We start from the raw sequence: 72,089 nt of genomic DNA on the forward strand, positions 1-72,089 counted from the left end.
GATTATAACCCGAATATCGATCTAAAAAACAATAGAAATCCTTACCTGCTAGACGGTCGAGCATCTGGTCAATAAACGGGAGAGGAAAATGGTCTTTCTTTGTTACCTTGTTGAGTTTGCGATAGTCAATGCAAACTCTCCACCCGCTCACAGTTCGGGTTGAGATGAGCTCATTCTCCTCGTTGGCCACCACGGTTATACCCCCTTTCTATGGTACACACTGTACTGGGCTTACCCAGCTGCTGTCGGATATTGGGTATATAACACTGACGTCAAGCCATTTAAGAATTTCTTTCCTTACAACCTCTTTCACCTTCGGGTTCAACCACCTTTGACACTCAATAGAGTTCTTAGCATCTTCTTCCAATAAAATTTTGTGCATGCAAAAGGCCGGGCTTATCCCTCGGATATCTGCTATCGTCCATCCAATGGCCTTTTTGTGCTTCTCCAAAATCTGCAATAAAGAATATTCATTAGTAGGTGATAAATTGGAGGCTATAATAACTGGTGAAGTGTCGTTATCCCCTAGGTACGCATATTTCAAATGCGACGGCAATGGCTTCTGCTCCAACGTGGGTGGTTCCACTATGGACGGAAGTAACGACTTGCATTCTTCTTTTTGTATTTTTTCAACAGGATTAATCACATCTTCTGATCCTTCTGCTATCTTATCAAGCTCTTATTCAATCTCTGTAACTAATAAGTCATAAAACTCATCAAACATAACAGGATTCAAGCTATTTATAGCAGAGCACTCTTCAAACTCTCCTGGTAATTTCATGGCGTCTAGAACGTTAAATTTAACTTCTTCATTATTTACCCTTCCTCACATTAAAAACTGTATCCCCAGTGGCTAGAAATGGTCTTCCCAAAATAATGGGAACGTCTAAGTCGGCCTCGCAATCTAGAATGATAAAGTCCGCAGGGAAAATGAATTTATCCACCTGGACTAAAACATCTTCAATCTTTCCCTCAGGTCTTATGATAGATCTATCTGCTAGTTGGAGGGTAACCGTAGTAGGTCTAGCTTCTCCTATGCCTAAAGATTTGAAAACTGATAATGGCATAAGATTAATGCTAGCGCCTAGATCACATAATGCCCTACCTAACTTTTTTCCTCCTATGGAACATGGAATGGTAAAACTACCAGGATCGTTACATTTCATGGGTAGCGGGCTGCCTACAGCTTCACTACTACATTTTGTCGTGGCTACCAGTTCACGCTCTCCTATCTTTTTCTTCCTAGAAACTATATCTTTAAAAAACTTAGCATAATTTGGCATCTGTTCTAGAGCATCTACTAATGGTATATTTATATGCAATTGTTTTGTACCTGTGGAGGAACACTCGGGGTGTCCTCACTACCTTTTCTAGTATTTTCTTTTTCTGGTGTTGTTGGATTTTCTGGTATCTTTACAGTTGGTTCAGTGGACGGAATCTGTACATCTATTGTTGGCATTGTTGGTCCATCATATGCCAGTCCACTCCTAAGGGTGACAGCTTTGCACTGTTCTTTCCCTTCTCGTTTTGGTAATTCAGTATGGCCTGGAAAAGAACCTTGTGGTCTATTCTTCAATTCATTGGCGAGCTGTCCCAATTAGGTCTCGAAATTCCTCATTGATGCCGCTTGGGATTGTATCACTGCGTCGGTTCGGGCCATGTACTCCTTCATCATATTCTCAAGATTTGAGCTGTTATTTTGAACTGGTGGAGTCTGTGTTCTGTGATTGTACTACTGTTGCGACGGTGGGATGTATTGCTGTGTAGGTGGAACATAGGGCTGCTTGTTCTGCTGGCTCTGCCCTTGATTAAAACCGCTCGAACCTCCTTGACCTCCCCATGAGAAATTAGGGTGGTGCCTCCAACCTGGGTTGTAGGTGTTCGAATATGGGTTAAAGTTTCTATTGTTCCCATGTCCTACATAAAAAACGGAAGCAGGGTTATGTGGACAATTATCATAAATATGGTTTTCACTGCAAAATGAACAAATGAGATCGTTGACTTGGCAAACAGGGGCAGGAGTGCAATAATCCGACTGCACAGGTTGTATCGGCGTGGCTAATGGATTTTTTTATTTCCAATGCCATCTCTTTCAGCCTCTGGTTCATTGTAACCATCTCTTTTTGCATCGAGGTCGCAATATCCAGAGCCAAAACTCCAGCTGGATCTTGCTTCTTTGGTGCTGCCCTAGATCTTTGCGAACACCATAGTTCGTTGTGTGAAGCTAAGTCATTTAGGATGTCAACTATCTCGTTGAATGTCTTCTTTGTAAAGGCTCCATTGGCAGCATTGTTTAACATCATCTTAGTAGGATGATCTAAATCTCTAAAGAAATGTTCTATCTGGATGCATGCCGGCAAGCCATGGTTCGGACATTTCCTGATTAGTTCTTTACATCTCTCCCACGCCTCGTGAACAGGTTCACGATCATACTGTCTAAAGGAGATGATCTCCTTTCTGATATTAGCATGGCGAGTAGGTGGGAAGAATTTTGTTAATAACTTCTCCACTAACGACCCCCATGTGGTGATGGATCCCAGTGGAAATGCATTGAGCCATGCTCTAGCTTGGTCCTTCAACGAAAATGGAAAAAGTGTTAGTCTAAGAGCATCGTCTGTTATACCAGGTAATCGAAATGCATTTGCAATTTGAATGAATGATTTTAGATGATCATGTGGATCCTCATGTTTCTGCCCTCCAAAATGTCCAATTGTCTACAACATTTGGAACATCATTGGTTTAAGCTCAAAGTTTGCGTGGGCTGGAATAGGGTTGACTATCCCTGAATCAAAGTTCTGAAAACCCGTGGCGGCATATTCTCGCATTGCCACGTCTCTGTTGTCCGCCATCTGGATATGGTTGAATTCATCATTTCTTGCATGATCCCTCATATTACCGTTAACAGCAGGTGGATCAACCGGATCACGAGGTGGAATATCTGCCATTGATGTGCTCGTACTCTCTACCTCACTTTCAGGACTGATTTCACCTTCTCTCTCTTTTTGTTTTTCTAGTTGTTTTCGAAGTCTTTGCTCCTTTCGAGTTTTTCGAAGGGTCCGCTCAATCTCAGGGTCAAGGGGTAGAAGAAAAGATCTTGTGCTCATGCACTTTAACTTACCCTTGTGAGATAAACGACCAAAAATATAGAACAAAAACAGTGGATGGAAATTACACCCAACAACAATTCACAAAAATAAAAACTAAAAGAATTTGAAAATAGTTTTAAAACTAAAGTCTCCGGCAACGGCGCCAAAAACTTGACTGGTTGTTGCTGAACGCACGCACTAAGCGTGGTAACAATTATATAGATGCAAGCGCACACCTGTCAGAGTAATATAAAATGGATGGAGTATCCAAGTATCGATCCTCAAGGACTTCTAAATAATTTCCAAACTCTAAAGTTTTAAAGAATAGTGAATGTTGAAATGAGTGATTCTAGTAAAATGGGAAGTGGTCACAAATAATGGTTTTGGATTCGGGATTTGGACTTATAATGATAAAACCTAGCCCGAATTACTTCAAGTTAGCCAACAAAGAATCAAGGACATCCTAAGGGCAATATGCATTTTACTTTAGAAACCAACGACTACGCTTCTCACTTGACTTATGCCTAAGCAAGTTCAAAGTCGTAAGACATTCCCTAATATGTCTATTATGAGATATATCTCAGTTTTAGGATGGAAATAGTCGCAACCTCGGGTTAAGGTCCTATGTCTAGGCTACTTAAGCGGAACCCTTATGTCTAAGGCGCTCCTCTCCTCGGTTTAACCACTCAACAATGCAAATAAGCAACCTTTTCAGTATTGACTTGTTAAGACTTACAGTGGCCTTCTCTAAATCCTAACGTTTTGAGAAAACATGTTGAGCAATGAATGAAAAGCAAAAACACTACTTCTTAGCAACCCTTTTTAGACATAAAAGGCTAACTATCCATAACCGGGCTAGAGACGGGAATTTAGAAAGACATATTGAAGAAAATACAGCAAGTAAAATGGTCGAAATTGGAATGCATGTGTGAACAACAAAAGTTAACTAACGGAGGGTTTTTATCGGGGTTGAGAGCTTCGCCCTTCTCTTTCAAGCAAGGGGGAGTGTCACGTGCTCTTTCCTCCAAAAACACAACTCTCTTAACTAAAAATAAAGTAAAGGCAAAGAGAAGAGAAGCAAAGTGCTGGATTTTTATATATTTGAATAAGTAGAAAATAACTAACTACAAATGGAAACAAAACAAAGCTCAATAAAGGAATGTAAAGTACTCGGGATTTAAAAACCAAGAGCAACTAATGAAAGCAACTCAAAAGTACTTAGAAAGTAATAAAGAAACACTAAAAATCTTCAAGAGAAGGAGGCAAGGCTTGATGCATTTGGTGGAGAAGTTGCTGGAATTTATAGCTGTGCAGACTTGGTTAGGTAGGTTTTAAAACGATGGTGAATCACCCATTTCCAACTCTTTCGGCTGACCAAATCGTGCTCAAACTGATAGTGGAACACTTATTCTACACGTATGCATCGGTTGGAACCACCAAAACGCATCGGAAGACGCGTTTCATTAAGGGCAAAGTTGGAAGAAAACCAGTTTTTCTGCAGGCTTCCTAGGCGCCTGGCGCCTCCCATGATGTTTTTTTCGTCTTTTTGCTTCTTTTGATTAATTTCCACTCCCAAATGGTCCTAAAATGTCATAAATACAATGTAAGCCAACCACAAACCATAATATATGAATTTCGCATGAATTGGAACTTAAACGACCTAGAAAAGTCCGAAACAAAGCTGAAACATAGTAAAAACAGCATCTAAAACCTTCTTTTTATGCATGTAAACAAGCGTAATCAGAGTTCGTTAAGCAAGGTCAAGAGCAAAAGGTTTTCAAGCTTAAAGAATCCATTTATGGCTTAAAACAAGCATCTCGATCTTGGAATATAAGATTTGATCCAAACATGACTTTGCCTATCACACTTTATTGTGATAACAGTGGTGCAGTGGCAAATCCTAAAGAACCCCGAAGTCACAGAAGAGCCAAGCACATCGAGAGGAAGCATGACTTGATACGACAAATAGTGCAACGAGGGGACGTGATCGTCACGAATATCGCTTCGGAGCATAACATTGATGATCCGTTTACAAAGGCTCTTACGGCTAAAGTGTTGGGGGCCATCTAGATAGTATAGGCCTACAAGATATGTACAATATATTCTAGGGCAAGTGGGAGACTTGTAAAGGTATAGTGTATGCCCTAGTTTATTGTATTTGTACTTTATTTTACAACCCACTATTGCTTTTAGCTTTTGTACAGCCCACTATAGTTTAGTTCAAGTAGGAGTTTGTTGGGTTTTATGCCCCAAACTCATGGTTTGCAAACATAAAACAAATATTCATTCAATAAAGTTGTTATTGATAGAATTGCATTGACCCAAATCCAATAAACTAATTCGAGGTTATGTCATGTAACTGAAATAGTATATAATATATATAAAGTATATATTTAATATACAGCATATATTTTTGATATACAGTGTATATATAAATAATATATATTTGATATACAGGTGACAATGTTCCATTAGTAACCTAAAGGATCTATAGTATATGGATAAGGTTGGGTACCTTATCCTGGTAACACTGTGGATACGTCCCACTTTGTAATAGTTACAAATGACTCGATTCAGGTCATTCGTGTGGAGACATACGAGTGGGGGTATCCTATACAATGAGTTTGTATAAGACCGGACCACGAAATAATTAATCTTTAGCCATAACACCGTTAGCTAATATATTAATATTTCAATAGGATGACCAGGTAACTCGATCTCAATCCTGCGTGAGTTATGGACTCCTGCCTATTAGGGCTCGTCCTTTAATTTGTATGGGTGAGAGTGGCTCGAGTCGTCAACTCAGTATGCCTACCATTTTGGGGACGAAAACGATTGGGGAGTTGGAAATATAACTACATAAGACGAAATTCACTCCTTCCCGACTTCAGGGTAAGTAGATGAGTGTTCTCTTGAGTGCTGACTCTTGGACTTGAACAAGGGGCCCTATCCTCTCACTGGCCCGAGAGGGACTTTCGGTTATTGGTTGGATCATAACCGGATTGTTCATTAGAAGAACAGTGGTACTTAAGCTACAAGATGTAACATAGGGGTAAAACGATAATTTAACCCAATTGTGGTTACGAACACTCGTGAAGGATTGACTTACCGCTAATGGTCAAAATCCATAGACACAAAATATTCTATAGTGAGAAGAGTGCAACTGTAGGTCTTTAGTGGACTGACTAACAGTTAACAAATGATAATTAAATTGGTTAATGAGTTTAATCAATTAATCTCGTATTGTTGGAGTTTCCTGTAGGTCGATTAGGTCCCCCTATTAGCTCGTAAAGGATAGTTAAGAACTTTTAATCTTGAAAATAATTTGAATTGTTCAAATTTGTTAACGGGAATTAAAGTTAATTGTATAAGATGCAATTAACATAATGTATATTGATACATTACAATATAAGGTTAATTTTTGAATTAGATTCAAAATTATGAAAGAGATGTATATTGGATTTGATTCTAATATGGTTAATTAATTTAAGTTTAATTTGATTAAATATGATTTAATTAAATTAATTAAATTAATGGGATATATTGATTAATTTAATTAAATATGATTTAATTAAATTAATGACTTATGTTAATTTGGTTAATTTAAAATTGATTTAATTTAATTAAATTAATCATTCTTTTTTTGTAATTAATTATATATAATTCAATTAATTATGAATTTAATTAAATATAATTTAATTAATTATTAATTTAATTGAATATTATTTAATTAAAATAGTTTTAATTAAATTAAAATAAAAAGAAAAAGAAAAAAAATAGAAAGTGAAAGTGGGGGAGGTTTTCCCACCTCCCACCATTAATGGTGGGAAGTGGGGAAATGGTGGTGGGGAAGTTGGTAGGAAGTGTGGAAATGGTGAGTGTGAAAGTTGTGACTTCCCCACCACTTTTCCTCCGTTATAAAAGGGAGGCTCTCCCCTCCTGTTTTAGCCCCCGATTCCCGCGAAAATCTCTCTCGCTCTCTCGATTTCCCTTCCAATTATAAGACGGTTCTCAGAAATCGAGTTCTTAACGTCCAGAGGATAGCGAGTAAGACTTTGCGGTGAAGTTGATATCTATATTGAAGAGGTGTCTACAAAGGTATGTATCACTAACTTCTTGTTATTCATGCTTATGTGTCTTTTCTTTGTTGCAGTTCTAAAACAAGATCGAAGCACACGCATTCGCGCGCTTCCGCTGCGGGATCTAATCCCTTCATCTATGTCTTGCCCTACCCTTTGTGTGTAGTCTTGATGCTACAGCCTGCTAGTACGTAGTCTATTCTGTCGAGGCTGGAGTATTGGAATGTTTGTCGGCTTGTTTTTGTTCACCTTCTAGTTCGTGCTTGCCTACCCATGCCCTCCCTCTAGTAGTACTAGCTCCAAGTAGCGCTGACCTTAAGGAAGAGTTTCGATAGCCATCTATCCAAAGCCAACTTTATCTTTGTATAGCTAGTCTGGACCTTTTGTAAATCCACTTAATTTTAGCATTCGTCATCCCTACACACATACTTATCTACTTCGCAAACACTTTTTGTACTTCTTAACCTAGTTTCACTATAAGTTTGGGGGCGTGCTACAACATTACAATCTGGTTGTCCTTAGCCGCGTTGAGGACAATGTAGTCTTATAAGTTTGTGGAAGTGAGTATTTAGTTCTTACACTTTTAGTAAGCTAATTTGTATAACCATGAATCTTTCTAATCCTGTAATTCAGCCCTAAAAAACATCCATAAATGAGGGGCTAATAACCTGCATCCATAGCAAAAAAAGGCTGCAGGATTAGGAAGGACTAGTAGCCCATAGTTAAAGAAGCCTAAATTGGTAGTTCAAAGGTTGTTTAGGCTAGTGATAGGAGCTTGAGAAATAAATCGCTTTGGGAAGTTAAGCTTGTGGTTGGGAAAATGAAGGAAGTTAGAGCTGGGCAGAAAATAACACCTTTTGAAATGATAACAAAATTCATTTGCTCTCTTTTCTTTGTTTCAGTTGAAGTATTATGGCAGAGTATGTAAACTTTAGCGTTACTGACCAAAGTAAAGAGTTGGGGCATAAGTCTGGATGTTGAGTATTCAATCTACTACTACTTTCTTTGTTTAAAGGGGTGTAATGCATGCTCTTGCTTGGGGACAAGCAAGATTTTAAGTTTTGGGGTGTGATAACTCTCTAGAAAAGAGTTATTCTAGTGAATATTTGGGTGATTTCGTACAAAGAAATGTCAAAGTGTGTCTATTTTAGCTCTCAAACATCATGAATAAAATTAGAAATGGAATACCAAGCTAAAGTCACATGTCTTGAATGCTTTAGCTTAATACTGTGCTGGATTCTCCTTTTAGTGGCTTGCATGCACATGTTTAGAAAAATAAGACAAGGTATGAAGAAAGCGCTGAGCCTATAAACGAATAGATGAAGCATGTTCAAGACAGGACAGAAGAGAGCTAGAGCAAACAATTGCTGGAGCATGGACTTACAGCGCAGTAACTGCTCTAGACGCGGGATAATTTACCATGCCCGTACAATCACCAGCTGGGTGCCCTAAAATTGGGATCCGATATAAAACGAACAAGATACCCTAGCTGCCACAGACAGATCCAAAGGGAGACACATTTTTTAGTGTTGGAAAAGATAAGGAAGAAGAATCTCACCCTTTTTCGGAGGAGAGCTGATGATAGAGGAGGATATTTGGCTGCTGCTGCAACCTGTCATCTCCATCTTCGGTTTTCTTCTCTTTTCTCTAAATGGGTTGTAATATTTCTTTACCTATTATGTTTTCTTCTTCCTCCATGAGCTAAACCCCATTTTGGGGCGATTTGCATTCTTTAACTGATGAACAACCGAAATCTAGCTGGTTTTCATTTGTTATTAAATAGAGTTGTGTTTATTTCTTGAATCTTACTTAACACTGTTGGCCACTCTGGTTTGTGTGCTAGCATCTGTATGACCCGAGAGGCCTTACGGGTAGCTGACTTGCTCTATTTGTGATTACAACATTTTTCTAGTAGGGTTTTAGGTACTCAGGAACCAGGTCCCGTAATCATGCTTAGAACTTGTGTTTATTGTTTGTATATTTAGCAACGGGAGTTGTAGGTTGTTTAGGTGCCTCGAAAGGAAACCATGTCAAATTGAGCATTACTGAATGATTTTGTGCTAGAGAATAGGTTGGGATTCAGTGAAAACATGGTATGTCTCCCCTGTTCATCCATATATGTTTACTCCTCATTTTTGTTATTCTATGTTATAGTTTATTCTTGTTGTCAACATTTAAAACGTGTTCAATACTGGGAACGTTTATTGTTTGTTTATGATATTTTTCATTACTTCCGATAAAATTATCGATATTTTATTGTTTTTGTACTTTTGGTACCCTGAAGCATAGTTTAGAATACTTTCTTAAGTCCCTGTGGATTCGATCTCGTTTCGTACTACATTCGACGGATATAGTGTACACTTGCACGTGTATCCAACACGGTTCTGTGGATACAATAGCTGGTCAGGAGGATTCCTACCCCACAGCCTTGCTCGTTAGCCTATCCGTCGGTGTGGAGGGTCCATAGGCGACCCTCAGCCTAGCCTAAGTTGGCGTTGGGGTAACTCGTCCACGAAATCCGCAATAGCCTGCTACTTGATGGATACCCTATGAGAGTATTGACGTCAGACTCACTTAGCTCGACGACCCATTACATAATCCCTCTTGAAGTCTTCGATTTTTTAAGTAATTACTTGAGAGGATGGTTGATGAAAACTATGATATGATGAGCCTTGGAGTAGGGTTGCAGTTTCCTGGACGAGACGACCAGCACAAGGTCCATCTTTTCGACTTATGTGTAGCAGGTATCAGCCACTGTCATAGCTTTAATAGTGTAATACAATAGAAACTACTTGCTCCCATCCTTGATCAGTGCTGAGCTTACTGCACTATCACATGGCCAAGTAAAGGTACCGATTGTCCCCCGAATTTGGTTTGGCAAGGAGTTGTTGGGACTTTCTCTAACTTCAAAAAGATCAGAGACACGTGCAAGTGCATACAGTCACAAGTAATACTTGGTTGTAATCCAAGGTCGAATCCTCAAGGACTTGTTGCTTTCAAAACAATTTTAATGAAGTGAATGGTTCAAATATGCAAATGTGTTTTATGAAGAAAACATTGGTGAACTGTTGTTGTTTGGGGTTTTAAGTAGCAAGCAATTTAATAAAACTCAACCTATTTGCTTCCTACCTTAGTCTGGATATAAAACATGGAAAACACACTATGTTGGGGAAATTGCACTAGGCGCAATTCCTGACTTTTCTTGGGATTCGAGTTCTACTCTTTCACTACCGATTTTAATTGCTGCAGAGGCTAGGGCAACCTACAGTGATATGCCTTTGTGTGATTACAATGCTAAAGAATATCTACCAACTCACTTGCATTATGGGTTAGAGGGCCTATGTCTAGGACCATGTTTTATGCCCTTATGCCTAAGTCACATCCCATATTGGTTTCCTATTATTCTACCTAACTCACCTTTCCCAAGGTTGGGCTTTGGTGTATAAATCAAGTTCCCACCAGCCGAATGGAAAAAAGATGCACATAAAAGTTCTTAGAAACCAACCCAAAAAAGTGCAGGCGCAATCTGGCCAAAATCTTGAGCGTGTTGAAAATCAAATCATTTTGACTAAGGCATTCCAAAAAGAGGTTGATAACTAATTTAGAACATTTTTAAAGGTAAGTAAATGCACGAAAACATAAAGAAAATATTTTTCATTGAATTAAAACGAATAAACGAGCCGTACAATGAATTCTAGCTTAACCTTCTTCTCTCTCGAGCGTGATGGGAGTTGAAACTCGCTAAAGAACTTTAAAAGAACAAAATGAACAAAGAACGGAAGTACGAACTTGAATTAAAAGCAATACAAAAGGTGAAAGCATGAAAAATAAAGAAATGAACCACTAGAACATAAACATAAACCCTAAAAATATATTCTACAACTAGAGAGCAACTAAAAGAAGATGAAATGAAGCTTGTAAGGGATGAATTCTGCTGGAGGGATGACTTCCTTTTATAGCACAATAGGTTGGTTGAAACTCCCCACCATTTAAATGGGTTGAGATTCACCTAACCACCTCACTTGGACTTGGACTCACGGTTTGGGATGTGTTTGAATACGTGGGTAATGTCCTCTCTGCCCCTCATTATTAAAAACGTGCGTTTTGCCATTTTTTTCTCCAAAAATGTGCTGAACGCAATTCGGCAAAAACATAAAACTGTTATTTTCTTCCAATTTTGACTGCATTTTTCTCATATTTTTCCTAAAGTACCATAGTTTGACTTTTATGCTTAAATAATCTATGCATGTTCTGTTTTAAGAATATGTAGTTCTTTATGGCAAATAATGACGAAAAAGGAGTCAAAATCGTGGTCAAACAGGCCTACCGACACACGTTTTTGCAGTAAAAAGTAAACCCTAACACACCCTCAAACTTTGCCATTTGCTTGTCTTCAAGCAAAAACAACAACAACAAATCTAAAACAATCAACATGCTAGAAAGTTGAATGAGCAGCAATCCAAATATTCTAAGCTAATGAATCATATACGTCTCAAGAAAGGCTTCACAAGCTAAACGTCCTAACTTTAATCTCAAGCCGACAAACCATAAACCATCATTTGTTTTCAAATTAAAAATGATTCTAAATCATATTCTTTTCTAAAACACAAAACTCTTTTGCAAACCCAAGGAATATGCACACTTCCGTTTTGATTCAAAAAGTTCTAACATCAAGTGGATCGACTACTAGCCCTTGAGGTTTTCAACACACTAACTTCGTTTCAAACCACAGCCATTCATAGAAACTTGTTATGTAGCAACCCAACATAAAATGATATCGGTAATGGTTTTCACGCAGTCACCTTAATATGTAGGCTACTCCCTCCAAGATGCTAACAACACCTATTAAAAATAAATGAATATCTATAGTGGGACTTGCGAAAATAAGTGTGTTTGTTTTCCTCCCATGTTTCTTACCACTCTTATCTTTCTCTCACTCTTATTTTTCTTTTCTTTCCCCCACTCTTTATTTTCTCTCTAGATTATTTTTTTAGTTGCTTTTCTTCTTTTGTACTCCTTTTTCATACTCTTTCTTTCGAAAAAATTATCTTGCATATGACTCTTTTTTTATAAGACTCTTTGTATTGCATTTTCTGGCTGACTCTTGAGAATTTAGAAAAGATACATTGAAGAAGCTAAGGACAAACTAGAGCTAGAACAAGGAAGCATGCAAGCTTGAACTTTAAAAATATGCAAAACCTACTTATATGCATTCCTAACAGCACAACATCCTGAAAACTAACATAGAACAAAAGCTAAACAAAACAACCTATCATGCAAACAAAAAGAACAAAGACAACCTACTTATATTGCTCCATAGTATCAAAGCAAAGATAGGGAAATACTCCCTTAATCATCATCTGAAGATTCATCACTAGTAGAATCGATAGGAAGACAGGAAGAAGATGTTTAGTCGGCCGCAAGCTCATCGGGGAAAGAAGGTGTTTCATCACCGTATATCTTCTTGAGGAACTCACAAGTGGCACGTTGAGTAACCAAGAGAAGCTCGTACTTGTGCCTAAGCTCATCATATTTCTCCCTAGCTACCACCCCTCGGGTCTCGGGATCCGCAGCGGTAATGGGAGAATCTTCCTCTCGAACAATGGAATACCTCCGAACGCTCATTAGGGATGTGACCGGCTTCTTGGGTGTCACGACATTCGTATCATCAGCCTCCACTCCCGCCTGCAAGCATAGCTCAGTTATTAGTGCAGGAAAAACAAAGGGATCTACCATTTTCTCCGAACAACTTCGTATCTCGTTCCTTATGAGCTCCAAAAAGTTGAACTCAATGCCCCTTCATAAGAATGTACACCATCATCGCCATGTTGCGCTTAATGGAGGAATCGTGAGAAGTTCGGATCAACCGGTTCTTCACCACAAACGACCAAATCGTCGCTTGCTCATTAATGTCAAGGGGCTTTGAGAAAAGCTTCCCCGTAGTTGAGACGGTCAAAATCTTGTGTGATCTACAAATAAGTCTACGTGCCTCTTCCACTTGCTCATCCGATGGATACACAGAAATCTCATTACCTATTGCATTAAACACATCCAACAAACCATAATGAGTATTCATAATGGAAGGCGAAAATTTAACAACCTTACCCCGTACTCTCACTACGTCCCCTCGGTTGGGAGTGATGGCAACATAAAACTCTTTGACCACGGCCTCGGATACACGCGTAGTTGGGGCAAACAACAACTCCCAACCATTCTCCGGAAGCCTTCTCCTAATATATTCTGGCACCGACTTTTGGGCTTCAGCAAAGCCCCTATCAAGTAGGATATCACGTGCTGGCCCAAATGTGCTACAGCGGCTCGGGTCCTAGGCCTAGAAATAGCACCAGGCGGAATTTGGGCAACATTTTTTTTCTTTCGTGCATCGAAGTTCGTACTTCACTTCATATTGAGAGATATCGCCATTGTCTTCTTCCTCTTCAAACTCATCTCCATGCACTTCTTGGGGTAATTCTCCAAGATCTTCATCCTCTCCATCAACATTCGATTGTCCTTGTGCTGCCCCACAATTTCCATCATCGTCCAACGGATCCTCTCCCCTTGCTTCATTCAACGCCACCAAAATTTCGGTAATTTTTTGCGTTGTCCTTTCCTATTTTAAATCATCAAAAACTAGGGACCTTTTAGTCAAGATAAGATCTGCAAAGGATAGAGACAAAATACCCTGTAGAGTGGCCGCTGGTGTCTCATCCAAAATTGCCCCAGGAGCAATTTGGCACTGAATTTCTATCGTGGCCGAATCTGAATGCTCCAAGGGCTCCATGTCGTGTTCAGAGTCTCCACTAACCTGTTCTTGCCCTTCAACATGCACAACAACAGTAGTGGAAAGAGGGCGAGGTATAGACAGTTCTAAAGGCTCGGAAACGGGGTTATCTTGAGAAGAATTCCACCTACGACGTATACTCATACTATTTAACTCAAGTTGAATTTCCTTGAAGGAATGTGAATCCCGGAGCGGAAGCGGACCGTTGTTCGTGATATTTGGGAAACAAAATCAAAAAGGTTAAGAAGAAAATACATGGGAAAACTTTACATTTGAAGAATGTTTCTTCAATGGTTTCCACCCGAACACCACCATCGTATCTTCCTCGCTATCCTCTTGGGTCTCGAGACCGTACTTGTGGGAGCACCTCGTTTGAAATGAGAGGGAGTATTGAGAGAGCTTGAAGAGATTCAATTGGAGTTCTTTCTTTTTCGTTCTGTAACAATTGCAGAACCTTTCTGCAACTCATTTGACAAAGAAAAAGAAGAATGACGTCGGGTAACTCCCCACGTCATATCAACTTCCCACTCCCCTGCAACTTTACAGGGGAGTTTAATATTAATATTAATATTAATAATATATATATATATATTTATAATATATATATATATATTTATATATATATATATATATATATATATCAAATAATTAACACTTAATTATTTATCACATAAATAGAATCATATTCTATATCATTTCTCTCGTATAACCTATAGTTTTAATGTACATCTTATGCACATTATTTTTAACCTATAGTTTTAATATGAATTTTATTTGAATCTCATTCAAATAATTTCTCATAATATATAGTTTTAATTTATAATTAACTATATATTATAATGTATCAATATACATATAATCCCTTAAGTAATTTGAACAATTCAAATTCTTCCAAAAACTTGATCCTCCTTTTACACGTTATGAGCTAGCAAGGGGACCTAATGGACCTACAGATCCAAAGCTCCAACGATACGAGATTAATCGGTCAAACTCATTTACCGAGTTTAATCAACATTCGTTAACTACGGGTCATTCCACTAAAGACCCGCAGTTGCACTCTTCTAACTGCAGAATGTTTCCGTGTCCATGGATATACGATCATTAATGACAAGTCAATCCTTCAAGAGTGCTCATAACTCAAGTTGGGTTAAATTACCGTTTTACCCCTGAGTTACATCTTACTCCTTAAATACCATTGCCCCTCTAATGAACAACTCGGTTATGGTCTGACCAATATCTGGAAGTCCCTCTCGGGCCAATGAGAGAGTGGGGCCCCTTGTTCAAGTACCGCAGTCAGCATTTAAGGGAACATTTATCTACTCCTATAAAGTCGGAGAGGAGTGAATTCCATCTTGTGAAGTTATGTTCCCAGCTCCCCACTCGGTCTCGTCCCCAAAATGTTAGAAATATTGAGTTGGCAACTCGGGCCACTCTCACCCATACAGATCAAAGGACGAGCCCTCACGGGCAGAAGTCCATAACTCACTCAGGATTGAGAATGAGTTGTCTGGTCATCCTAAGAAACAACAATCTATTAGTTAACAGTGTTACATCTAAAGATTAACTATTTCGTGGTCCGGTCTTATACAAACTTATTGTATAGGATACCCCCACTCACATGTCTCCACACAAATGACCTGGATCGAGTCGTATGTAACCTTTACAGAGTGGGCCGTGATAACGCTTGTTTACATGCGTAAAAAGAAGGTTTTAGATGCTGTTTTTACTATGTTTTAACTTTGTTTCGGACTTTTTCTCGGTCATTTGAGTTCCAATTCATGCAAAATTCATATATGATGGTTTGTGGTTGGCTTATATTGTATTTATGACATTTTAGGACCATTTGGGAGTGCAAATTAATCAAAAGAAGCAAAAAGACGAAAAAACCTTCATTGGAGGTGCCAGACGCTTGGTAGGCTGCAGAAATCCTGGTTTTCTTCCAACTTTGCCCTTAATGAAACGCGTCTTCCAATGCGTTTTGGTGGTTCCAACCGATGCATACGTGTAGAAGAAGTGTTCCACTATCAGTTTGAGCATGATTTGGTCAGTCAAATGAGTTGGAAATGGGTGATCCACCAGCGTTTTAGGACCTACCTAACCAATTCTGCACAACTATAAATTCCAGCAGCTTCTCCACCAAATTCATCAAGCCTTGCTTCCTTCTCTTGATCATTCTTAGTGTTTCTTTGTTGCTTTCTAAGTACTTTTGAGTTGCTTTCATTAGTTGCTTCTAGTTTTTAAATCCTGAGCACTTTACATTCCTTTATTGAGTTTTGTTTTGTTTCCGTTGTTACTTAGTTATTTTCTACCTATTCAAATTAAAAAAATCCAGAAGTTAGCTTATCTTTACTTTGCCTTTACTTTATTTTTAGTTAAGGGAATTGTGTTTTTGGAGGAAAGAGCACGTGACACTCCCCCGTTGCTTGAAAGAGAAGGGCGAAGCTCCCAATCCCGAGCAAAACTCTCCGTTAGTTAACTTTTGTTTTTCACACATGCATCTCAATTTCAACCATTTTACTTGCTGTATTTTCTTCAATATGTCTTTCTAAATTCCCGTCTCTAGCCCGGTTATGGCTAGTTAGCCTTTTATTTCTAAAAAGAGTTGCTAAGAAGTAGTGTTTTTGCTTTCCACTCATTGCTCAACATGTTTTCCCAAAAAGTTTGGATTTGGAGAAGGCCACTGTAAGTCTTAACAAGTCAATACTGAAAAGGTTGCTTATTTGCATTGTTGAGTGGTTAAACCGAGGAGAGGAGCGCCTTAGACATAAGGGTTCCGGTTAAGTAGCCTAGACATAGGATCTTAACCCGAGGTTGCGACTATTTCCATCCTAAAACTAAGATATCTCTCATACTAGACATATTAGGTGTAACACCCCAGGAATTTCACCATTTCCGAACAGGGACTGTTACTAAGCCTACCACGCTTCTACTGCGCTACTCTGACTTCCAACACTCACGAGAGCTTGAACAATTAGAACAACAACACTAATGTTTTGAGAGAAACTCACATCCTATATAGATAACCATTTAATACCGACTTCACATTAACCAAACCCTTCAAGGAAACCTTACTAACTATAAACCATCCACTAAATGAATATTAACATCTCGAATGGCAATGAAGCAAAAGCTAATTCAAGTACGATCAACTTAAACAAATGTATTCATAAAGAACAATCCTGTAGTTCAAGAGGCTAACAAAATTAATGCTCTACAGAATAATTAATCTGCAACCTTACGACATCCTTTAGACAATAAAACTAAACAAAATCAAGCACTACCAACTCAACTACAACATTAAATGGCCACAACTATCCTAACTAAAAGAAATTAATTGCACACAGCAGAGCTAATGGTCCTTCCGATCAAGCCTCCTCCTCGCCATCACCATCCCAAGAGCTAGCTCGATACCTGCAAACTAGAGGGGAAAAGAGGGATGAGTACAACCACAGTACTCAGTAAGCAGCCCTTATCTAAAGGGTCACGCACAAACAGCATACTTATCAAGGAACAACGTGTCATGCTTATTAAAGGATCAACACACACACATCATGCTCAACCAAATCATGAAACATTCACAGCCATGCTTTTCATCACATTATGCATTCAAACAAAGACACATTCGATAAAATTCAGTGACAACCACAACCAGGAACACATTAACTACCAGTACTAACCTCTAGTCTCCCTAACATCTCAAGTACCTCTACGCTTATCACAGCTACTCTAGGCTTCCACAGTTAACTCCTTCGAGCAGAGTCGGCCCCTGACCATTTATACCCAGAGCCCCGACCCTGCAGCATCGGCCCTCGACCATTTATACCCGAGGCCCTGATGACTTCAACGTCTATTGGCCCTTGACCATTTGTACCCAAGGCCCCAATAGTTCTCCTTTCGAAAGACTCCTCGCATCGACCCCCGACCATTTTTACCCGAGGCCTCGATACCCAATTAGTGACGTATCAGCCCTCGACCATTTATACCCGAGGCCCCTGACACTCACCCATTCACTTCGTAACTTTCATAACTCCACATATCATTTCTACCCTCCAACCAGGATTTCAGTACTACTTCCCTAATAACACCAACCACCACAAAGCCGAACAACAACACAACCACTAGTAAGATTTCAATGCATCACGGGTCTCAATGACACAATGTTTGACAACAACCAACCTGCTCACAGCATAGCGCACACAAAGCTTCAACAAACAACCCTATGACATTCTTCACATAACATGCTTTTCACAACATAACAAATCCTAATCACTTCCAACCAACCATACAATATCAGTAAGTTCCTAAAGTTACAGACAACAAACATGAATACCAGTCATATACATATCCAATATATAAAATAACCGCAAGTTACAATAACAACATCGACCTCATAAACCTGTCCAACAATGAAAATAATAAGAGAAACATGTTTATAATGTAAAATCAGCCAGAACAATTTCTATTCACACACATCAATGCACACACCCGCCCCCGTGCTACTTACTTTGTTATGTCTCAAAACTCTCACAAGAGTCCTACCTACTACCACGTCATGCCTCATGCATCAACAATCTCATAACAGTCCAACATGCGATACTCCAAAATGATCATATGCAAAAACCAATCAATTTAAAATAGTCCATCATGATCCAACAGCTCCAACAGGCATCGTTCAAAGAAAAGGCACAACCAACAACTTAGCCAAAATATAATTGATAGACGCCCAGCATACATCAAACACAACCGATTTCTTATAAATATTTAATATGCTTTCGAAACAACAGATTATAGTACCGGCATACAAATTTCATCATCAAAACCAATAGAACGTAACAACAATTCAATCATAGTCATCCAAGATTACTTGGCTACAATTTATGCACAACACCACATAACTTTCCCAAGATATATTGACAGTTTTATCAACAATGACGTTTACTAAATGATAACAACAACAAGCAACCTGCAAATATCACACATGGGCACACGAGCAAACAACCATATCATATCAGCACACAACAACCAATCCCTCTAGTAAGAAACTACTTACACACAACCGCACCCTTAAGTTTTGCGTCGACCTCACACTTAAGTTCACCAAAACTGACTTCGTAAATGTGTGAGTCACTTAGATTTAGCTCGCCAAGGTATGGGTAGCCTAAATCGAGCTTCGAACGGATGTGGGTCAACACCGAAAGTCACCGGGAGGAAGAAAACGTCGCAAATCTAGGCTAAACACAAGCTAGTCGCTTCTGTCCGTGTCGGGGAGGGGTATTACAGGTACGAGGCGTCGAACAACGTAACGTCCGCTCTGTTTTGAGGAGTTGCGCATCGTCGCTTGAAACTCGCCAGACTTGCTCGTGGTCCGCTCGAAGGTGCCGGATTTTGACCACAATCGAGTTGTCGGGCGCTGGGTTCGTGGGAGAGCCTCAGATCTGGTGGTCGGAGGCAGGCGGCTATCAGATGGTGCTGGAATCCGTCAGAGTTATCGCGAACGAACACCAAATGGCTGTCGCGGGTCTTGTTGCAGAACCACCAGAGGAGTGATGGGCGTGGGTCACCGGCCGCTGGGTCCAAAGAATCACCGCCACTGCGCCGCTGCGTGCAGAATCGTCGGCTGTTGTTCGTGGTTGCTGCTTGCCGGAGAAGAAGGCTGAGCAGGGGGGTCTGGCGGCTACCAAGAGGGAGAGGAAGAAAGAGATCGTAGGGCTTCTTGTTTTTGTTTTGTTTATTTTTTTTCCTTTTTCTTTTGTTTTTAAACTAAAAGCTTAATTCTCAAATTAATAGAAGGCGCATGGGTTTGAAGAAACTAAAATTCTACTTTCAAACAATATAAACTCAACGATCTTCAACTAAAACAAAAGTAAAACGAATAAATCTAAGGCCCGAAGCGAAAATCCTAAAGAAAACACTCCAGTAATTAAAATAAACTCACAACAACCCAAAATGAAATCCAAGAGGAAAAATTAAATTTCCAAAAGTTTAATTAAGTTTTAATTAAAATCTCTTTTAAAAATTTTAGAACTTAATTATCTAAATCACACGAAAATGAACTTGATTCGACATTTTCCAAAATTAAAACTCCAAAATAAGAAGTTCCAATAATTTCACTTAACGAAAAAAAAGAAGAAATCCCAAGGTACAATTTTTTTTAAAATCATAAAATAAACGAGTCAGAGAACGCGGGGCGTTACATTAGGGAATGTCTTAGGACTTTGAACTTGCTTAGACATAAGTCAAGTGAAAAGCGTAGTCGTTGGTTCCTAAAGTAAAATGCATATCGTCCTTAGTGTATCCTTGATTCTTTGTTGGCTAACTTGAAGTAATTCGGGCTAGGTTTTACCATTATAAGACGAAATCCCAAATCCAAAACCATTATTTGTGACCACTTCCCATTTTACAAGAATCACTCATTTCAACGTTCACTATTCATTAAAACTTTAGAGTTTGGAAATTATTTAGAAGTCCTTGAGGATCGATACTTGGATACTCCATCCATTTTATATTACTCTGACAGGTGTGTGCTTGCATCTATAGAATTGTTACCACGCTTAGTGCGTGCGTTCAGCATAACCTTAGTCAAGTTTTTGGCGCTGTTGCCGTGGACTTTAGTTTTAAAATTATTTTAAAATTCTTTTAGTTTTTATTTTTGTGAATTGTTGATGGGTGTAATTTCCATCCACCGTTTTTTGTTCTATATTTTTGGTCGTTTATCTCACAAGGGTAAGTTAAAGTGCATGAGCACAAGATCTTTTCTTCTACCCCTTGACCCTGAGATTGAGCGGACCCTTCGAAAAACTCGAAAGGAGCAAAGACTTCGAAAACAACTAGAAAAGCAAAAAGAGAGAGAAGGTGAAATCAGTCCGGAAAGTGAGGTAGAGAGTACGAGCACATCAATGCACTACAACAAATCTTAGTTTTAATGTCGGACGAAAAAAAAATGCGGAGGAAACGATGTCGAATAAGAAAAACACGGAGGCAACCATGTCGGACACGTAAAAAACACGCCGAATTTTTTATTTTAAATTTTTTTAAGTATCCATGTTGGGCCTAGCCCGCCATTGTAGTTTTAGTTTTAGTGGCGGGCCAGGCACGCCATGAAAAGTGCCCAATTTTATCCCTAAATTAAAAATTTCACCCAAAATTTTTACCCACGAAATTTTTTTGCCTCCCCAGCTCTCTTTGCCGTGCGAACCCTCTCTACCCTCTCGTGAAACCGACGCGAACCTTGCTCCATTGTCGGGGGAAGAGGAGCAAACGACCACGTACAACAGGTGCGAGCGAGACCCAACGGTGAGGAGGAAGTTCCGGCGGCAGAGAGCGACAAAACCAGCAGCGGCGAGCTTCGATTCGGTGGCAAGGAGCGAATCATCTCAGATCACATATAAATCTCTCCTCCCGCGCCTACGCTCCGGCTCTCAAATCATCTCTCTCTCGACGCTGTGCTTTTTACCAGACGCCCACCGGCGTTGCATTTTCCGGAGGAGGTTTTCTTGAAGGTGAGCATTACCAATCTCTCTGCGTCTTCCTTAATCTCTGTTTATTGAACTCTGGAGGTTATTAGATGGATACTTTGCTGGTCGAAAGCAATGTAGATGGAGGTTGTAGAGTTACAATCAAGTTCATATCTCTCTGTGGAATGTTCCTATCTCGTCTTTACATTCAAACTAATAATAATTACCAACTGATTTTTATCCCAAGTTCAAGACAAACATGTGGTTTGAAGAATCGAAAGACTAAAATAGAATAAAATTGGAAAGGAACAATCAATGTGCTTTACATTGTAGAAGAAAAAGCAGTAATTAAATTTACTTCTTTAGACGACAACCCATGTGAGTATTTGATGTCCTTGAAGCTTTAAAAAGGCATGTTGTACGTCTTGAAGTGTATTTAGCTTTTTATTAAAAGTAAAATGTCGTTTTTGTGTTTCCAAAATCTCAAATATATTCGATTATGAAATTAAACAATGTTATGGCTTGAAAAGAGCAAAAAACTGTCTTTCTGTTTGTAAGTTGAAGAAGTGGGCAGTGTTTTGAAGCTTCTTTTCTCCAAATTTTCATGTAGACGTTTTTGATTTTTTGGATGGGAAAGAAATGTTTTTACCTAATAAGAAGTATTTTTCAAATTTGTTATGATGTTTGGTTATGTGTTTTTCAAACTACTGAAATGGTATGTGTTTTTAGCTAGGGTGTAGTGGGTTAAATAGGGTAAGAATTTCCTTGTCTCTCGAGAACGGTGGAAGGAAAGCTTATTGAGGGGGATCAGGCTGTTGAGGGAGAGGTCCTTTCCTTTTTTTCTTTGTTGTATGGAGCTCCCTTGACTTCTCAATGGAGGGTCTAGATTGGTATCCTACTTTCGAGTTTGAAAGGTAAAGCTTTGAAGCCCCTTTTTCTTTGTGAGAGATTAGGAAGGTGGTTTTTGATTTTGAAGGAGACAAGTTGCAAGGCCCAAATGGTTTATCGATGGCCTTATTTTAGGAGAATCGAGAGCATATTAAAGGCGATCTTTGGAGAGTGTTTTCTGAGTTCCAGAAAAGAGGTATTATTGATGCTTCTATGAATGAAACCCTTGTGTGCTGTCCAGAAAAGGAGAAGGTTAGGAAAATGAGACTTTAGACTCATCAGTTTTGTCACAACCTTTATAAGATCATAGTTCAATTACACATCTTGTCAAACTACTGAAATGGTATGTGTTTTTCTATTTTCAAAACTGATGAATTAGTGTATTCTTCAAAATTTCGACTTGTTCAGTTTACACAATTTTTATTTGAAAATATCCCATCTTGAAACAGAAAAAGGGGTCCGAACAAAGATTAGTTCCTTGTAGGTAAATTTTCTCAAGAATACGTTTAGCTCTATTTATTTAACCAGAATGAGTCTTGATTCTTTGCAAAGGTGCTCTAATTCTTAAGGAGCTGTTAGATTCTTATTCTATTTGCAAGTTGAATATCTTCATGGTGCTTACTCTTGCCCCGTTAGTCCTCCAACTCCTTGTCACTGTAACTTTAGTTCCTCTTTCAAATGGCGCTTTGTTGGGGCTTTGGCTACTCAAACTCGAGTCTATTTGATGATTAGTTCTTTGGTAATTAGGCTCAACAACCGATCTTCACATCTTGTGGCCTGCTTATGTTTGAAGCATGAAAAGAAGATAATCTTTGGTGAGTGACCTTATTTGGGTTTATATAGGACCTAAACACATGAATCTATTGACTTTCAGATTGCTCCCAGTTTTCTACGTTATCAACCATAAATTGTTGCCAAATATACTATTTAGAATATATTTGATTACCAGTATGTTTTCTGTCATGAATTTGGTTACTATAAATTCTTTATTGTATAGTTCATGGCCTCAAACTGGAGTGCCCATCACAAGTTGTTTTAGAACTACACTACTTTCACTATTAATTTTGATTCGAGGGCTTTTGTTTGATTCTTCCTGTTCAGAGTTGGGACACCGTCTTTTAGGCTTTTTTGTTTGGCTGTAACCTTTCTATGAATGAATTCCTCACCAATCTCTGAATGAAAATTTCACCAATACTCTATTGCACAAGAACTATTGTATTGTTTGTTCTTTTGACTTGTTTTCCTTTTCATTTTCTCTTTGTTTGTATATTATTATTATTGTTGTTGTTGTTATTTAATTATTTTGAGATGGTGAAGGTGTGGATAAATCTATGATATTGATTGCGTGGACATTTAGATCTAGGTCAAACGGAAATTGTCCTTGGTTGATGATAATTTTATTTTTTGTATCATAATCTTTTAGAATAGTTGCTGGTTTTTCCCCCTGGAATTTTATTACAAGCTGTGCGTGGAGGAGGACAGATAGTATTGAAGGGGCTTTACGCTGGTTTGGGTGGAAATATTGCTGGTGTGTTGCCGTAAGTACCTTCTAGAGGGTATTAGTTCCAAGTATCTTCTAAGATTTTAAGCTATGAGTTATTATTATAGAATTCACATCATTGTTACGACTTACATTTTGTGTTAATTGATGGAGAATATTGAAGGTCTCTGTGGGGATTTAATTAGTGATAAGTCGTGGATGACAAAAAATAGAATGTCAACCGAGTATAGTTTAGGGGTTGAGATGTTCATTGGAAATGTATTACAACATTCAAAAAGATCAAATGTAATTTGTTGCCCATGTTTAAAGTGTGTAAATGCAAAGTCTCAACATGTGAATGTAGTAAGAGATCACTTATTTGTTTATGGTATTGATCAAAGCTATAAGACATGGATTTGGCATGGTGAATCAATATCGATTAAGAGAAACATCGAAAGTATGTCTACTAGTGCACAAGAAGAAGTTGAGGATGACGATTTTGATGACACAATAGGGATGTTTAAGGCTGCATATGATTACTTTGACGATAGTCCAGCAAATTTCGAGGAGCTACTAGGTGATGTGAAGCAACCATTATATCCAAATTGTAAGAACTTTACCAAAATATCTGCATTATTGAAGTTATATGATTTGAAAGCGAAATTTGGATGGAGCGATAGAAGTTATACAAAGTTGTTGGCATTAGTTCGTGATATGTTACCAAGTCCTAATGAAATTCCAAATTCTATGTATCAAGCAAAAAAAACTTTATGTACTCTTGGGATGAAGTATGAGAAGATTCATGCTTGCCGCAAGAATTGTTGCTTGTTTAGAAAAGAACTCTCAGATGCAGATGAATGCCCCATTTGTGGAACATCAAGATGGAAGCTTCGTAAAGATTCAAAGGAAGCAATGAAAAATGTTCCGGCCAAAGTCATGTGGTACTTCTCTCCAATTCCAAGATTTCAAGGAATGTTTCGAAGCAAAGAAATATCAAGTTTGTTGACTTGGCATGCCAAAAAAAGAGTAAGTGATGGATATATACGACATCCAGCAGACTCAATTTCGTGGAAAGAAGTAGACAAATTGTGGCCAGAGTTTGGTCTAGAGCCTAGAAACCTTCGTCTTGCTCTTTCAATAGATGGGGTCAATCCACATGGTGAACAAAATAGTAAATATAGTTGTTGGCCAGTTATGTTGGTGACGTACAATCTACCCCCGTGGTTGTGCATGAAGCGAAAATTTCTGATGTTGACTGCATTAATATCTGGTCCCAAACAACCAGGAAATGACATAGATGTTTATTTAGCTCCATTAGTTGATTATTTGAATAAGCTTTGGAATGATGGAGTTGAATGTTTTGATGCATATCAAGAACGGTGTTTTACACTTAAAGATATTTTACTGTGGACTATTAATGATTTTCCTGCGTATGGGAATTTGTGTGGTTGTGCGGTAAAAGGATATCACGCATGTCCAATTTGTGGGGAGAAAACTTCATCCATTTATTTGCCAAAAGGGACGAAGGTGGCGTATCTCGGGCATCGTAAGTTTTTACCTCGTAATCATCCATATAGGAAGCAGAAGAAAGCATTTAATGGTAAACCAGAATTGGGATTCGCTCCTGAACCATTAAGTGGAGTAGAAATTCTTGCAAAAACAAGTGGACTCCAATATTCATTTGGTAAGAAAGGAAAAAAGGAAGGAAAAAAGGAAAAAAATAATGGAGATCTTTCAAATAGTTATTGGAAGAAGAAGTCCATTTTGTTTGAGTTGGAGTACTGGAAGCATCTTCATGTGCACATTGTTTAGATGTGATGCACATTGAAAAGAATGTGTGCTCAAATCTTATTTGCACATTACTTGATATTCCAGGAAAATCAAAGGATGGATTACAAGCTCGCCTAGATTTGGTCGAATTGAATATTAGATCAGAGGTGGCCCCTCAGGTGGGAGAGAAAATGATATTTTTACCTCCAGCATGTTATACATTATCACGAGTGGAGAAATTGAATTTGTGTAAGACACTATCAGAAACTAAAGTACTTGAAGGTTATTCATCTAACATACAGTCTCTAGTGTCGCTAGAAGAATTGAAACTTAATAACCTCAAGTCACATGACCATCACGTTCTTATGCAAAATTGTTACCAGTGGCCATTCGTGGTATTTTACTGAAATATGTTCGATATGCCATTATTCGACTATGCTTCTTCTTTAATGCTATATGTAGCAAAACAATTGATTCGTCCAAGTTAAAAGGCTTGCAAGAAGACATAGTCGTCATTTTATGTTTGTTAGAAAAGTATTTTCCACCAGGATTCTTCACAATAATGGTACACCTTGTGGTGCATCTGGTAAGAGAGGTGGAATTTTGTGGACCTGTGTATTTGAGGTGGATGTATCCTTTTGAACGATATATGAAAATAATGAAGAGTTATGTAAGAAATAGAACGCGACCGGAGGGATGCATTGGAGAAAGTTATATTGTCGAGGAGGCTGTAGAGTTTTGTTCTGAATATCTATCTGGAATTGATTCAATAGGGTTAAGGTCATCGATGAGGAAGGAGAATTCAGACATTGATAGACCATTGTCTATTGCTTCTTACAGCAAACCGAGTAAGGATCAACTAGATCAAGCTCACCTTTATGTCCTTCAAAATGTAAATGATGTGCTTCCATACGTAGGGTATGCAAATTTCAATCTCTTTCATAACTTTCTAATTAAGTGATCATCTAGATCATAACTTTGTCATTGACATATGTTATATTTGCAACAGGCAACACATGGATGTTTTGTCTAAGCTTAATCCAAGTAAGTCTAAAAATAAGAAGTGGCTTCAAGATGAGCATAATCGCACATTTAGTAGTTGGTTGCGAGAACGGGTAATCTTAATCTCTAACCATACAATTTAAGGTATACTTAAATGTCAGCTACTTATTTGAAATTGAATCGTACGTTGCACTTGCTCTTGCGGTGCCGAATAACTCCATAACACCTTCTTTAAGATAGATTGCACATGGGCCTCGTCCAGATGTAGCCACCTATTGTGGTTAGGTATCTTTCAATGAATGTGAGGAGGAGACATGTAAGAAGTTTTTGGTGGTTGACCCAGACAACATTGTACCACAAATAATGTATCAAGAAACTTGTTCCAGACATCTAGCCAACAGGTTAGAAATGGGTAACTTAGAACAAGTAGTACTCATCCCACATAATAGCGGGTAAGTTAGCAATTTAACTTCATTTTACTTATTTATAGTTTCCCTTATCCATGCATGAATGATAATATTATCATGTTGTTATTAATAGTTTTCACTGGAAGTTGTTTGTTATACATCTCCGAGAGAATTGTGTTTATGTATTGGACTCTCTAAGAAGTAAGATTGAAGAAAATTATAAGGGAATCATAAACACGTAAGTACCATGAACTCTTATAGTTGAAATTTTTACAATTATGTCATTCTAATGTTTCAAATTATTTAGATCATTGAAAATGTGGCAAGCCAAACATTCTACTCAACAATCTCGCAGTACTACAATTTGGAAACCTGTGAAGGTAAATTTGAATAACCCATAACAATGTCGTAGTAAATCCTTTGTATAACTCATAATTTTGTTATTTTTCAAATTTTCTATATGTAGTGTCCTCGACAACCAGGTTCTATCGAGTGTAGGGACTATTTGCAAAAGTATATACGAGAAATAGTGTGAAACCCTCATACTCATATTACTGAACTTGTACGTATTATCATATACCTTTATGTGTTTATATATGATTTGTCATTATATTAGTACTATCTTTCTTTTTCTTTTTTTGCAGTTTAATACAAAAAGTGCCTATCAACAAGAAGAAATCGTCGAAGTTCGAATAGAATGGACATCTTTTGTTGGATGATTTGTGTTGTACCAATGGATTCATTAGTTGTGTTTATTTGATGTAAGTATTTGGTTCAGACTACTTTCTGTGTAGTAATTGGTAGATTAGAAATACTTTGTCTTGTTTATAATATGTAGAAGTTTGAAGTTTGAAGTTTGAAGTTTGAAATTTACTGCATAACATATTAGTTTTGGATGATTATAGAAGTATTTGACTGGATGATGCTGAAGTCTAGATTCTTATGCTGAATGTAGTTTTGTTGGAGGGACGGGCGGTCCCATTTGTTCTTGTGTGGAAGGGTGTTTATATAGAAGTGTTTGTTTTGTTTATAACCATGCTAGTTTTGAGTTATTCTAAAAGTTGAGAGGTTATGTTGAAATTTGTACTTTTGATTATTTGTGTTTTGAGTTTAAGGTTAGTTTTTGAGTTAAAGTTGGAAGGAGATATATTGGTTGGTTAGTTTTGAGTTATAGTCTAAAGTACGGAGGTCATGATGAAATTTGTACTTACTCTTGATTGTTTGTGTTTTTGTTAAGCTTTTATAGAATAGGTTGGAATTGAGAGATATATTGTTGGCTAGTTTTGAGTTATTCTAAAAGTGGAGAGGTTATGTTGAAATTTGTACTTTTGATTACTTGTGTTTTGAGTCTAAGGTTAGTTTTTTAGTTAAGTTTTAGAATAGATATTGTTTTATAATGGATGAATGTGATAAAAGTTTTAGTTGCATATTAATTCAGATATTATAATAGGTGTGAAGGAAATCTATATAGTTGGTTAGCCGCGTCTGGGCAACCAACTATATTTTTAATTTATTTATTCACGAAATAATGACGGTCAATATCTGTCACGAAATATAGTCATTCCATGACGCACATATCGATGTAGCTACAGTGACGTACAAACAATGTCACACAAAAGATGACGTACAAACAATGGCGTACAAACAATGACGTACAAACAATGGCGTACAAACAATGTCGAACATACAATGACGGTCAGAAAACAAAGACAGTCATAAAGATGTCGGTCGTCACCCGTCGTGGTTATTCTTTCATGACAGCACGTCCGTCATGGAAAATGCTATACATGACGGGCAATGCCCGACTTTAAAACTGTCTGACATGAAAGGGATACAAGGACACTCGTATAGATGTCGGTCAGTGACCGACATGGTTAATAATTAATGTCGGGCAATGCACGTCATGAAATAGCATATTTGTTGTAGTGATGCCAGATATTCCACCTCGTGATCCGGTTGATCCACCTGCTGTTAACGGTAATATGAGGGATCACGCAAGAAATAATGAATTCAACCATATTCAGATTGCGGACAACAGAGACGTGGCAATGCGAGAATATGCCGCCACGGCTTTTCAGAACTTTGATTCATGGATAGTCAACCCTATTCCAGCCCACGCAAACTTGGAGCTTAAACCAATGATGTTCCAAATGTTGCAGACAATTGGAAATTTTGGAGGGCAGGAACATGAGGATCCACATGATCATCTGAAATCATTCATTCAAATCGCAAATGCATTTCGATTACCTGGTATAACAGACGATGCTCTTAGACTAACATTTTTTCCATTTTCTTTGAAGGATCAAGCTAGAGCATGGCTCAATGCATTTCCACCGGGATCCATCACCACATAGGGGTCGTTAGTGGAGAAGTTCTTAACAAAATTCTTCCCACCTACTCGCCACGCTGATATCAGAGAGGAGATCATCTCCTTTAGACAGTATGATCGTGAACCTGTTCACGAGGCGTGGGAAAGATTTAAAGAACTAATCAGGAAATGTCCGAACCATGGCTTGCCGGCATGCATCCAGATAGAACATTTCTTTAGAGGTTTAGATCATCCTACTAAGATGATGCTAAACAATTCTGCGAACGGAGCCTTTACAAAGAAGACATTCAACGAGATAGTCGACATCCTAAATGACTTAGCTTCACACAACGAACTATGGTGTTCGCAAATATCTAGGGCAGCACCAAAGAAGCAAGATCCAGCTGGAGTTTTGGCTCTGGACATTGTGACCTCGATGCAAAAAGAGATGGTTACAATGAACCAGAGGCTGAAAGAGATGGCGTTGGGAATAAAAAATCCATTAGCCACGCGCGATACAACTTGTGCAGTCGGATTATTGCACTCCTGCCCCTGTTTGCCAAGTCAACGATCTCATTTGTTCATTTTGCAGTGAAAACCATATTTATGATAATTGTCCACATAACCCTGCTTCCGTTTTTTATGTAGGCCATGGGAACAATAGGAACTTTAACCCATATTCGAACACCTACAACCCAGGTTGGAGGCAGCACCATAATTTCTCATGGGGAGGTCAAGGAGGTTCGAGCGGTTTTAATCAAGGGCAGAGCCAGCAGAACAAGCAGCCCTATGTTCCACCTACACAGCAATACATCCCGCCACCGCAACAGCAGTACAATCAGAGAACACAGACTCCACCAGTTCAAAATAACAACTCAACTCTTGAGAATATGGTAAAGGAGTACATGGCTTGAACCGATGCAGTGATACAATCCCAAGCGGCATCAATGAGGAATTTCGAGACCCAATTGGGACAGCTCGCCAATGAATTGAAGAATAGACCACAAGGTTATTTTCCAGACCATACTGAATTACCAAAACGAGAAGGGAAAGAACAGTGCAAAGCTGTCACCCTTAGGAGTGGACTGGCATATGATGGACCAACAATGCCAACAACAGATGTACAGATTCCGTCCACGGAACCAACTGTAAAGATACCAGAGAATCCAACAACACCAGAAAAAGAAAATATTAGAAAAGGTAATGAGGACACCCCGAGCGTTCCTCCACAGGTACAACCTTCTTTTACCCCTACTCCCCCGTTTCCACAAAGATTAGTTAAGAAAAATAATGATTCCCAGTTTAGAAAATTTTTAGATATTTTAAAATAATTGCATATAAATATACCATTAGTAGATGCTTTAGAACATATGCCAAATTATGTTTCTAGGAAGAAAAAGATAGGAGAACATGAACTGGTAGCCATGACAAAATGTAGTAGTGAATCTGTAGGCAGCCCGCTACCCATGAAATGTAACGATCCTGGCAGTTTTACCATTCCATGTTCCATAGGAGGGAAAAACTTAGGTAGGGCATTATGTGATCTAGGCGCTAGCATTAATCTTATGCCATTATCAGTTTTCTAATCTTTAGGCAGAGGAGAAGCTAGACCTACTACGGTTACCCTCCAACTAGCAGATAGATCTATCATAAGACCTGAGGGAAAGATAGAAGATGTTTTAGTCCAAGTGGACAAATTCATTTTCCCTGCGGACTTTATCATTCTAGATTGCGAGGCGGATTTAGACGTTCCCATTATTTTAGGAAGACCATTTCTAGCCACTGGGGATACAGTTTTTAATGTGAGGAAGGGAGAAATTACAATGAAGGTAAATAATGAAGAAGTTAAATTTAATGTTCTAGACGCCATGAAATTACCAGGAGACTTTGAAGAGTGCTCTGCTATAACTAGCTTGAATCCTGTTATGTTTGATGAGTTTTATGACTTGTTAGTTACAGAGATTGAAGAAGAGCTTGATAAGATAGCAGAAGGACCGGAAGATGTGACTAATCCTGTTGAAAAAATACAAAAAGAAGAATGCAAGTCGTTACTTCCGTCCATAGTGGAACCACCCACTTTAGAGCAGAAGCCATTGTCGTCGCATTTGAAATATGCGTATCTAGGGGATAACGACACTTTACCAGTTATTACAGCTACCAATTTATCACCTACTAATGAATATTCTTTATTGCAGATTTTGGAGAAGCACAAAAAGGCCATTGGATGGACGATAGCAGATATCCGAGGGATAAGCCCGGCCTGTTGCATGCACAAAATCTTATTGGAAGAAGATGCTAAGAACTCTATTGAGAGTAAAAGGCGGTTGAACCCGGAGATGAAAGAGGTTGTAAGGAAAGAAATTCTTAATTGGCTTGACGCCGGTGTTATATACCCAATATCCGACAGCAGCTGGGTAAGCCCAGTACAGTGTGTACCAAAGAAAGGGGGTATAACCGTGGTGGCCAACTAGGAGAATGAGCTCATCTCAACCCGTCCACTGCTTGGAAGCTTACGGTTTCATGTTCTATTTCGCGGGCCGGCCATAGGTTCGAATCCTGCCATTTTTCTTGTGGATCATCCTGTGGTTACCGGAGATGGGAATAACAAAGCAGAAATTTGGTATAACCGTGGCGGCCAACGAGGAGAATGAACTCATCTCAACCCGAACTGTGAGTCAGTGGAGAGTTTGCATTGACTATCACAAACTCATCAAGGTAACGAAGAAATACCATTTTCCTCTACCATTTATTGACCAGATGCTCGACCGTCTGGCAGGTAAGGATTTCTATTATTTCTTAGATGGATATTCGGGTTATAATCAAATTATTATTGCACCAGAAGACCAGGAGAAGACAACATTTACGTGTCCGTATGGTACGTTCGCTTTCAGGCGAATGCCATTTGGATTATGTAATGCACCCGCGACTTTTCAGAGCTGTATGATGGCCATCTTCTCTGACATGGTAGAAAATATTCTAGAAGTTTTTATGGATAACTTTTATGTTTTTGGAAATTCTTTTGACGCATGTTTAGTTAATTTGGAGAGAGTATTGGAGAGATGTGAACAAACAAACCTAGTCCTAAATTGGGAGAAGTGTCATTTCATGATACAAGAGGGTATTGTTTTGGGTCACAAAATTTCCAAGCAAGGAATAGAGGGGTAGACCACGCTAAGATAGACATCATTTCAAAGCTACCTCTTCCCACGAATGTTAAAGGGATTAGAAGTTTTTTAGGGCATAGGGGATTTTACGGCCGCTTTATAAAAGACTTTGCTAAAATTTCTAAACCCTTGTGTCAATTGTTAGAACATGATAGACCATTTGCTTTTTATGATGACTGTTTAAAATCATTTGAAATGTTGAAAGTTGCTTTATGTTCAGCCCTTATAATTATCGAACCTAATTGGGATTTACCTTTCGAGCTCATGTGTGATGCTAGTGATTATGCAATAGAAGCTATGTTAGGACAACGTAAAAACAATATCTTGCATCCTGTATATTATGCTAGTAAGACTCTAACCGGTGCACAACTCAATTACACTACTACTGAAAAGGAACTGTTAGCAGTTGTGTTCGCCTTTGATAAGTTTAGGTCTTACTTGATAGGCACAAAAGTCATTGTTTTTACTGACCATTCTGCTTTAAAATATTGATTTGCTAAAAAAGATGCGAAACCACGTTTGATACGGTGGATTTTGTTACTTCAAGAGTTTGATATTGAAGTTAGGGACAGGAAGGGTACTGAAAACCAAGTTGCTGATCACCGGTCTAGATTGGAATCCCCGCTCTGTGATGATGGAACTGTTATACATGAACAGTTTATTGACGAGCAACTCTTGCGAGTTGATTCAGTTATGTGGTATGCCGATATAGCAAATTATTTAGTAAGTCGAATAGTTCCTTATGAGTTTAACAAGCAACAAGTAAAGAAATTTCTAAATCAAGTTCGATTTTATCGTTGGGATGAACCTTTTTTATATAAGCTAGGACCTGACAATATCTTACGCAGGTGTGTAGCAGAAGAAGAGCACGAGGCGATATTAGACGCTTGTCATATGTCTCCATATGGAGGACATTTTGCAGGACACAAAACCGCAGCCAAAGTTTTGCAAAGTGGGTTCTTTTGGCCCACTATGTTCAAAGATGCACATAAGTTTGCCCAGGTTTGTGACAAATCCCAACGGACAGGTGAAGCGAGGACGTTACAATTGTTGGAATTAGAATAACACAGGCAATTTTCTTATGAGAATGTTAAGCTGTTTAAGGAAAGAACTAAACAGTGGCATGATAGGCGTCTTCGGCCGAACAATCTTCAAGAAGGTGATCTGGTTCTGTTATTCAATTTTAGGTTGAAACTTTTTCCTGGGAAACTTAAGTCTAGATGGTCTGGTTCCTTTAAGATTTTTAAAGTCTACCCATATGGGGCAGTGGATCTAGTTGACTCTAAGGGAAGTATTTTTAAAGTAAATGGGTAGAGACTTAAGCCATATTTTGGAGAACTAGTGGATAGAGGAGAAACCTCTATTCAACTTTCAGGACAATAAATTTTTGCGAAAAATGTTTTTCCTTCTTATCCATTTTGAAAGAACAAAAGTAAAGGAAGGAAGTTTTTGTATCTTACATTCCTTTTGTTTAATCATAAAAAGTTTTGCTTCTTAAGAGAATGTTCTTGAAAACATTGAAAAAATAAAAATAAAAAATTACGCAAGCGCCTGGCGCTTGCCCTTTGCGGAAAAATATCACGCAGCCGCCCGGCGCCTGCCCTGTTTTTTCCAGCATTTCGAAAAATCTTTTTCCTTCATGGTTTGGGTTTCATTTTCGAATTTTATGGGTTTTATTTTGGGTCAAACATTAATCCTTTGTGATTTAAGTTTCACATCTCTCCTTAAACTAAAAAATACTTCAAATTTTGTTTCCCTAATCCTATTTGGAATTAAAACTTATTTTTTCCTTTTAGGTTTAGGAAACCTAGTTTGAACTTAAAACTCCATCTCTTTCCATTTAGGATTTAGTTTGGGGAAAGCTTCAAATAGACCCATTGCATAAGCCTTACACCTCAACAAAAAACCCACACAACTCTATTCCTCCCTTTTATTTTTCGAAAAAAAATATACTCCCTCACCACTCTTGTTTTCGATTTTCAACCACAACCAAGAAGAAGAAGACATTTCCAGCCTTTGTTTATTTCTATGGCTTTTTCTTCTCAACACACTTCACTCCCTACTTCTCCTTCCCAAGCTCCTACACAACCTCGTATGATGAGCCACATGGTTATGTAAATTTTCAGCAGCTACCTACCCTTAATATACCTCAAAACAGTGAGTTTAGGGCTGCAAATCCTCAACAACTTCCTCCAATGATCAATCCGGGTATGTACCAACCGTTTATGTTTAACCCGGTTCCTTCCTATCATTTTCCCTTGTCCCAAATGAAAATTCCAGCTAGTGTTCATCCTTATGGAATGCCCAACCCTTCTACTCTATTTCCTAGCCTTCCGCCTTATTATGGAATGGGTAAGTGGGTACCTCCACAAAATTATGGGATGATTTCACCTAGGGTTCCCCCACCACCTCAATTTCCATTCCTAGAAAGAGGACCTCAAGACCCCAATTGAACCCTAACATATTGAGTACCTTCAACATGGGACAACTAAAACCCTTAGAGCCTCCTATGATGCCAATCCCAACCAATATGCCAATGGATACAGGAGTTGAGCATGGAGGAGAGCAAGAGAAGAGCCATAGACAGAGGCTAGAGCCCGAAGTCTCGATAGGGAAAAAGATGAAGGGCAAGGAGGTACTGACGGACCCAGAAATTGAGGAAGATGGGAGTAGTAGGCGTCTGACGCCTAAGGGTTCATCTATGGAGAACAGGGATGAAGAGCAGTTTAATTCATCTCCGTTGATTATTACACCTGGAGATGGTAGTGATGATTTTCTACTGGTTTCACGAGGCAATTATCCAAATATGCCGGAAACGGAGGATACCGAAAACGAAGTGGTAATAAAAGATACTCAGGAACCTTCCCCATTGGATACACCTACAGAAGGAGCATTTTTTAGTCACCAAGCGTTGCCTACTGGGGCAACTAGATCTACTCCGTTGGCAACGGATGAGTATGTCACACCGATAGCCACTCTACCAGGGGTAAGGGATGCTCACGCTACTCCTTCTAATGCAGTTATCCCGCTTGGGTGTGATACAGGTAGATCCAAGGTTGGGGAGAATAGTACTCAAGAACCTACCAGAGAAGAAGATCCTGAGGACACGCAGACGTTAAGGGAAATGTTCCAATACAAGAGGCGGGAGAAAAAAAGTTCAAAACGCCGTGCAGTTCAGACTAAGAAGCCGACAGTGCCCATGAATGAACCTAAAACGAGAGCTGCGAAAGCTAAAGCAGCTGAAGCTAAGAAGAAGGTAGTGGCACCTGGGCCAATTGATACAATCGAACTAGACTTGTCTGAGGGAGAGGAGGTCGAGACGCAATGGAACGCGGCGAATTTAGCCACTCGAACATCATTAATGAAATCCCGTAAGATTATTACAGAATTTGGATTCGACTTCAATCTAGGAGATGTACTTGACGATTGGAGGGAGACCGCTAGAGATAAAGGATGGAGACCACTCATTCAGCCCATACAATGTGAGGCTTTGGAGTTAGTCAGAGAGTTCTACGCTGCTGTCCATCCCCAGTCACACATAGCCATAGTGCGGGGGAAGGAAATAAGGTTTGATGCCACTCAGATCAACTACACCTTCAACATTGAGAATATCAGAGATGCTGTAGGAAATAAGATGTTAGTGACTCCGACTCTAGAATAACTCGGTGAGGCTCTAGAATGTGTTGGGAAGCCCTCTGCCACTTGGGGCAAGGTACGACTAAAACCCGAGGATGTTTCACTAGCTGCTGCAGGATGGTTATATATAGTCAAAAACAGAATTCTGCCAACGGAGCATGATGAGCATGTCACTCAGGATAGGGCACTGCTGGTTTATGAAGAATTGAACAATACCAGTATCCATGAGTGTGCCCACCGGACACGTGGTAAGCCTTATCACCCACGCTTGGTCACTTCTTTATGCTTCGACAAGGTGTGCAGCTCCCTGCGGATCAAATTAAGCGAGATGCCCCAGTTGTGGAAGAGAAGAATATTCCGAGAATTAACGCCCATGTGCTACAAAGAAGGGCAGGTACTGGGACGTTTCCTACATCGGAGATCCGTCGTCTCCGAGAGGAGAACCAACAGCTGCGAGATCAGGTTCGAGAAGTCGTGCAACATATCTACAACTTGAGGGCTTCATTGGATTTTGCGGTTTTACCTTCATGGCCTTCAGCGCTAGCTGCTATCCTTGGTCATCCATCTTCCAGTACCGACACTGATCCTAGTCCACAACCTCCAACTTCATGAAGGGGAGGTTCCTTCTTTGCTATTTTTTAGGACTTTGAACTTTGCTTAGACATAAGTCAAGTGAAAAGCATAGTCGTTGGTTCCTAAAGTAAAATGCATATCGTCCTTAGCGTATCCTTGATTCTTTGTTGGCTAACTTGAAGTAACTCGGGCTAGATTTTACCATTATAAGACCAAATCCCAAATCCAAAACCATTATTTGTGACCACTTCCCATTTTACAAGAATCACTCATTTCAACGTTCACTATTCATTAAAACTTTAGAGTTTGGAAATTATTTAGAAGTCCTTGAGGATCAATATTTGGATACTCCATCCATTTTATATTACTCTGACAGGTGTGCGCTTGCATCTATAGAATTGTTACCACGCTTAGTGTGTGCATTCAGCATAACCTCAGTCACAGACCTTTAAGGCTAGACTAGTTGTAAAGGGTTACAGTCAAAGGGAAATGGTGGACTATAAGGAAACCTTCTCCTCGGTTGCCATGCTAAAGTCTATAAGAATACTCTTGTCAATTGCCATATTTTATGACTATGAAATTTGGTAAATTGATGTCAAGATTGTTTTTCAGAATGACAATCTTGAATAGAGTATTTATATGTCTTAACTAGAAAGGTTCATTAAGCAAGGTCAAGAGCATAAGGTTTGCAAGCTTGAACGATCCATTTATGGATTAAAAAAAAAACATCTTAATCTTGGAATATACGATTTGATACTGCAATCAAGTCTTTTGGTTTTGACCATAATGTTGATGAGCCTCGTGTATACAAGAATATCATCAACAACAGCGTAGCTTTCTTGGTGTTGTATATGGATGATATCCTACTCATTGGAAATTACGTAGGCTTCCTGACTAACATTAAGAAGTGGCTAGCAACTGAATTCCAAATGAAAGATTTGGGAGACGCTCAGTTTGTTATGGGATTCAAATCATAAGAAATTAAAGAACAAAACGCTAGCCTTGTCTCATGCAACTTATATCGACATAATACTTGTCACATATTCGATGCATAATTCCAATAAAAGTTTACTACCATTCAGACATGGAATCTCTCTAACTAGGGATTAATGTCCTAAGACACCTAAAGAAGTTGATGATATAAGGCGCATTCCCTATGCTTCAGCAGTTGGTAGCCTTATCTATACCATGTTGTGTACTAGGTCTGACAGTTGCTATGCAGTAGGGATTGTTAGTAGGTATCAATCCAATCCAAGATATGATCATTGGACTGCCGTTAAGGGAATCCTCGAATATCTTAGGAGAACGAGGAACTATATGCTTGTGTATGGTGCTAAGGATTTGATCCTTATAGGATACACTTACTCTGACTTCCAAAGTGATGAGGATGCAAGAAAATTCACTTCGAGATTAGTGTTCACTCTTAATGGAGGATCTGTAGTATGGCGGAGCATCAAATAAGGATGCATCGCATGAAGGTGTTGGGTTTTATGCCCTAAACTCGCGGTTTGTAAACATAAAACAAATATTCATTCAATAAAGTTGTTATTGATGTTTCTCTTAGAATCGCATTAACCCAAATCCAATAAACTAACATCTGAGGTTATGTTATGTAACTGGAACAGTATGTAACAGATATACATTATATATTTAATATACAACGTATATATTTCATATACAGTGTATATATATACAATATATATTCGATACACAAGTGGATAATGTTCCAGTAGTAATATAAAGGGTCTACAATATATGCATAAAGTTGGGTACCTTATCCTGCTAACACTATGGATACGGCCCACTTTGTAATAGTTATAAATGACTCGATCCAGGTCGTTCGTATGGAAACATACGAGTAGAGGTATCCTATACAATGACTGTGCATAAGACCGGACCGCCGAAATAATTAATCTTTAGCTATAACACTGTTAGCTAATAGATTAATATTTCAATACGATGACCAGGTAACTCGATCTCAAGCCTAAGTGAGTTATGGACTCCTGCCTGTTAGGGCTTGTTCTTTGATTTGTATGGGGGAGAGTGGCCCGAGTTGCCGACTCTTGACAAGATGGAATCCACTCCTTCCCGAATTTTGGGTAAGTAGATGAGTGTTCTGTTAACTGCTGACTCTGGGACTTGAACAAAGGGCCTCACCCTCTCACTGGCCCGAGATGGACATATGGTTATTGGTTGGACCATAATGGGGTTGTTCATTAGAGGTTCTGTAACGCCCCACGTTACTCTAATTGCTCTAGTCCCTGAGGTTCTTTCTTAGAGATAATTTTAAATTTATCTAATTGATCTATGTCAGTTATTTTGAACTACTGCAGTAATTGTTGTGAGTTATTGGTTTTATGTATGTATTTAATTGTTGTTGACAATGAGTGGTTTGCCGTGGCACTTGTCCTGGGTCGTTGGGCCGGTTGCTTAATTCTTTTAGTGGAACTAATTATGTATAAGGAGGTGAAGACTGCAATTTTAATGATTTGGAGTCCATGGATCTTGTTTTCATTCAACCAAATTATTAGTTAAGTGGGATTTCCTAAAAGTCCAAAACTTATCCAAGGTAAGGGCCATATGTTGGATTAATCAAATTCCTAAAACCCTAACTATTTGGAAACTAAAACAAAAAAAGAGAAAAAAAAAAAGAGGAAAAGGAAACCCTAGCCTCCCCCACCTTCACGTGTGGTCCTCTAGTAAAACAAATTTCCTCTCATTGTGCTGCCTCACAACCATCGCTGGTGAGCCCATTCTCCGATGACCGCACCTGACGATGGCAAGACAACCCAACCCACGGCAGCAGGCGCGGCGGTTTTGTTCCAGGTAACAGTGGGTAGGCGGTAGCAGAGTGACGCTTTGTTCGTGACAACGGCGCGTGGCGACGACTCCAAGCCACGGCAGCGGGAGCGGCGGTGTGTTTGGGACAGTGGCGTGCAGCGGGTGACATTCTGTTCGTGGCAGCATAGTGCAGCGGCTCCGTTCGTGCTAGCGGCGTAATGCGATGACAACAGAGGATTGCCCGTTCATGACAGTGGTGTGTAGCAGGTGCAGCAGCTCCGTTCGGACAGCGGCGTGCGGCGGTCACAGTAGGAAATTTCAAACAGCGGGTTTTTTGGTGTTCGGCGACTACTCACGTCAGCTAATAGCCCGATCTATGCAACCCACACCCCATCAACTTCGATTGGAGCTACCCGCACCTGAACGGAATCATTTTTGGCGGTAACGAAGCATTTATAGCACCTTAGAACTAGTTTCGATGGCTAAAATTTCTATTTTAATTGCTGTTTTTTTTTTGTCTCTTGGTGCTTAGGTATTGAATCGACACGTGTTTTGGAAGCCTAGCAATATGTAAATAGTACCAGGCGTGTGTGTGTGAGCGATTGTGTTCCGAGTACCTTGAATGAGTCCTTGCGTTGTTGTCTGTGCTTGTCTAGATGTGAATGTCTGCTGTTGCTGAGCTTTACTAATTGAGGTTGGCTAAAATGTTGTGAAGCATCTGTTGGATTTTTATCTTTCTGATTGTGATTGTTGTATCGATGTTCCTGAGAATGTTGGGCTGGCTTCTATGGCCATCCCTAGTTGAGTAATATGTATAGGTTGTTGTGGTTTCGTTTGAAATGACTATGTACATAAGGCATAGATTATATTTGATGACTGCAATATGATGGTCTTCTTGCATCTTTTGTATGGTAAAAGGTGGCGTTTGTGCTAAACGTGTGAGTAGAATGCCTGGAATTATGAGAAGACTGATTGTGGTTACTTTTGTCCAGTTATAAGCATGTTGGATTTTCCTTGTTGTGAATGTTGTTGTGACTAGCAGGATGGGATATCGTGAGTTGGAACCCCTGTTGAAAACTAAGAGTGGGAACGTTAGTGTTGTTTGTTACGGGTAGGATGTTAGTTGAGTGTTAGGGCTCTGCGAGAAAAGGGATGGGGTCTGATACGTCGCTATGGGGTGTCGATGCTCCAGATACAAATGGTCGAGGGTCGGTACACCAGTTTGGTAGAGAGGAGTGTCGAGGCTCCGGGTACAAAGGGTCGGGGGTCAGCATGATGAGCTAATTAAGACTATTATTGAGTCCATACGTGGTGAAGGTCAAGGACCAATACGTAAAGGGACATCGGTACCTTGGGGATAAATGTCAAGGACCGGTGCATAGTTAAAGACCTTGGGGATAAATGGCAAGGTCGAATACCAAGCTTCTGTAGAGGGACGTCAGTACCTTGGCGATAAATGTCAAGGATCGGTGCATAGTTCAAGACCTTGGAGATAAATGGCAAGGTCGAACACTAAGCTTATGTAGAGGGATTTCAGTACCTTGGGGATAAATGTCAAGGGCCGATGCGCCTCGAAGAGCTAGACTTGGAATACTAACTCAGGGTTTAGTACGAGTTGTATATTGAAGGAGTTAGGGGCTAGCAGGTAGTGCAAATCAAAGTCACGAGAGTTTTGAAGTTTGGTTGGAGTGTCGAGATGTCACTTTACCGTTAATAGTTTCTTGATGCTTATTTCTTTAATTATTTAGTATGAGGTCGATGTGATTGTGAGTATGCGGTTTGGTGTCTGTTTGGTGAAAGCTACTTACGGAGTATTTTATATACTCACCCCCCCCTATGTTCTTGGTTTCAGGTGTGAACAGGACCCTCGGCCATGGTGATGATGTGGAGGAGGCTTGACCGAGGAGGGACCACTAGCTGCGTTTTGTATAGAATAGTTGGGCTGGGGTTTCATTGCTATTCGCGTTAAAGACTTATTGCTAGTGATACTAGGTTTTGGTTGACTCATGGGACGTTCTTCCTTATTTCATATATTTTTTTACCGAGTTGTTAATTGTGCTGATTATTATTATTATTTAAAACCAGGGCGAATTTTTGAATTGTGGAAACAAATAATTGTGACTTTCTTTATTTGGATTTTTAGCCACTGGGGCAATTATGGGTTTTCTAGGATCCGGTTCTTTTCTCTATTTGGATTATTAGCCACTGAGGCAAATATGCATTTCCAGGTTTCCGATTGAGACAGAAACCCCACGGGTTTTTCCGCTTTATGTTTCATTAATGGGAAAAAGGGTGAATAGTTGTAACAACGATACCCCATTCCTTGTAGTGAAATTGGGGGCGTTACAGGATCAGCAGTACTTAAGGTACAAGATGTAATACAGGTTTAAAATGGTAATTTGACCCAACAATGGTTACGAATACTCGTGAAGGATTGACTTACAATAAATGGTCAAAATTTCGTTGACGCAAAATATTCTACAATGAAAAGAATGCAACTGTTGGTCTTTAGTGGAGTGACCAACAGTTAACGAATGTTGATTAATGTGGTTAATGAGTTTAATCAATTAATCTCGTATTGTTGAATCTTCCGATATGTAGGTCCATTAGGTCCCTTGCTAGCTCGTAAATGATAGTTAAGAACATTTAATCTTGAAAAGAATTTGAATTGTTCAAATTAGTTAAAGGGAGTTAGGATTAATTGTATAAGATGCAATTAATATAATGTATGTTTACATTATAATATAATGTTAATTTTGAATTGGATTCAAAATTGTGAGAGAGATAGATATTAGAATTTGATTATAATATAGTTAGACTAATTTATGTTTAATTAAATTAAATATGATTTAATTAAATTAATGTGATATATTAATTTTGTTAAATTCAATAGATTTAATTAAATTAAATGAATAATTATTTTTCTATATAATTAAATTTGGTTTAATTAATTATTATTTTAATTAAAATTTTATTAATAAAAATAAAAGGAAAAAAAAAGAGATAAAGGAAAAATGAAATATGGGATGAAAAAGCTTCCACTTTCCACCAGGGAGGTTTTCCGAGTTGGGAAGTGAGGAAGTGGTGAATGTGGAAGTTGTGACTTCCCCACCACTCTTCCTTCCCTTAAAAAATGGGGGTTCTCCCTTTTTTTTCACGCCCGGTCATTGGTTGAAGGAGTTTCTCGAAATTCTATCAAGAAATCGCTCTCCCAATCTCTGGATTTCCTTATCAATTTTAAGACAGTTTTCACAAACCGAGTTCCTAACATCCAGAGGATATCGAGAAAGATTTTTTGCTAGAGTTGGTGTCTAATTTGAAGAGGTGTCTTTAAATGTATGTTTCACTAACTTCCTTTTATTCATGCCTATGTGTTTTCTTCGTTGTAATTATAAAACAAGATCGAAGCACACGCGTTCGCACGCTTCTACTGCGGGATCTGATCCCTTCAATTGGTATCAGAGCCTAGGTTCTGCTTTCAATCTTGTTTTGAATAACAAGAAAATTAATGGTGGGTGTTTCTATTCATTTGATGTATGTGGTTTGCAAATAGATGTTTTCGGTTTTTTGCATTAGATTTACAGTTTTTCTATTGATTCGATCGATGTAAAAGCCCATTGTTTTAGGCGTTTAATACTATAAATCGAGTCTGTAAGTTCGTGTCGTTTGTGGCAAGGACTTACTGTGAAAGGATCGAAAAAGTGAAGAAAAACTGGAGGAACTGGGCAGACAACACCTCAGTGCTACCAAAGCTGCAGAACGCTGAGAACTCAGGCCTGCAGCAGTGAGGGCAGCGCCTAGGCACTGTCCCGAGGTGTCTCTGCGCTGGGCTCGAGCGCCTAGGTGCCAGGTTTTTAAAAAAAAAATTTAATTTTTTTTTTCATTTCTTATAAAAAGCAAAAAACCAGTCTATTTTGCTATTTAATTATTATGCATTTTGAATGGATACTTAATTAGTTATATATGTTGCATAAAGTATGTCATGTAGTTTCAAGTCCCACCATAGGTCAAGCATGTTCACGTATGATATGTATATAATATTTATAATGTATGATAGCATGTTTTATTTTCGTAATTAATTAATATAAGTGTTGTATTAATTATATGAAAATAAAGTTTTATTGAGCATGACATTACTTTACTAAATATAAACGTTATATTTATGTATTTAATCAATGCATGATTGTAGTTTTACTTTCTGTAAGTTTATAAGTGTTAATAAGTTTGGTGAATAGAAACTAAAGTCTATAATTAAGAGTTGCATGCAAACCCTATGTCATTAACAATTAATTTTAAAGGGGTTTGAAATTAATTATTTCATAGGTTATATAATTTTTATTTTGTGGTTTTAAATAGGTTTAAAACCACAAAATAAAAGGTTAATATAAAATATTGCCTATAAGGGAAGGCTGCCTAACGAACGTTCTATCTAGGTTGAGGTACTTAAGCTGACCATAAGGGAACACCTCTACCTGGGAACCGACCTCGAGGTTGAATTAGTCAATATTTTACTGCATGCAATAATGTGGTTAGTTCGTTAAAGTGTTTAATGAACTAAAACATTAAGTGTTAAACAAATCCAATATAAAAGTTATATTCGGCAAACTAATACACTTAGATAATTTCATTTAGTCGGATTTTACCTAAGTAATAACCATAAGTTGTAAAGTACTATGTGGGAGGATTAGGTGTATATATAAGATATACCAAGTATATGAGATACATGTGGTATATACATTCATTCCCTCTCGTTCTCCGTATAAGTTCACAACGTGAGTTCCATGCTCGATCTCATGTCACCTAGGCGTGGCCTCCCTACGAAATGTGTTTTCATTGTTCAATACCAAGGTGAATGGAGAATGTATGTATAGTAAGTGGGAGAAGGACATGTGACAACACATCCTACGGTCTCCTCCATTGGTTTGCAACGTTAGGTTTCATACACAGCCTGCGTGTTGTCCTGGAGCGACCATCCCTATGGAAGGTCTGTTGTATGGAATCAAAATCAGGGCGAACTCTAAAAATGGATAAGGTCTCTTAGGTTTTGCGGCCATATTTGTCCTTTCCTACGACAGGCTTATTGGGGCGGACCTCTTGGGTCTGAAAATAGCGGGTCACACTTACGGGAAGTCGTTAAGTAATAATATTTAGTTGAGAATGTCTCAATTCAGTGAAGGAGTAGCTAACTGCTCCACGGTAGCTGTTGCTCTATATCACTGAAGCATCGTTGCAAACATAATCTGAATTATAGGGTGCATTATTACTTTTTGCTCAAATTGATTGGAGTTTAATGGGTAGTGCAAGTATCTAATATAGATTTGTTTGTATTTTAGCATGTATAAAAGTATTGTCTTGCTTGCCGCCGAAAAACTTAACGACGAAAATTCCACACAATGGTAAACTAACCTAACACAATAATCGTGGTAGATGATCTTAGTTCGTCTTAACGACTCAGGCTCCCACGTCTAATGCAGCCCGAGGCAGTTGGGATCATAGATCCAGGCCATGATATTGCCAATGTCTACATCTTGGCAACCATATCTGATGTGCTAGCCAAGAAGCATGAGAGTGTGGTCACCGCAAGGGACATCATTGACTCTTTACAAGACATGTTTCGACAACCGTCCATTAAAGCCCGACACAATGCCCTGGAGTTCATTTATAATTCCTACATGAAGGAGGGAAATCAGTACAAGAACATGTTCCCAATTTGATGGTCCACTTTAATGTGGCTGAAGTGAACGACGCTATCATAGACGAAGGGAGCCAAGTCAACTTTATCTTGGAATCTCTTCCGAAGAGTTTCCTACAGTTTCGCAGCAATCATGTGATGAACAAGATAGAGTACAACATTACCACGCTCTTAAATGAGCTACAAATTTTTCAGTCTCTTATGAAAAATAAGGGACGGGAAGGGGAGGCAAACGTTGTCACCTCGAAATAGTTCTATCGAGATTCGACCTTAGGAACTAAATATCTACTTTCTCCTTCTGGAAGTAAGACTTTCAAGAAAAAGAAGAATAGAGGTAAGGGGGAGAAAGCTGACGCTACTACTGCAACTACTACCAAAAAGCGCAAGACTAAAGTTGCAGGCAAAGGAAAATGTTTCCACTGCAACGTAGATGGGTACTGGAATGGAAACTACCTGAAATACTTGGCTGAAAAGAAGAAAGCCAAAGAAGGTAAATATGATTTACTTCTACTTGAAACTTGCTTAGTGGTGAATGATGATTCTGTCTGGATATTGGATTCAGGGGCCACTAACCATGTTTGTTCTTCTTTTTCAGGGAATTAGTTCCTAGATGTAGTTTGATGCTAGTGAGATGACTTTCAAAGTCGAAACGGGAGATGTCGTCTCAACAGTCGTAGTGGGAGACCTAAAATTGTTTTTATACAATAATACATATATATTATTAGATAATGTGTATGTAGTTCCCAAAATAAAGAGGAACTTATTTTCAGTTTCTTTTCTACTAGAACAATGTTATGCTATCTCATTTACATTAAATTAAGTGTTCATTTCATGAAATGGTGTTAGCATTTGTTCTGCAAAACTCGAAAACAACATCTATGTCTTAAGACCAACCATAACTACAGCAATTTTAAATACGGAGTTTTTTAAAAATGCTAATACTCAACACAAAAGGCAAACAACTTCTCCAAAAGAAAATACCTATCTTTGGCACTTAATATTAGGTCACATAAATCTCAATAGGATTGGAAGATTAGTTAAGACTAGACTTATAACGAGTTAGAAGATAACTTCTTACCTTCATGTGAATCTTGTCTTGAAGGTAAGATGACTAAAAGAGTCTTTTACTTGAAAAGGTTACAGAGCCAAAGAACCTTTGGAGCTGGTACATTCAGACCTTTGTGGTCCGATAAATGTTAAAGCCAAGGGAGGGTATGAGTATTTCATCTCTTTCATAGATGATTATTCAACGTATAAATATCTCTACCTAATGCAACATAAGTTTGAAGCCCTTGAAAAGTTTGAGTACAATACTGAAATTGAGAACCAATTAGGTAAGACGATAAAGACACTTGGATTAGATGGGGGTGGAGTGTAAATAGACTTAAGATTCCAGGATTATATGATAGAACATGGAATTACATCCCAACTCTCAGCATCTGGTACACCTGAATAGAACAGTGTATCAGAAAGGAAAAATAGAACCCTGTTAGACATGGTTCAATCTATGATGAGCTACGCTCAATTGCCTACCTCGTTTTTGGGTGAAGCAGTAGAGACCGTAGTATGCATTTTGAACACAATTCCATCAAAAAAATGTTTATGAAACACCTTTTGAACTATGGAGAAGACGTAAATCTAGCTTACGTCACTTCATAATTTGGGAATGTCCAGCAGATGTGTTAGTGACAAACCCGAAAAAACTGAAATCTCGTTTAAAAGTGTGCTGATTCATAGGTTACCCCAAGGAAACGAGAGGTGGACTCTTCTTCAATTCACAAGAAAATAGAGTATTTATATCGACAAACGCTACATTCTTCGAAGAATGCCACATGCGAGATCATAAACCACAAAGCAAGGTTGTGTTAAATGAGATTTCAGATGAAGCTACAATACACCAACAACTCTTGTTCCAAGTCGTCATACATGATGACGGCATTGAGGATTCATTAACCTACAAAAAGGCAATGGAAGATATTGATAATGACAAATGGGTCAAAGCTATGGACTTTGAAATGGAGTCTATGTACTTCAATTCCGTTTGGGACCTAGTAGATAAACTTTATACGATCAAATCTATAGGCTGTAAGTGGATCTACAAGTGAAAACGGGACGCCGAAGGAAAGGTACAGACATTTAAGGCTAAACTCGTGGAAAACGGTTACACCCAAAGGGAAGGGGTGGACTATGAGGAAACCTTCTCCCCGGTTGTCATGCTGAAGTCTATAAGAATACTCTTGTCCATTGCCACGTTTTATGACTATGAAATTTGGCAAATGGATGTCAAGACTGCTTTTATGAATGACAATCTTGAAGAGAGTATTTATATGTCTCGACTAGAAGGGTTCCTTAAGCAAGATCAAGAGAAAAAGGTTTGCAAGCTTAAAAGATCCATTTATCGATTAAAACAAGCATCTCGATCTTAGAATATAAGATTTGATACTGCAATCAAGTCCTATAGTTTTGACCAAAATGCTGATGAGCCTTGTGTATACAAGAAGATCAACAACAACACTGTAGCTTTCTTGGTGTTGTATGTGGATGATATCCTACTCATTGGGAATGATGTACCAACTGACATTGAGAAGTGGCTAGCAACTGAATTCCAAATGAAAGATTTGGGAGACGTTCAGTTTGTTATGGGGATTCAAATCACAAGGAATCGAAAGAACAAAATGTTGTCCCTGTCTTAGGCAACTTATATGGACAAAATGCTTGTCAGATATTCGATGCATAATTCCAATAAAGGTTTACTACCTTTCAGGCACGAAATATCTCTGTCTAAGGAACAATGTCCTAAGACATCTCAAGAAGTTGAGGATGTGAGACGCATCCCCTATGCTTCAGCAGTGAGCAGCCTCATGTATGTCATGTTGTGTACTTGGCTTGACATTTGCTATGTAGTAGGGATTGTTTGTAGGTACCAATCAAATCCAAGATGTGATCATTGGACTGCCGTTAAGAGAATCCTCAAATATCTTAGGAGAACGATGAACTATATTCTTGTGTATGGTTCTAAGGATTTGATCCTTACAGGATACACTAACTCTGACTTCCAAAGTGATAAGGATTCAAGGAGGACCAGTGTTCACTCTTAATGGAGGAGCTGTAGTATGGCGGAGCATCAAACAAGGATGCATCGCAGACTCCACAATGGAGATCGTATATGTTGCCACTTGTGAAGTAGCAAAAGAGGCGGTGGAATAGAAAGTTCTTAACTGATTTTGCAGTTGTTCAAAACATGACTTAACCCATCACACATTATTTGGATAATAGTGGTGTTGTGGAAAATTGTTGATTTGTTTACAAAAGCTCATACGACTAAAGTGTTCGAGGGCCGTCTAGAAAGTGTAGATCTACGAGATATGTACAATATTGTCTCGGGCAAGTGGGAGACTTGTAAAGGGTGTAGTGTATGCCCTAGTTTATTGTATTTGTAGTTACACCAACAACTATGAGAGGTCACAGGCAAGGCTACGTGCACAGTAACATACAGCTGAAGAACGGCTTCTGAATATATTAGATGAGATTTCTTTTTTGCCACTACCCTGTATATAGAGTTATATCCTGTAAGATTGTTTACAGTCTAAGACATTTTATCTCCTCTAAAGAGGTTACGCTGTATTGTATTTGTACTTTATTGTGCAACCCACTTTTGCTTTAGCTTTTCTACACCCTACTAGAGTTTAGTTCAAGTAAGAGTTTGTTGGGTTTTATGACCTAAACTCGTGATTTATAAACATAAAACAAATATTCAGTCAATAAATCTATTATTGATCTTTCTCTTAGAATCGTATTAACCTAAATCCAATAAACTAACATCTGAGATTATGTCATGTAACAGGAAAAGTATATAACATTTATAGAATATATATTTATATACAACGTATATATTTGATATACAGTATATATTCGATATACAGGTGGATAATGTTCCAGTAGTAACCTAAAGGTGTTGGGTTTTATGCCCTAAACTCATGGTTTGTAAACATAAAACAAATATTCATTCAATAAAGTTGTTATTGATAGAATTGCATTAACCCAAATCCAATAAACTAACATCCTAGGTTATGTGATGTAACTAGAATAGTATATAACAGATATACAGTATATATTTAATATACAGTGTATATATTTGATATACAGCATATATATTTGATATACAGTGTATATATATACAGTATATATTGGATATACAGGTGGATAATGTTCCAGTAGTAACGTAAACGGTCTATAATATATGAATAAAGTTGGGTACCTTATCCTGATAACACTATGGATTCGGCCCACTTTGTAATAGTTATTAATGACTTGATCCAGGTCGTTCGTGTAGAGACATGTGAGTGGAGGTATCCTATACAATGAGTGTGTATAAGACCGGACCGCGAAATAATTAATCTTTAGCTGTAACACTGTTAGCTAATAGGTTAATATTTCAATAAGATGACCAGGTAACTCGATCTCAAACATAAGTGAGTTATAGATTCCTGTCTGTTAGGGCTCGTCCTTTGATTTGTATGGATGAGAGTGGCTCGTGTCGCCGACTCAATATTCCTACCATTTTGGGGATGAGACCGAGTGGGGAGCTGGGAACATAACTACACAAGATGGAATTCACTTCTTCCCGACTTCAAGGTACTAGATGAGTTTTCTCTTGAGTGCTGACTCTGGGACTTGAATAATGGTCCCACCCTCTCACTGGTCCTAGAGGGACTTCTGGTTATTGGTTGGACCATAACCGGGTTGTTCATTAGAGGATCAGTGTTACTTAAGGTACAAGATGTAACACAGGGGTAAAACGGTAATTTTACCCATCTGTGGTTACGAACACTCGTGAAGGATTAACTTACCATCAATGGTCAAAATCCATGGATGAAAAATATTCTACAGTGAGAAGAGTGCAACTGTTGGTCTTTATTGGAGTGACCGACAGTAACGAATGTTGATTAATATAGTTAATGAGTTTAATCAATTAATCTCTATCGTTGGAGCTTCCAATCTGTAAGTCCATTAGGTTCCCTTGCTAGCTCGTAAAGATAGTTAAGAACAGTTAGTTTTGAAAATAATTTAAATTGTTCAAATTAGTTAAAGGGAAGTAAGGTTAATTGTATGAGATGCAATTAATATAATGTATGTTGATACATTATAATATAAAGTTAATTTTGAATTGGATTCAAAATTATGAGAGATATGGATATTAGAATTTGATTCTAATATAGTTGATTAATTTAAGTTTAATTTAATTGAATATGAATTAATTAAATTAATGTGGTATATTAATTTGGTTAAATTAAATTAGATTTATTTAAATTAAATTAATAATTCTTTTTTTAATTAATTATTATTTTAATTAAAATAAGAGGGAAAAAAAAGAAAAGAAAAAAGGGGAAAGAAATGAAGGAAAACCTCTCACTTCCCACCATCAATAATGGGGAGTGGAGAGGTTTTTCCCAGTTCCCACCTTTGAGAGTGGTGCTGGGTAAGTTGTGACTTCCCTACCATTCTTCCTCCTTTATAAAAAGGGAGGTTCTCCCCTTACATTGGCCCTGGTTCACAGTTGTATAAGTTTCAGAAAATTTAGCAAACAACCTCTATCTGAATCTCTCAATCCCTTTCTCAGTATTAAGATGATTCCCACAAATCGAATACTTAATATTCAAAGGATAGCAAGGAAGACTTTGTGGTAGCGTTGGTGTCTACATTGAAGAGGTGTCTTCAAAGGTATGTATCACTAACTTCCCTTTATTCATGTTTATATGTCTTTTCTTTATTGTAATTCTAAGACAAGATCGAAGCACACGCATTCGCGCGCTTCCGCTGCAGCATCTAATCCTTTCAAAGGATCTATAGTATATGGATAAGGTTGGGTACGTTATCCTGGTAACACTATGGATATCACCAACTTTTTAATAGTTACAAATGACTTGATCCAGGTTATTCATCTAGAGACATGCCAGTGGGGGTATCCTATACAATGAGTTTGTAAAAGACCGAATCCCGAAATAATGAATCTTTAGCTGTAACACCATTAGCTAATAGATTAATATTTCAATAGGATGACAAAGTAACTCGATCTCAATTCTGAGTGAATTATGGACTCCTGCCTGTTATGGCTTGTCATTTGATTTGTATGGGTGAGAGCGGCACTAATCGTCGACTCAATATTCCTACCATTTTGGGGACGAGACCGAGTGGGGAGCTAGGAACATAACTACACAAGATGGAATTAACTCATTCCGGACTTTAGGGTAAGTAGATGAGTATTCTCTCAAGTGTCGACTCTGGGACTTTTACAAGGGGCCTCACTCTCTTATTGGCCAGAGATGGACTTCTGGTTATTGGTTGGACCGTAACGGGGTTGTTCATTATAGGATTAGCAGTACTTAAGGTACAAGATGTAACACAGGTGGAAAACTGTAATTTGACCTAGCTGTGGTTACGAACACTCGTGAATGATTGACTTACTATAAATGGTCAAAATTCCATTGACGCAAAATATTCTACAATCAGAAGAGTGCAACCATGGGTCTTTAGTGGAGTGACCAATAGTTAACAAATGTTAATTAATATTGTTAATGAGTTTTATCATTTAATCTTGTATCGTTAGAGCTTTCGATCTGTAAGTCCATTAGGTCTCCTTTGTAGCTCGTAAACGATAGTTAAAAACATTTAATCTTGAAAAGAATTTGAATTGTTCAAATTAGTTAAAGGGAATTAATATTAATTCTATGAGATGCAATTAACATAATGTATGTTTACATTATAATATAAATTTAATTTTGAATTGGATTCAAAATTGTGTGTAACGCCCCGCGTTCTCTGACTCGTCTTTTTAAAGATAAATAGTGTCTTTGGATTTTTTTCCTAAGCTGATAACCTTAATTCTTGGATTTTATAATTTTGAAATTCTAATTTTTGGCTAAAGTAGAATTAAGTGTAATTTCATTGGATTGAGATAATTTAAGTTCTCGACCTGTATAGGAGATTTTTAGTTAAATCTTAAATTCAGAGGTTTTAGGATTTTTCTTCATAAAATCTACTTTCCTTTGAATTATTAGACTTGGGTTTTAGAGTTTCAGTTAACTATTTTATTTTGGATTGTTGTGGGTTTTATTTGATTTCTAGAGTGTGATTTTGGGGCTTATTGTTTGGACCATTGTGGTTTTAGTTGGGCCTCCTTTAAGAAGAAGAAATTCAAACAAAAATAAAAAATAAAAATAAAAAAAGAAACCCTAACAACATCTTGTTCTCTTTTTCCCCTTGCCAGCCGTCCCCCCCCCCCCCCGATTTCTTCTTCCTCTTCTTCCCCAAACCAGCCGCCGAACCCTTTCTTCTCGGGCCAAGCAGAACACGGCGGCGGCTGACATCGAGCAGCGGCCCAACTCCGTGCAGCTCTCTGGTGAGCGACAGCGACGCAAACGAACTCCACTGGCGTTTCCTCGACATCAGCGGCGGCGTCTTCGCGATTCACTGGCGTCCCCTCGGCGTCCAAGAACCACGAACGGCGACCGTCGAGTTGTGCCAGCAGGTAGCGGCGTTCTATGGCGTGGTTTGCAACGAAAACCAGCGAGCCATCGGTGTTTTCTACACGATTTCACGGCGACTCCGGCAGCTCTATAGCAGCGGCGGTGGCTCCAGCATGCTGCATTCGCAGTGGCTCTGCTGTTCGGCAACATCCCACGACCCGCTATGCCCGAAATCGCATCGGAAGAGTTTTGGTTTGTTCTCCGGCCTCGACAGCCCTGAGTAGTCCGAATTCGCGAAGCCCAACGAATTTGGTGGCATTTTCCGGCCTTCCAGTGACGTTCGACGTTGACCCAGACCCAAACGAAGCCTGATATGTGATACCCACCCGTGTGCGAAGTCGATTTGTGATACCCACTCTATTCGGCATTGGTTTGGCGCTGACCAACCTCAAATCGGACCCAAATCAGCGTTACCCATCGCTTTTTGGCGTCGGACCAGCAAGCCTTTGGCCTTTGGAACTCAATTTTTGGGAACCTGAACATCCTCGGCATCGACCCACTCCTAACCCAAGAGGTTTTAGGGGGAGTTTTAGGTAACGAATCACCTAAGCTTAGTTTTGATCCAATTTAAATGTTTCTAGTATAAACTCTAATCAAGTTTGGATGCTTTTGGATTTAGGAACCCTTCGACGAGCTTAGTAACAGTTTGGGACCTTGAGTAAGTAGTTTCTTACTGGAGGGATTGGTTGTTGTGTGCTGATATGATATGGTTGTTTGCTCGTGTGCCCATGTGTGATATTTGCATGTTGCTTGTCGTTGTTATCATTTAGTAAACGTCATTGTTGATAAAACCGTTGATATATCTTGGGAAAAATTATGTGGTTGTGTGAATAAATTGTAGCCAAGTAATCTTGGATGACTATGATTGAATTGTTGTTATGTTCTAATTGGTTTTCATGATGAAACTTGTATACCGGTACTATAATCTGTTGTTCGGAAGCAAATTGAATGTTTATGAGAAGTCGGTTGTGTTTAATGTATGCTGGGTATCTATCAATTATATTTTGGTTAAGTTGTTGGTTGTGCCTTTTCTGTGAACGAAGCCTGTTGGAGCTGTTGGATCATGTTGGACTATTTTAAATTGATTGGTTTTACATATGATCATTTTGGTGTATCGCATATTGGACTGTTATGAGATTATTGATGCATGAGGCATGGCGTAGTAGCAAGTAGGACTCTTGTGAGAGTTTTGAGACATAACAAAGTAAGTGGACAAGGGGCGTGTGCGTGCATTAATGTATGTTAAATGGTCTCTAATGTGCTGGTTTTGTGGCGTTTAATGCAAGTTTTGTTACGTCATTGTGCAAAATAATTCTCGTTGTGTTAGTCGATATACTTTAAGTAGTGTTGGATATTTGTCGATGAAAATGGTGAGTTTTCTGCTTTGCTAAACTGTTGAGTATTACTGTGGTAATGTTTGTTGCCTGGATATGCATGAATTGTTCGGCGTGTTTTGTGAGTTATTATCCTTAGTAATGCTTGTTAAATAATGACGTTGGATATTGCGCATGATTGGGTTATTATCTCATTATTAGAAAGTTGTCTATGTTGTGGAAGCATGCTGAATCGTACTTGTGAGTTGAAAGATGCAGGGTTAGTGGTATAAGAAAGTATATAGTAAGACTCTGGTGAGAGTTGGATTCTTGGAGGGAATGAATGAGTGGGTGTCAGGGCCTCAGGTATAAATGGTCGGGGGCTGATACGTCACTAATGGAGTATCGAGGCCTCGGGTATAAATGGTCGAGGGTCGATACGAGGAGTCCTTTGGAAGGAAGACTATTAGGGCCTTGGGTATAAATGGTCAAGGGCCAATAGATGGTGAAGTCATCGGGGCCTCGGGGATAAATGGTCGAGGGCCGATGCAGCAGTGTCGGGGCTCTGGGTATAAATGGTCAGGGGCCGACTCTACTCGAAGGAGTTAACTGTGGAAGGCTAGGATAGCTGAGATAAGCGTAGAGGTACTTGAGATGTTAGGGAGACTAGAAGTTGGTAGTTAATGTGTTCCTGGTTGTGGTTGTCACCGAATTTTATAGAATGTGTCTATGTTTGAATGCATAATGTGATGAAAAGCATGACTGTGAATGTTTCAAGATTTGGTTGAGCATGATGTGTGTGTGTTGATTCTTCAGTAAGCATGACACGTTGTTCCTTGATAAGTATGTTGTTTGTGCGTGACCCTTCAGATAAGGGCTGCTTACTGAGTACTGTGGTTGTACTCATCCCCCTTTTTCCCCTCCAGTTTGCAGGTATCGAGCTAGCTCTTGGAATGGTGATGGCGAGGACGAGACTTGATCGAAAAGGCCATTAGCTAAGCTGCGTGCAATTAATTTCTATTAGTTAGGATAGTTGTGGCCATTTAATCTTGTAGTTGAGTTGGTAGTGGTTGGTTTTGTTTAGTTTTATTGTCTAAAGGATGTTGTAAGGTTGCCGATTCATTATTCTTTTAGAGCATTAATTTTGTTAGCCTCTTGAACTACGGGATTGTAATCTACTTAGGATATTTATGAATACATTTGTTTAAGTTGATCGTACTTGAATTAGTTTTTGCTTCATTGCCATTCGAGATGTTAATATTCATTTAGTGGATGGTTTATAGTTAGTAAAGGTTTTCTCGAAGGGTTTGGTTAATGTGAAGTCGGTATTAAATGGTTTATCTGTATAGGATGTGAGTTTCTCTTAAAACTTTAGTGTTGTTGTTCTAATTATTCGAGCTCTCGTGAGTGTTGAAAATCAGAGTAGCACAGGAGAAGCGTGGTAGTTTTATTGCTTAGTATTGTTGTGAAGAAAATTTTCTTGTTTATGTGAAAATTTTAGGTAGGCTTAGTAACGGTCCCTGTTTGGAAATGGTGAAATTCCTGGGGCGTTACATTGTGTGAGATGGATATTAGAATTAAATATGATTTAATGAAATTAATTAAATTAATGTGATATATTAATTTGGTTAATTAATTTGATTTAATTAATTATTATTTTAGTTAAAATTGTTTTAATTAAAATAAAAGAAAAAAAAGAGAAAAAGGAAAAAGGAAACATGGGAGGAAAAACCTCCCACTTTCCACCATAAGTGGGGGAGGTTGTCGGAGGTGCGGAACTGGTGAATCGGGAAGTTGTGACTTTCCCACCACTCATCCTCCGTTATAAAAGGAAGGCTCTCCCTTTCCTTTTCACACCCGGTCATCAGTTGAATAAGTTTTCGAAACTCTATCAAAAAATCACTATCTCAATCTTTCGTTTTCCCTATCAATTTTAAGACGGTTCCTACAAACCGAATTCTTAACATTCATATGATAGCGAGGAAGATTTTTTGGTGGCGTTGGTGTCTAATTTGAAAAGGTGACTTCAAATATATGTTTCACTAGTTTCCTTTTATTCATGCTTATGTCTTTTCTTCGTTCTAATTCTAAAACAAGATTGAAGCACACGTGTTCGCGCGCTTCCGCTGAGGGATCCGATCTCCTTAGAAGGGGCATTATTCCTACAGCGAAGACGGATCTTATTCTTGAATATTTTGAAGAACACAACCATACAATTTAAAAGAAAAATATAGGGGAAACTAAAAACTCACTTTTGAAGTACTGTTCTTCAAGAAGTCACCAACAAAAACCAATTCGTTTCAGCACCACCGATCCTCCCGCTATCTTCTGGAAACACAGATCTTGCCTGTGGGAGTAAAGATTGGAAACCAAGATTGGGACGCCAAAAGAGGGATTGTGAGAGAGAATTTTTCTTGAGATAATAATTGGGAAAGGTTATCTCTTTGTGTTTTGCAGTGATATTCAACAAAACTAGGAATGACGTTGGGAGTTACCCCCACATCATCAATAACCCCTCTCTCCTACAACTAAGCAGGGTTGTATTTTATTTTTATTTAATCTTAATTAAATTAATATATATATATATATTTATATATAATTAATCGTATTAAATAATTAATTATTAATCTAAGTAACAATAAATTAATTAATTTTCTATATATATTAATTAAATAGGTAATTAACGCTTAATTATTTATTATCATAATAGAATCATATTCTAAAGCATTTATCTCGTATAATCTATAATTATAATTTACATCTTCTGCACATTATTTTTAAACTATAGTTTTAATATGAATCCTATTCATATTGATTTTTATTTTGAATCTCATTCAAATAATTTCTCTCATAATATATAGTTTCAACTTAGAATTAACCATATACTATAATGTATCAATATACATATAATCCCTTGAGTAATTTGAACATTTCAAATTTTTCCAAAAACTTGATTCTCGTTTTACCCGTTATGAGCTAGTAAGGGGACCTAATGAACCTACAGATCAGAAGTTCCAACGATGCGGATTAATCGGTCAAAGTCATTGACAGAGTGTTGGGTGTGTTGCCCTAAACTCGTAGTTTGTATTTTGTATAAAAACAAATGTATATTTAATAAAGTTTTATTCCATAAATTTGTTATTGAATTCATAGCATTGAATTGTCCAAAATTCAATAAACTAAACATCTGAGGTTATTTTAGTGTAACTGGGACAGTATATGTACTGGGTATATATTTGATATACTAGATATATATGATATACTCCTGATATACGAGGTCTATATTTGATATACCCTAATATACAAGTGGATAATGTCCCGTGAATAACCTAAAGGGTCTATAGTATATGGATAAGGCTGAGTACATTATCCTGGCAACACTATGGATACGACCCACTCTGTAAAGGTTACAGACAACTCGATCCAGGTCGTTCGTGTGGAGACATGCGAGTGGGGGTATCCTATACAATGAGTTTGTATAAGACCGGACCACGAAATAGTCAATCTTTAGGTGTAACCCCGTTAACTAATAGATTGATGTTTCTTAGGATGACCAGACAACTCATTCTCAATCCTGAGTGAGTTATGGACTCCTGCCCGTGAGGGCTCGTCCTTTGATCTGTATGGGTGAGAGTGGCTCGAGTTGCCAACTCAATATTCCTACCATTTTAGGGACGAGACCTAGTGGGGATCTGTGAACATAACTTCACAAGATTGAATTCACTCCTCTCCGACTTTAGGGGAGTAGATGAGTGTTCCCTTAAATGCTGACTCCGAGACTTGAACAAGGGGCCCCACCCTCTCATTGGCCCGAGAGGGACTTCCAGTTATTGGTCGGACCATAACCGGGTTGTTCATTAGAGGAGCAATGTTATTTAAGGAGTAAGATGTAACTCAGGGGTAAAACAGTAATTTGACCCAACTTGAGTTACGAGCACTCGTGAAGGATTGACTCGTCATTAATGGTCGTATATCCATGGACACGAAAACATTCTGCAGTGAGAAGAGTGCAACTGTGGGTCTTTAGTGGAATGACCCGTAGTTAACGAATCTTGATTAATCTTGCATCGTTGGAGCTTCTGATCTGTAGGTCCATTAGGTCCCTCTGGTAGCTCATAACGGGTAAAACGAGGATCAAGTTTTTGGAAGAATTTGAATTATTCAAATTACTTAAAGGGTTATATGTATATTGATACATTAAATATATAGTTAATTATAAATTAAAACTATATATTATGAGAGAAATTATTTGAATGAGATTCAAATAAAATTAATATAAATAAGATTCATATTAAAACTATAGGTTGAAAATAATGTGCATAAGATGTATATTAGAAGTATAGGTTATACGAGAGAAATGTTATAGAATATGATTCTATTCATGTGATAAATAATTAAATAATTAAGGGTGAATTATTTATTTGATATATATATATATATATATATATATTTAATTAATTATTAATTAGATTAATAATTAATTAACTTTTATTAATTAATATTATATATATATATTTGTTATATATTATTAATATTAATAATATTATTAAACTCCCCTGCAAATTTGCAGGGGAGTGGGGAGTTAATATGACGTGGGGAGTTACCCCACGTCATTCTTCTTCTCTTTTTTGATTTGCAGAACTGTTTTGCAAAGAAGAGAACAGAATAGAACAAAAAAAGAGAACTCCCACCCAACTCTCTCAATTTAATCTTTTTCAACTCTCCCTCACATTCCAAATCGGTGCTCCCACAAGCACGCTCTCGAGACCCAAGAGGATAGCGAGAAAGACATGGTGGTGGTGTTCGGGTGGAAACCGTTGAAGAAAAGTTCTTCAAAGGTATGGTTTTCCTCCGTATTTTTATCTTTACACATTTTGATTTTGTTTCCCAAATTTCACGAACAACGGTCTGCTTCCGCTCCGGGATTCACATCCCTTCAATGAGTTAATCAACATTCGTTAACTACAGGTCGCTCCACTAAAGACATTTGCATTCTTCTCGCTGCAACATATTTTCGTGTTCACGGATATACAACCATTAATGGCAAGTCAATCCTTCACGAGTGCTCGTAACTCAAGCTGGGTCAAATTATTGTTTTACTCCTGAGTTACATCATGCTCATTAAATACCACTGCTTCTCTAATGAACAACCCAGTTATGGTCTGACCAATAACCGGAAGTCTCTCTCGAGCCAATGAGAGGGTGAGGCCAATTGTTCAAGTCCTGGATTCCACATTTGAAAGAACATTCATCTACTGCCCTAAAGTCGGGGAGGATTGAATTCCATTTTTTGAAGTTATGTTCCCAGCTCCCTAATCGGTATCGTCCCCAAAATGGTAGGAATGTTGAGTGAGCGACTCGGGCCACTCTCACCCATACAAATCAAAAAATGAGCCCTCACCGATAGGAATTCGTAACTCACTCAAGATTGAGAATGAGTTGTCTAGTCATCCTATCCATAGTGTAAAGATTGGTTATTTCGTGGTTCGATCTTATACAAACTCATGATATAGGATACCGCCACTCGCATGTCTCCACACGAACAACTTGGATCGGGTCGTCTGTAATATTTACAAAGTGGACCGTATCCATAGTGTTGCCAGGATAAGGTACCCAACCTTATCCATATACCATAGACCCTTTAGGTTCTTCCCGAGACATTATCCACTTGTATATTGTTGGGATTTTCTCTACCTTTGAAAAGATTAGAGATTCGTGCAAGTGCACACTGTCACAAGTAATACTCAGGAGTAATTGAAGGTCGTTGAATCCTCAGGGACTTGTTGCTTTCAAAATAGTTTTTTAGAAGTGAATGATTCAAATATGGAATTGTGGTTTATGGATAAAACAGTGATGAAATGTTGTTGTTTGGGGTTTTAAATATCAAGCAATTTATAAAACTCAACCTCTTTGCTTCCTACCTTAGTTTTGATGCAGAACATGGAAAACACACTTTGCTGAGAAAATGCACCAGGCGCAATTTTGGCTTTTCTTGGGAAACTAAGTTCTACTCTTTCACTACTGCTTTTGGTTGCTGCAAAAGCTAGAGTAACCTAAAATCGTATTCCTATGTGTGATTACAACTCTGGGTAATATTTATCAACTCATTTGCATTATGGGTCAGAGGGCCTATATCTAGTACCATGTTTTATGCGCTTATGTCTAAGTCAGATCCCATATTTGTTTCCTATTATTTTACCTAATCACCCTTCTCATGGTTGGGCTTTAGTGTATAAATCAAGTTCCACTGGCCAAATGAAAAAAAGACGTAAAGAAAAGTTTTTAGAAACCAACCCAAAAAAGTTCCAGACGCAATTTGGGCAAAATCCAGAGCGTGTTAAAAATCAAATCATTTTGACAAAGACATTCCACAAAGAGGTTGATAACTAATTTTGAACATTTTTAAAAGAAATAAAATGCACGAAAACAAAGGGAAAGGGGTCAAAATCATGGTCCAACAAGCCTACCGACACATGTTTATGTAGTAAAAAGTCTAACCCTAACATATATCGAGAGTATATCAAATATATACTCAGTATATATACTGTCTCATTTACATGATAATAACCTTGGATGTTTAGTTTATTGGATTTAGCCAATGCAATGCTATAATTCAACAACAAATTGATTAAATATAACTTTATTGAATATAAATTTGTTTTTACATAAATACAAACTACAAGTTTAGGGCAACACACTCAACATCGTAGACTCCTTAATAGAGGTCGAATATGTTGCCACTTGTGAAGGAGCAAAAGAGGCAGTATGGCTTAGAAAGTTCTTAACTGATTTGGAAGTTGTTCCAAACATGACTTTGTCTATTACACTTTATTGTGATAACAGTAGTGTTGTGGCAAATTTTCAAGAACCCCGAGGTCATAAATGAGGCAACCACATCGAGAGGAAGTATCACTTGATACAAGAAATAGTACAACGAGGGGATGTGATTGTCACAAAGATAACTTTGGAGTTTAACATTGTTAATCCATTTATAAAGTCTCTTACGGCTAAAGTGTTAACGAGCCATCTAGAAAGTATAGGCTTATGAGATACACAATATAGTTTAGTGCAAGTGGGAGACTTGTAAAGCGTGTAGTGTATGCCCTAGTTTATTGTATTTCTACTTTATTGTACAACCCACTGTTTCATTTAGATTATGTACACCCCACTAGAGTTTAGTTCAATTGGCAGTTTGTTGAGTTTTATGCCCTAAATTCGTGGTTTATAAACATAAAACAAATATTCATTCAATAAAGTTGTTATTGATGTTTCTCTTAGAATTGTATTAAGCCAAATCCAATAAACTAACATCCGAGATTATGTAATGTAGCATGAAAAGTATATAACAGATATATAGTATATATTTAGTATACAGTGTATATATTTCATATACAGTATATATATATAGAATATATATTTGATATATAGGTAGATAATGTTCCAGTAGTAACGTGTATATATATACAATATATATTCGATAGATAATATTCCAGTAGTAACCTAAAGGGTCTATAGTATATGGATAAGGTTGGGTACCTTATTCTGGCAACGCTATGGATACAACCCAACTTTGTAATAGTTACAAATGACTTGATCTAGGTCGTTCGTCTGGAGACATTTGAGTAGGGGTATGCTATACAATGAGTTTGTAGAAGACCAGACCACGAAATAATTAATCTTTAGCTGTAACACTATTAGCTAAGAGATTAATATTTCAATAGGATGACTAGGTAACTCAATCTCAATCCTGAGTGAGTTATGGACTCCTGCCTGTTAAGGCTCGTCCTTTGATTTGTATAGGTGAGAGTGGCACGAGTCACCGACTAAATATTCCTACCATTTTTTAGACAAGACCGAGTGGGGAGTTGGAAACATAACTACACAAGATGGAATTCACTCCTTCCCGACATTAAGGTAAATAGATGAGTGTTATCTTATGTGTTGACTCCGGGACTTCAACAAGATGCCCCACCCTCTCACTAGCCCAAGAGGGACTTCCGGTTATTGGTCCGACCATAACCGGGTTGTTCATTAGAGTATCAGTGCTACTCAAGGTCCAAGATGTAACACAGGGGTAAAACGGTAATTGGACCCAACTGTGGTTACGAACACTCTTGAAGAATTGAGTTACCGTTAATGGTCAAACTCGGTGGACGCAAAATATTCTACAGTGAGAAGACTGTAATTGTGGGTCTTTAGTAGAGTGACCTACAGTTAACGAATGTTGATTAATATGGTTAATGAGTTTAATCAATTAATCTGGTATCATTGAAGCTTCTGATCTGAACGTCCATTAGGTCCCCTTGCTAACTTGTCAAGAATAGTTAAGAACATTTAGTCCATGAAAAGTATTTGAATTGTTCAAATTTGTTAACGGGAATTCAATTTGATACAATTAATGTAACGTATGTTGATAGATTATAATATAAAGTTAATTTCTAATTGGATTCAAAATTATGAGAGAGATGGATATTATAATTTGATTATAATATCGTTGATTAATTTAAGTTTAATTTAATTAAATATGATTTAATTAAATTAATGGGATATATTAATTTTATAAAAAAAAAGATTTACTAATTTGGTTAAATTAAATTAGATTTAATTTAATTAAATTAATAATTTTTCTTTGTAATTAATTAAATGAAATAAAAGAAAGAAAAAAAGGGGGCAAATGGGAGGAAAAACCTCCCACTTCCCACTATTATGGTAGGAAGTGGGGAAGTGGTGACTTCTCCCTCACTCGTCCTCCCCTATATTAGAGAGGTTCTTCCATTTTTCTTTTGGTTCCTCGATCATCAGTTGAATGAGTTTTGGAAATTTTATCAAACAACCTCTCTCAATCTCTTTATCCCTCTCTCAGTTTTAAGATGGCCCCCACCAACCGAGTTCTTAAGCTGGGCGCTTACAAGTTTGATGATACGCGTACTTTATATTTTGGTGCCCCAATTGAGTGTAGGTCGGCAACTCTTAGGTCGGCTATCGTGCTTGCTCAAATATGATCAAATGATGAGGGTTCATCCTTGATCATGAGATCTTCCTCCTAGAATAGGTCTCCTTTGAGAGATTTGTTGTTGAAATAAGGGTCATCCATGAGAGAGTCATCGACGAGGGGAATGTCATCCTTGATTGTGAGGTCTTCCTATTGGAGTTGTCTTCTTTGAGAGAAAATCATAATTGAGGGGAAGGTTATCCTCGATCATGAGGTATTCCTCTTGGAGTAGGTCTCCCTTGGGAGAGTTGTTGTCGAGGGGAAGGTCGTCCTCGACTATGAGGTATTCCTCTTACAATAGCTCTCCCTTGGGAGAGTTGTCATTGAGGGAAAGGTCGTCCTCGACTATGAGGTCTTCCTCTGGCAGTAGGTCTCCCTTGGGAGAGTTGTCGTCGAGGGGAAAGGCTTCCTAGACTATGAGGCATTCCTCTTACAATTGCTCTCCCTTGGGAGAGTTGTCATTGAAGGGAAGGTCATCCTCGACTATGAGGTCTTCCTTTTACAGTAGGTCTCCCTTGGGAGAGTTGTCATCGAGGGAAGGTCGTCATCGACTATGAGGTCGTCCTTTTGCAGTAGGTCTTCCTTGGGAGAGTTGTCGTCGAAGGGAAAGTCATCCTCGACTATAAGGTCTTCCTCTTACAATAGGTCTTCCTTTGGAGACTTGTCGTAGAGGGGAAGGTCGTCCTCGACTATGAGGTATTCCTTTTACAATAACTCTCCTTTAGGAGAGTTGTCATCAAGTGGAAGGTCATCCTCGACTATGAGATCTTACTCTTGCTCTAGGTCTTCTTTGGAAAGCTTGTCATCATCGAGGAAAAGGTCACCCTCGAATATGAGGTCTTCCTCTCGAAGTATATCTTCCTTGAAAGAGTCGTTGTCGAAGGGAAGGTCATCCCTAATTATAAGCTCTTCCTCTTAAAGTAAATCTTCCTTGAACGAAAGTTGTTATGAAAAGAAGGTCTAACTCGATGGGAAGGTCATCGTCCGGGAAAGTTGTCGAGAATACTATAGCTTCAAGAAACTGCATGAGTCATAGCTTGATTTTGGTAGAAATGACTTAAAATGTCGTCCCCACAAACGGCGCCAACTGTTGATACAAAAATCTGCCAAGGCACGGAGGACGACCTGGGAGGTCGGCTGGCAACACTTTGAGTATTATTCGGGGGTATTTGCAAAACAAGTAGGCTACTCTGACGCCCAATCAGTAATAATTCGAGCTCAACAGATCTGCATCAGACAGATTTGCATACCTTAGTGGGGGGAGTGGAGGTGTATTTATAGGGATTTGAGGAGTAGTTACCCATCCCATTGAGGTATTTCACTACTGATAAGACTTGATTAAAGGCTAAAAAGAGTAGTTTTACATGCTTGTTTGGGAGTTAATTATGATGAAAAATGTATGTTCAAGCATATAATTTAGGGAAAATGTGCATAATTTGTGATTAGGGACTTTGGAATTTAGTTATAACTAAATGAAGACTAATTTGTGTAAATATGTTTATTTTGTAAGGAAAAGTGAAGATTGATAATCAAAATGCGTCAGACAGATTGCAGGACGAGAATTTCTAACTTACTAGAGGTATATTTTTTCTTTTTTTTTCACATGTTTTTCGCTTACAAAGTTGGCTTGAATCGAGACAAATTAAAACATGCAATTTTTCCTTCCTTGTCTTGACACTGGTAAAACAATATGGAGGATAATATTTGAAACAGGCCTCAGGGTTAATAAATGTGTTCAATCCGAGAAAAATAATGGGAAATTAGGCTCAAATATGGCTCTCTAAAGGAAAATATAACAAGGTAGGCTCTTTAGAAGTCTCAAATTATGGGTAAACATAAATTGCCCTTATCATCTTAAGACACCAATTCAAACAAGTGGTCACAAAATGCATTTACTAGCAAGTTCTAAAATAAATATGCCAAGTTTGATCACACACAAGAATAAAAATGAGCAAGATGTAATGGATTGCTCTAAGGCTCAAAAGCTCACTAGGTATGTATAAACTATAGTATCAAGTAAAATGCATTTTTCAACCAAGAAATTTAACAAACGCGAAATTTACAAACGTGAAATACAGGGCCATGGCACTACACTATTCACAAACGCGAAATTTAAACTTCGGAGCGCCGCGGCGCTCTAGGCTAGCGCCATGGCGCTATCTCCTCGGGTTTTTAGCTCCAAATCTTGTTTTTATTCCATCTTGGTCACTTTGATTCCGATTTTTCTCTCATTTTGATTCAAATATGTCTCGTTTCCTCCCGATGCTTTATTCATGCAAAATATATCTTATGTGCTTAAATTTGTCCTGAAAAAACGAGAACTAATAAATAATTTCAATATAAATCTCATGAAATGTAGCTCACAAAGTGTGTTATCACTCATGCTTGAAGTCGAGCTATATGATGTGAGCTCTCACCCTTGGATTAATGTAACTTCATCATTGATGTTGATGGAAACTCATCCTTGAATTCAATGAGAACTATATGATGTGAGCTCATCCTTGGAGTCGATGTGAACTATCTGATAAGTCATTTTGAGGTTGAGATGACGTCTTGTGGGAGCTCATCTTCTAGTCGATGTAAGCTCATTGCATGAAGAAGTGAATTATGTCTTATAGGTTATACTCGAGGTCCAGATGACCTGTTTTGTGGAGTTCATCTTTCAATCGATGTAAGCTTATACCTAAGGAAGTGAACTATCTCATAGGTTATCCTTGAGTTCGAGATGACCTGTTTTGTGGGAGCTCGTCTTTTGGTCGATGTGAGCTCATGCCTGAGAAAGTGAACTATCTTGTAGAGGCTCAACATTGACGCCGAGGTGAGTTATCTAATAGCTCATGTATGTTTGAGGTTAAGATGAGCTCTCTCTCAAGCCTTCCTTAAGATAGAGTGGAGCTGTGTAATGGAAGCTCTTCTGATGAACTACACTGGAAGTTCTCCTCGCTTGGATGAGCTCAAATGAAAGTTCTCCCTTCAAGCGAGGATGAGCTATCTGACGGAAGCTCTCTTGATTATGATGAGCTCAAACGAAACTATCCCTTTATGTGGGATGATCTTTCTGGTGGAAGCTTTTATGATGAGATCTATTGGAAGCTTTCCCTTTAGGCGGGAACGAGCTATTTGACAGCAGCCCTTATGATGAGCTCAGTTATAATTTTTTCTTGCAATGACGAACTCAAATTAAAGTTCTTCATTTTGGCGGGGATGAGCTATCGGACGAAAACTCTTCCTTTTGATGATGATGAACTTAAATGAAAGCTCTCCCATTGGTTGGGGGTGAACTATGTAACTGCAGCTCTTCCTCTCGATGATGATGAACTTAGATGACATCTCTCCCTTTAGATAGGGATGGGCTCTGTCTCTCCGCAAACTTTCGCCTTTGGGTATGTTCACTATCTGGCCTTATGACAAATTCATCTTGATGGCATGTTGCCTAAGTTAGGAGCTTTGAGAAGTTCAGATAAGCTTGATGTTTAAGAATGATTGATGATGTGTTATTCAAGGTTGGCGCTTTAAGATGACTTAAGCTTGTCATGTTGATTATGTTTGATGCTTGGAGAAACTTAGCTTAAGCTGGATGCTTAAACGTTTGAGCTCGGGCTTGGAGAAGCTCAACTCAAGTTGTGTGTTTAAGAGTTTGAGCTTGAAGCTTGGATGAGCTTGACCTAAGTTAGGTGCTTAGGAGTTTGACATTGGAGCTTGGAGCAGCTCGGCTTAAGCTGGACGCTTACGAGTTTGATGATACGCGTACTTTATATTTTGGTGCCCCCATTGAGTGTAGGTTGGCAACTCTTAGGTCAGCTATCGTGCTTGCTCAAATATGATCAAATGATAAGGGTTCATCCTTGATCATGAGATCTTCCTCTTAGAATAGGTCTCTTTTGAGAGATTCGTTGTTGAGATGAGGGTCATCCATGAGAGAGTCATCGACGAGGGGAATGTCATCCTTGATTATGAGGTCTTCCTCTTGGAGTTGTCTTCTTTTAGAGAAAATCGTCGTCGAGGGGAAGCTCATCCTCGATCATGAGGTATTCCTGTTAGACTAGGTCTCCCTAGGGAGACTTGTTGTCGAGGGGAAAGGCGTCCTTGACTATGAGGCATTTCACTTACAATAGTTCTCTCTTGGGAGAGTTGTCATCGAGGGGAACGTCATCCTCGACTGTGAGGTCTTCCTTTTACAGTAGGTCTCCCTTGGGAGAGTTGTCGTCGAGGGAAGGTCGTCATCGACTATGAGGTCTTCCTCTTATAATAGGTCTCCCTTAGGAGAGTTGTCGTCGAAGGGAAAGTCATCCTTAACTATAAGGTCTTCCTCTTACAATAGGTCTTCCTTGGGAGACTTGTCATCGAGGGGAAGGTTGTCCTCGACTATGAGGTATTCCTTTTACAATAACTCTCCCTTAGGAGAGTTGTCGTCGAGGGGAAGGTCATCCTCGACTATGAGATCTTCCTCTTGCTGTAGGTCTTCCTTGGAAGACTTGTCGTCATCGAGGAGAAGGTCATCCTCGACTATGAGGTCTTCCTCTTGGAGTATGTCTTCTTTAGAAGAGTCGTTGTCGAGGGGAAGGTCATCCTCAATTATGAGCTCTTCCTCTTGAAGTAGATCTTTCTTGAGAAAAACTTATTATGAAGAGAAGGTCTTCCAAGAGGGAAAGGTCGTCGTCCGAGAAAGTTGTCGAGAATATTATAGCTTCGAGAAACTGCGTGAGTCAAAGCTTGATTTTGGTAAAAGTGGCATAAAATGTCGTCCCTATAGACGGTGCCAACTGTTTATGCAAAAATCTGTCAAGGCACAAAGGACAACCTGGGAGGTCGGCTGGCAACACTTGGACTATTCTTCAGGGGTACCTATAAAACAGGTAAGCCACTCTGACGTCCAATTCAGTAATAATCCGAGCTCAACAGATCAGCGTCAGAGAGATTTGCATACCATAGTGGGTGGAGTGGAGGTGTATTTATAGGGATTTTAGGAGTAGTTACCCATTCCATCGAGGTATTTCACTGCTCTAGGGTCAGGTGACCTGCTATGGACCGTTGGTCCGTGTTGGTCTCTGGATTTATCCGTACCTTGGAGCATAATAGTTGGAAGGTTCTCATCCGCGTCTAAGTAACCGGGACCGACCTCTAAGGTCAACCTATGATCCTTCGACAACAACTCGACCTAGGACAGCTTTCCCTCCAATATGGAATCGTTGATGGAACCACATAATGTCAAAGCTTATCCCTTAGGAGCTCGGCTGTGGATGAGCTTAAAAGCTCTTCCTAGATGGACTTAGGATATCTTCTGCAGATGAGCTTAAGAGCTCTTCTATAGATGAGCTTAAGAGCTCTTTCTATATGAACTTAAGATATCTTCCGTGGATGAGCTTAAGCGTTCTTTCTAAATGGACTTAAGAGTTCGGCTGTTGATGAGCTTAAGAGCTCTTCCTAGATGGATTTAGGATATCTTCTGCAGATGAGCTTAAGAGCTCTTCTGTAGATGAGCTTAAGAGCTCTTCCTATATGAACTTAAGATATGTTTCGTGGATGAGCTTAAGAGCTCTTCCTAAATGGACTTATGAGTTCGGTCGTGGATGAGCTTAAGAGCTTTTCCTAGATGGATTTAGGATATCTTCAATAGATGAGCTTAGGAGCTCTTCCGTAGAAAAGCTTAGGAGCTCTTCCTAGATGGACTTAGGATATCTTCTGCAGATGAGCTTAAGAGCTCTTCTGTAGATGAGCTTAAGAGCTCTTCCTATATGAACTTAAGATATCTTCCGTGGATGAACTTAAGAGCTCTTCCTAAATGGACTTAAGAGTTCAGCCGTGGATGAGCTTAAGAGCTCTTCCTAGATGGACTTGAGAGCTTGGCCGTAGATAATCTCGCCACGTGGTAGCTCATATTTTTGCCCCCAACAGATCTAAAGTTTATTTAATTGTTTTTAAATACTATTCAAATTAGTGTGTGTGTATATATATAGTGTAACGACCAAAAGAAAAACTTAAAATTCATTATCCAACATAAAAATTACTTAAACTTTTCAGAAAAAAAAATGTAAAATTACTTAAAGACACTTGCAATAATGACAAAAAAAAAAGTAAATAACACATTTATTTTACACATTTAGTTTTTGCAAATATGGTAACTTAAAAAAACAGAGACTTTTGATGGACTGAATAATTCGTTTCATGTACAGATTTGGAATCGGCATCTCAAAAATTATTCGTTCTCCTGCTTTAGAATTACAGTTAAGATTCACGGAATTTCTCTTTGGTCTCAATCCTGGCAGCTCCTAGTAGTAAGAAACAAACAGAGACGTAGATTTGCAACTGACAAAGAACATGCTGCAATCATATATCGAGCAATGATTTTAAGTTGTTGCCACAAGAGAGACTTTTGATCATGTGCTGTAACATGGAAATTAGAAAAAAAATCTGATCTCATTGGGACATTTAATTTAATGCATTGAGCTCTATATATTCACATTCTACCAAAAAGTAAAAAAGTAGAGTTGGTGGGCGTGAAAAGACAGACATTGCTGAAGAGCAAGCAAAAGTAAGATTCCAAACGTTGTCCAAAGGGATGCTTTTAAGCAAATCACAAAATTTTTGGAGTGTGTTTCGGTAATTTTAACGTGGTGAAATCACTCTTTACTCTTTGTCAAAATTATTCCCTTGACAAATTAAAAAATTTATTTTGGAAAAGATTATCACTTTAAATTATTTTAAATTATTTTAAAGTATCACTTTGATGATGATTTTAAAAGCTCAATCATACAGTTAAATATATTTTGTTTCAAAATTACTTATCCTCACCCCTAAATGTACTCTTAGAAAGGTGTATATTTCATTCTTATACTTTAAAAGCTTCAAATATGTCCTTAAATTTTTAGAGTTACGTCTATTTAGTCTCCATATTTAAAAAAGTTTATAGTAAATATTTACACTTTTAATTTTGTCTTATAGTTTGTTAGCGTTTATGGCACTTTAATTATGTGTATTTAAAGACATGTTATGGATTGATTTCAAACATAATTTTTAAATAATATAGTGAATTATGTGGCACATAAATATTAAACTAGCCGTGTTAAATGATAAAGATTTATTAGACATGAAATTAAAATTATAGGAACTTATTACAAATTTTAGGAATAGAAGTTAAATAAAAATGCAACCATGAATGTTGGGGGGCTAACCACAGAGGGCGACCTATTCGCTGATGTGACAGATCGGATCCAGGAGTTAGATAGGGAAAGGAACATCCGATTGATGCCAGTGCATGGGAAGAACTAATATGCAAGAACTGCTGGGTCCTGCGAAGAACCCAACGAGATCAAAGAAATACCCTGATGTGACAAGTATCTACCCCACTAATCACTACAAATATGTCATTACCCAACAAATCCAGATACAAAATCTGTTTGAAGTTGGTCTGTTAAGCTCGAATTCTTAACTGGCTTGGGCGTCGGAGTGGTCTACCTATTTTGTAGATATCCTAACGAACACTCCAGGTATTGCATCCCAACCTCCCAGGTTATTCTCTGTGCTTGACATATTTTTGCATCAAGAATGACTTCAACGACTTATTAAAAAAATAAGCACCCTCACCAAATAAGCAACCTCTCTAACAATCAAATTTAGTAAATGAATTAAGAAAACAAATGGACAAAATGGGTACAAATGATGGACTTATCTCATCATTTGAGTAAAGGAGGGAAGATTTTTAAATGGAAATGAAACAATAAAGAAATGGGTAAAAAGTGTGTAAAAAGATTTTGAAAAAACAAATATAAAATAAATGAATTGAAAGAAAAAGAAGGAAGCAAAATCGAAATTTCTTTTCTATAAATCTTTTTATATAATATATAATATAGACAAATATTTTGTTTAAATTACAATTTTGTCATCCAATTTTAAAGTTCTTTTTGTTTCAACTTTCAAAATTTTTATTTTAGTTCATGGCTTTTGTTGGATGTGAATTTTGGCCTGCCACGTGTCATGATTGAAGAGGTGAGTGGAATTAACACACACTCACAAATATGGAAATTGACCCAAAAACGTTTTGGTCGGCAATTTGGATACGACCTAGGAAGCTGACTCGACCTTCAACAAAGTCTGTAACGTTGTCTCTTCCGATCCACACCCGCGCCACGTTTTTAGGGTGTATCAGAGTTCTTGTCGGGTCCAGTTTCTATTAATAGAAACTCTTGCCTTAAATGTAAGGTACGCAATCCTAGATAGAATCGACAAGTTAGCTCGGACTGGAACTAACTTGCTCGTTGGAGTGCTAGCTTTGTTTTGCAGGTCTCTCGAGTGCTCTGGAAGGCCGTCTAGCAGTTCAGAGAAGATCATCCAGTCCATTCCGACCTACACCTAATCTGAGCCAAACCCGCTCCTAGCAGTCACGATCTCAACTTCTGCAATCTAAGCTAATGGCCCAAACCCGCTGTCAGCAGTCACGATCTCAACTTTCGTCGATCCACTCTCCAGGGGGGTGCCACCAACCTCAATGACCCTCCTCGTTGCACGTACTCTCAGGTGGTTGGAACCCCGGTTGCCGAGCGACAGCCTCAGGCGGAGGCTGTTAGGGAGAATGGAGGTCAGCCTGCCATATCTGATCCCATACTGGCTCGAGACTTCCACCTTGCCTCATATCAGTTTCCACCACTACAGCCTCAGAGGAATGGGCTACCGCCCCGTTCTCCTCGCCTTCGTAGTTGGGAAAACACGGGTGCGCCTTCCGGGGCAAATGCCGACGCGAGTGTGGATCCTGTCGTGGTAGGTAATGTGATCGTCGAGCTTACAGAAGTCAAGGCACGACTAGAAGCGGTCGAAAGAGGTAGTGAGGTGTCCGACTCTTCTGTCTCCAAGGATCCCGCCAGAGGGAAGGGGCCACTACATCCGACCAAAAGAACAGAGTATCAATTCCAACCTTGTAGAGAGGCCCAAGTTGGAGCACCCTCACGAAAGCCTCAACACCCGGTAATGGGTGGCACCCCAGGAGCAAAGGTACGAAGCCACCCTCAGCAGGACGACCAAGTGGAAGACCAATGCCCGAGGATCCGACCAATCCAAACCCTCAGCAGCCTGGAGGCACGAGAGCCATTCGATCGAGGTAGAATCAACGGACAAGATTTGTCCATGTTAGGCAATCCTCGTGGCAATGTTTGAGTTCTCGAAG

General features: G+C 38.5%; 2 non-coding genes and 1 pseudogene across 3 annotated transcripts; 2 read left to right on the forward strand and 1 right to left on the reverse strand.

Moving 5' to 3' along the window:
* Positions 1-2,358: 2,358 nt before the first annotated feature.
* Positions 2,359-2,465, forward strand: LOC148209098 (small nucleolar RNA R71). Its single transcript, XR_015787533.1, has one exon. It is a non-coding gene; the product is annotated as a small nucleolar RNA R71 (small nucleolar RNA).
* Positions 2,466-24,885: 22,420 nt separating this feature from the next.
* LOC148209099 (uncharacterized) lies at positions 24,886-27,504 on the forward strand (annotated as a pseudogene). Its single transcript, XR_015787381.1, has 2 exons — positions 24,886-27,327; positions 27,414-27,504. The product of XR_015787381.1 is annotated as an uncharacterized LOC148209099 (transcript).
* Positions 27,505-29,355: 1,851 nt separating this feature from the next.
* Positions 29,356-29,462, reverse strand: LOC148209100 (small nucleolar RNA R71). Its single transcript, XR_015787470.1, has one exon. It is a non-coding gene; the product is annotated as a small nucleolar RNA R71 (small nucleolar RNA).
* Between the last annotated feature and the right edge of the window lie 42,627 nt (positions 29,463-72,089).

Source organism: Momordica charantia, assembly GCF_013281855.1.
Source record: "Momordica charantia cultivar OHB3-1 chromosome 9 unlocalized genomic scaffold, Mcharantia_2.0 BLBB01000009.1, whole genome shotgun sequence".
Classification (NCBI taxonomy): domain Eukaryota; kingdom Viridiplantae; phylum Streptophyta; class Magnoliopsida; order Cucurbitales; family Cucurbitaceae; genus Momordica; species Momordica charantia.